Source organism: Cibotium barometz, chromosome 64, assembly GCF_041138505.1.
Source record: "Cibotium barometz isolate CiBa-2024 chromosome 64, ASM4113850v1, whole genome shotgun sequence".
NCBI classification, from domain to species: Eukaryota; Viridiplantae; Streptophyta; class Polypodiopsida; order Cyatheales; family Cibotiaceae; genus Cibotium; species Cibotium barometz.
Genome location: NC_141109.1, coordinates 2,114,143 through 2,186,231, shown reverse-complemented (window position 1 = coordinate 2,186,231; position 72,089 = coordinate 2,114,143). Strand labels below are relative to the sequence as shown.

General features: G+C 39.3%; 2 protein-coding genes across 6 annotated transcripts in view; both read left to right on the top strand.

Annotated features, from left to right (window-relative positions):
- The window catches only part of LOC147603201 (GRAS family protein RAM1-like), a 28,926-nt gene extending 27,135 nt beyond the window's left edge, over positions 1 to 1,791 (top strand). The window contains exon 2 of the mRNA XM_086796546.1: positions 1 to 1,791. This exon is cut by the window's left edge and continues 1,351 nt beyond it. Within this exon, the coding sequence (XP_086652672.1) occupies positions 1 to 1,222 (1,222 nt within the window). The 3' untranslated portion in view covers positions 1,223 to 1,791.
- Positions 1,792 to 51,042: 49,251 nt separating this feature from the next.
- Positions 51,043 to 57,059, top strand: LOC147603200 (uncharacterized). 5 transcript variants are annotated; one of them, XM_086796838.1, is made up of 13 exons: positions 51,043 to 51,146; positions 51,778 to 51,947; positions 52,046 to 52,106; positions 52,190 to 52,291; positions 52,408 to 52,524; positions 53,299 to 53,691; positions 54,014 to 54,079; positions 54,192 to 54,574; positions 54,667 to 54,766; positions 54,863 to 54,922; positions 55,016 to 55,102; positions 56,285 to 56,410; positions 56,489 to 57,059. In XM_086796838.1, exons 2-13 carry the CDS (start codon positions 51,799 to 51,801, stop codon positions 56,831 to 56,833), a joined length of 1,989 nt encoding a protein of 662 aa, XP_086652964.1. In that variant the 5' UTR covers positions 51,043 to 51,146; positions 51,778 to 51,798; the 3' UTR covers positions 56,834 to 57,059. The 5 variants fall into 5 exon arrangements, with proteins under 5 accessions (XP_086652964.1, XP_086652963.1, XP_086652966.1 ...); XM_086796837.1 differs by having other exon boundaries at positions 52,187 to 52,291; XM_086796840.1 differs by having other exon boundaries at positions 51,048 to 51,146; positions 53,305 to 53,691.
- The last annotated feature ends 15,030 nt before the right edge of the window (positions 57,060 to 72,089 follow it).

The following is a 72,089-nucleotide window of genomic DNA, read 5'->3' as shown; positions in this document are numbered from 1 at the left end:
TTGTATGAGGGAGGAGGCCCGCAGAATTCCCATCCAGAAGGATTTTGGTAGGGGAGCAATGGAATTTGCAACAACTGTTGATTTGAAGAGTTTATTAGTGGGCTGTGCACAGGCTGTTGCGGCAGACAATATACGAAGAGCCCACGAGATTTTGCAAGAGATCAGGCAGTATTCGTCTCCTTATGGAGATGGTTTGCAACGGCTGGCTCATTATTTTGCTGAAGGCTTGGTTGCCCGCCTCTCTGGCACAGGTGGTCGTTTGTACACAGCCTTCACTAACAATGGGCCTTCAGCAGCCAAAATGCTCAAAGCCCATCATCTTTACATGGAGGTTTGCCCCTTTTTCAAGGTTTCTTACTACTTTGGCAACAGAGCCATTCTTGCAGCAGCCAAGGGTGCTTCTAGGCTGCACATTGTAGATTACGGCATTTTATATGGGCTACAATGGCCATATCTGATCAGTGCCCTTGCTGAGCGCAAAGGCGGACCTCCCCTTCTTCGCATCACGGGGATTGATTTTCCTCAGCCAGCAATCAAGTCTGCAGAAAGAGTAGAGTTGACAGGTCGGCGATTAGCAGAATATGCAAAAACATATGGAGTGCCATTTGAGTATCATGCAGTCGCAAGCAAGTGGGAGAATGTCCAGCCATCCTCTTTACATCTGAGGCAGGATGAGGTTCTTGTGGTGAACAGCATGTACAGGCTACACCATCTGCTTGATGAGACAGTACTGGCTTCAAATCCTCGGAAGACCGTGCTCAGTAAGATCCGCAGCATGAACCCAAAGATTTTTGTTCAAGGAATCAAGAATGGAAGCTACAATGTCCCCTTTTTTATGTCCAGATTCAAGGAAGCCCTTGCTGTCTATTCCAGTAAATTTGACATGATAGACGCCACAACCAGAAGAGACAACCAAGAAAGGATGATGATTGAAAGGGAAGTGTTGGGTAGGAACATTCTTAACATTGTTGCAATTGAAGGGCCAGAGAGGGTAGAGAGACCTGAGAAGTACAGTCAATGGCAAAATCGAACATACAGGGCTGGATTTGAGCCGATGCCTTTGCATCAAAATATGGTGAGGGAGGCTCAGGCTATTGTTAAACACAGTTATGACAATAATTTTTGTGTGGATGAAGATGGATGCTGGATGCTGCTAGGTTGGAAAGGCAGAGTTCTAGATGGCCTGTCATTATGGAAGCCCATGCTGTCAAATGGCCACTGAGTGCAACCTATGCCTGCCAAAGTTCTTCATGGCCTGTCATTATGAAAGCCTATGCTGCCAAATGGCCACGGAGTGCAACCTAGTGGAATCACAATTTGTATTTGTGATTCAAAACCTCTTATTGTTTGGTTGTGCCACCTTTGCAACGCCAACTGCCACCTTTGCTCCGCCTTCTATGCGCCAGCTGTTGTGCCACTTCTGCCTACTGCACCTCCAGCAGTACCAACAGCGCCTGCTCCGCCACCAGCCACCTACATATGTGCTGTGCGCCGCCCTGAGCAGAGCCAAGCAGCAGCCAACAAAAGCCAGCACCGCCACTGCTCTGGCCGCCGCCAAGACTCCTGTCTGACTGAGCCGCCTCCACCCTCTGGCTGCACCGCCTTTGTGCCACCTGTAGACGATTCTGCCATTTTCTTGCTTGTCATTACGGATCATGAATGTAGGTGATCTCCATGTTTGAAAAAGATGGGGGACGGGATTTGAGAATGTAGACAATGGCCTACATCTAGCTGCTGTCACTTGTAAATCTTGCCATTTATAATCGTGAGTTTTATGCTTGTTGACAAAAATGGGTTTCGCTTTAGATAAGTAGATTGGTAGATTGGATTAGTGTCTTCCTTAAGGACTTACTGATAAGTAGATTGCTAGATTGGATTAATGTCTTCCCTCGGGACTTCTTGATGGGATTGGTCTCTTACATTTCTGTTATGACTCAGGCTTATTGTGGCTATTGCCTCTTTTGACAGCAAATGTGCAAATGGTCTGCCTCTACTTTCCCTATCCACAAATAAGAGTTGTGTCCCTTCAAGGGAATCTTGCTTCCCTTGACAGTGCACTGTATGTGATTGGTAGCAGAGGGTGGAATGGGTAGGCCCAGTGGACCATCAATTGGGCATCTGCCAAGAAGGATTTAGCCCGAGTGAGACAACAACATACCTGTTCTTGAGCAGTAACTTTCAACAGTTCTCATTTTGACAGTAACTTACCCAGCAGTTTGTTCAAGCTCACACCATCTCTCTTCATAAGCCATATAGAATTGCACATTGCTATCTTCTACAAGCTTGATCCTTACCTAGCAAGAATCAAGTCTACCAAAAGATATGGAAAGATGTAGGTGCAACAAAAGCTGATTTTTGGCTTATGTTTTAGTAGAAATCTTAGCAGTTTGGCATGCGAAAAACATGATTCTCATGTAACTAAGAAGCATAGTGAAGTTACATGCCCTTTTCATTATATGGGACTATTTCTCCATTAGTACTTATCATTATCATTGATGGGGTTTGGCCTTCTACACTTCATTGTAGTTGGGTAGCTTTGCTTCATTTTTCAATACATAAGTCTTTGTTTTCGTACTCCTTGTTCACTCTATGATCTTTGGAAGTGATATTTGAGCTTGTAACTCCAAATTTGTGGTACAAGACCACCCTTCCTCTTTGATCCAAGCTAGTATTTGGAGCAAGTTTGCTTAGACAAGCTTAATGAGCAGTCTTTGTTCATCATATCTATTGCTTTCTATTTAGAAAAAGGGCAAAGAGAGATGGCATCCTTAGAAACATGACTTTTGAAACTATATTCAAGCTTTATGAAAGAAATTTGGGAATAGTTGGAACATGGTGCAAGCTATAGAAAAAAGACTTGCAGCAAAAGGTGAAATAAGATAAAAAAGATAATGCTTAGTGTTCATTGCTAAGGCAAAATATGAAGTATGAGTTGTTTAGATAGCTCATAGGCATTTGAAATTCCAAAGAAGTCGTTTGAGGCAATGCTATCTTAGAGAGACGTACAATTAGAAATCAAATCATTGGGAATCTAGAAAAAAATAGATGTTGGTACCTCCTATGTCACAAAGATCATACAACTTCATGACAATTTGGTGGGTGCTGGAAACATTATGACCTGAAATGAGATGATCACGAGAAGCCTAGTTCAAGCGCTAATTGTATGAGATAAGGTGGAGCTTCACATGATGAAGGCTTCTTCACAAACCTAAAAAGAAGTGGGTCTAATAGAGTGACCGAAAAAGATCATGAGACAACTTCAAGAACTTAATTTCACATTATGGTTTTGGGATTACAAAGATTCAAAACTGTCAATTCCCTGAAGAAAAATAAAATTATTATCTTAAAGGTGGCTTCAATAGAGATTTGTCTTCGCGATGGTTCTTTCTCACAGAAGGCAAGGATTCGTCTTTGCTATGGTTTTGCCTCACAAAAGGTAGGGGAAGAAGAAGAAGCTAATGCAAGAGGGAGACCTACAAACAAACTACAACAAGCAAGATTCAATAGCATACATGCAAGCAAGAATCAAGAAGAGGAGCTCACAAGTACTCTATTGCAAGGGATTGATTGTGTATTGCTTAGTGTCAAAAATGACTTATAAACAAGTAATTAGTTATCACACTAGGCTGGCCGAACTTAAAAATGGTCTTGCCTCTATTACTAGTCTTAAGCAAGTATATACACGAAATCCCTAGACTTTCATTAAGCTCAAGGTGAGGCTGCTTCGTATGCTCCTGCACCGTCTTACAAAAGATGAAATACACAGGTGACGTGCATGGGCAATGGGTAGGGTGTGCCCCTATGTGTGTATTCCTCCAACTCAATTGCTTTCTTCAACTCTCGTTGTTAGTTGCTACTTTATTTGACATTTACTCGATATCCCTTTTCTCAGGGAGCCAAGATCATTGGATTGTTGATGCAGGGCAACTAGCTTTTCCCATGAGAGCTGGATGGCCTCTATGGCTTAAGGGATTTGGCATGTGTGAGAGGCAAGGTGGTGTGGTTGAAGACGAGGCTATGAAAGGTTCGTGTTGATTTGAGGAAGATTGAGGTGATAGCCCCCCATCCAAAAATTTACTTGGATGCTGGTGGTCTATGATGAGGCTTAATGTAAGTAATTGAAAGAGTGGTTTCCTATGTGTTTAATAAATGTAGAGCCCGTGGGACAAGCTTATGCCTGTCATGCTCCTCCCATCCAAAAATTTACTTGGATGGTGGTGGTCTATGATGAGGCTTAATGTACGTACTTGAAAGAGTGGTTTCCTATGTGTTTCTTAAATGTAGAGCCCTTGTGTATATTGCAGGTGTCGTGTATGGGCATGGGTCTAAATATGTGCCCGTGTAGAAGCTCCTTCCCCATGTCGAACTTCAACCCACTACTTTCTTCTACTCTTTTTTTGATGCGGCTTGTGGGTGGCACCCATAGACAAGGCTTTTGTACTGACATAAAGAATTTGGAAAGTAGTAGATAGGGCTTGGCATGGGGTGAGACTTACCAATCCACATTGGTTCCAAAGGTACCACTAGTCTCATAGGAGGATGTGATTAAGGACTTGCAAGAAAGCTAATGAGTAGATCGGCACATGATATCAAAGGGTTCCCATAATCTAGTATCTGGCAAGTCTTTGAAAGTGACTAGTCTATGGTGGTTGTGGAAGTATTTGACAACGTTGTAAAGATCTAATTGTTGGCGAAATTTGGGACCTTCATTGAGGTTGAAGACCAACTGCTCTTCTCTGCTTGTCCATTGGCCCTTGGGCACCTCCTTAGTGATGGGATGATGAGCTGGAAGAACCAGCATGTGGCTACTATAATGGAGTCAAGTACCTTGGTGTAGAAGAGGCCATTAAGGCTCCTCAATTGGAGCTGCATTTTTGTGGTGATGAGTAGTGTGGAGGCCATCAATGTATGGGAAGTTGTAGACGGGCCCTTTGCCTTCCATGTGTAAGAACTTGCACATGGACTAATCCCAAGACTACCTTCTTTTGGTTGGCATGTACTTGGGGTCAATGTGGACTTCTCTAGGTACAACCATGTATTCTCACCACATTTGGTGATCACTAAGGAGATAGTGTGTGTCCCACTGGGGTTGGAATCCTAGGTGACCTATGGCTAGGTAGTCCCTGGGATTAACAAAATGCTGCCCTCCATTGGTGTGGTGCTGCAAGGATGGTCAAAAGCTTCCACTAGGCAAATAGGTGATCTATGTGTTGATTCACCAGGCAGATTTCATTCATGTTGAAGGGTGTATCAAGGATGGTCACTAGGCAAATAGGTGATCTATGTGATGATTCACCAGGCGGATTTCATTCATGTTGAAGGTGGTTATGTAAAGTTTTGGATGTGAGATCCCAAACATTGGACATACATGCATTGTTGAAATATACAAGTGAATAGGGTGTGTGTGGGAACAAGCCCTTAGTTTAGAGGCTGTAAAAGAGAATGTGTAAATGTGAGAGAACCTATGAAAAGGTGAGAAGAATCTACTGGGAGAGAATAAAGGGTAGCCTGAGAAGATTTAGGAAGTGTGGAGATATTCTGGGAGATATTCTGGAAGATTTAGGAAGTGTGGAGATATTCTGGGAAAAGTGAAGAGGTGGAGAGAATCAAGGAGAAATCAGTGGGATTAGATGCTTGGATGTAAACACTATAAATTGAGGCATTGGCCTAATGAGAATTTGCTGGTTTTTGATTATCCATGCCTACATTAAGCTATTTGTTAATTACTCACTAATCACGTTAAGCTATTTGTTAATTACTCACTAATCACGTTAAGCTATTTGTTAATTACTCACTAATTACATCTTAATTACTCACTAATCACATTAAGCTATTTGTTAATTACTCACTAATCACGTTAAGCTATTTGTTAATTACTCACTAATTACATCTTAATTACTCACTAATTATATCTTAATTACTCACTAATAATATCTTAATTACTCACTAATCACATCTTAATTATTTGCTCACTTTGTTAATGATGTTGATTCTAGTATTTGATCCACCATAGCTCATCACATTGCTGTAATTTTAACATGGTATCAGAGCCATGCCTAGAATCCATCAATTTGTGAGCTCATTATCTTGCTAATCATTTTGCTAATTAGGATTAGTAAAAAATTATAATTTTTCCTCTTTTTTCAACTAGTCTCTGCACCCCCAACCAATGGAGGAGCTCCCTTTCCTTGCACACTTAAAATTAGCCCAAACCCTTCTAGTCGCACAGGAGCCTCGCCATACACTTGTCTGTCGGAGGAGATTATGCATTATTCTACACTAGGGGAAGGGATGGCCTTGAAAGCATTTGAACTCATTTGAAGTCTAAGGCATCAGATCTGGACTCCCCGCATACTCTGTTTTTTGCACACAAAATAGTGGATTAATTTGCTAATCATTGATTAATCAGTACTAATCACTATATTTTGGTCAATTGAGGGTTCAAATTAACCATTAGGTATCTGGTACAGATCCCTATAACTTTAGATCGCAATTCGGAGTTGGTTTGATACTCCAACCATTCTGTACAAATTGGTTACCCTTGATTTAATGTAATTTTTGGTAAAATTATGCTGATAAAATTGTGGTTATCATCATTTTGCATTTAACCCTTGGTTAATGCCTGTAAATCACACTCAAATTCAAGATTATTCATAGCCAGAGTTGCATTTGGGAATGTGCATAAGAATGAATGCTATATGCATTATGTATTGGGCACATTACATCAGTGTAAAAATGGGTTCATATACTGCCCTTGTCTAGAATAAGGCAAGAGGTAAGACCTCCCACATAGATTTGGGTTTGCATTGCATAATGACACAAGATAAACATTAAAAGCCCAAAAGAACTGTCAACAAAACATTTAAATATATTGCTCACATGGAGCAAGAAGAGTTGACGGACAAGCTCATGGCCCCAGCCATGAGAGAAGAAGAACATCTCTTTCCAAGAAAAGGATCCACACCGAGAAGAAGATCTAGAGGAAGCATTGAAGGAAGACATGGCGCGTGAAGAGAAGCTGCCATGACAAGAAGACTGAAGACAAGAGAAGATGTGAGGCTCCAAAGAGTGAGGAGCCATGTGAAAATCTCAGAGAGAGAGAGAGAGAGAGAGAGAGAGACCCCACACAATGTAACTTGCCCCAACAAAGTAAAACCACCTTTGAGCCACCGATGATGTAGGCCACGTGGTAGATAGATGTATGTGTGAGCACTTTAGTCAAGGTCGCGGGCACTTGTAGTAGCCTTGGACACATGGAGAGAGAGAGTGTCAAGGACTATGAGTTTAGGGACTTGAGGCACTGGTCACGGGCTATCAAGTAAGAGAGAAACTTGGTATAGGGTCCAGGTGTGTGTGCTACACACTGGTCACGGACTATCAAGTAAGAGGGAAACTTGGTATAGGGTCCAGGTGTGCTAGGAGTATTCACGTGAGGGGAGGTGTTGAAATATACAAGTGAATAGGTGTGTGCGGGAACAAGCCCTTGGTTAGAGGCTGTAAAAGAGAATGTGTAAATGTGAGAGAACCTGTGAAAAGGTGAGAAGAATCTACTGGGAGAGAATAAAGGGTAGCATGAGAAGATTTAGGAAGTGTGGAGATATTCTGGGAAAAGTGAAGAGGTGGAGAGAATAAAGGGTAGCATGAGAAGATTTAGGAAGTGTGGAGATATTCTGGGAAAAGTGAAGAGGTGGAGAGAATCAAGGAGAAATCAGTGGGATTAGATGCTTGGATGTAAACACTATAAATTGAGGCATTGGCCTAATGAGAATTTGCTGGTTTTGATTATCCATGCCTACATTAAGCTATTTGTTAATTACTCACTAATCACTAATCACTAATCATTAATCACATCTTAATTACTCACTAATCACTAATCACGTCTTAATTATTTACTAATCACTTTGTTAATCATGTTGATTCTAGTATTTGATCCACCATAGCTCATCACATTGCTGTAATTTTAACATGCATGTGAGTTACTATTCATGGATAGGCACACACACACGCCCAGGTCCTTTCCCACCATCTTCATTGGCTTCTTTCTGAGTAGTTGGCGGTGGTGCTAGAAGCTTAGAAATAACAAGTGACTACTAGAGGAGATTATGCCATCAAAATCTAAATGGCTCTAACAAGAGTATTATTGACTGGTCAAACAACATTGAAGAGTACACCAAAAAACTTGCTTGTAGCTAGAATGTGTGAAAGGGAAGCTCCTAGTAACCATCTCCTCAATTGTTTCTAGTTTTAGTAGAGACAACTTTTCTAGATCTTGTACATAAAGTTACACATTTTTAAATTGTGAACTGTTTGCTTTAATCTTCTCGTAAAATATTTTAGCATGGCTATGAATGTCATTGAGAACATCTAGGTCTTCCTTGAGCATTTAGAGAGCCTCTTTTTTTAAAACTATTATGAATGTTAATTTCCATTAGATCTCAAATATCCAATAAAAGCCAAGAAAAGGTTTTTCACATTGGTACTACACTTGGATAATTGACTTTGAGTTAGTTATAATTAGCTTTAATCCATTGAGCAACTTGAACAAGATCATAGGTTTGTGGACCTTGTCCCATTGCCCTTCTACATATATCATGCTACATCCCAATGATATAAAAAGAATAATTTCACCTCCTCGAGCATAGAAGAATAATGCCTTAATAAGAATTCGGTCAATTTGATAGAAAATTGACCTAATTTCATGTCCTCAGACACCCTTAATAAGTATCGAGTCCATTTGATAGTAAATTGAGTAATTGGTTACATCCTTCACTTTGTATAAGAAGTTAGGTCAACTTGATAGTAAATTAAACAATTGGTTACATCCTTCACTTTGTATAAGAAGTTAGGTCAACTTGATAGTAAATTAAGCAATTGATCTTATGAAATAGCAACAAACAAAATAACCAAGAGCCAAACACAACCCCCCACCACCATGAGTGATTCATGTTGAGATATCAAGCTCAACTAGTGTGGATATGGAGGACACACTAGGATGGTAGCTCCACACTTTTGCAACTCACATGGTTGATGAGATTATGGGAGATATGCTGCCAATGGTTTACAGGATATGAGACAACCACTTTTGTTCACTAGGGTTACGACATATAGTTGTAGCGCCAGATCATGTACAGTCGAGTTTACAATGTGGACCAACCTTGTACATTTTACCCTTATATTATATACTCTTATCTTTATGTTATGGTTATAGAGAAAAGAAGAGAATAGAAGAAACTTTAGCCATTTATATCTCTTATGATCTTGTCTACTCTTGTGTGTGTGTGTGTGTGTGTGTGTGTGTGTGTGTGTGTGTGTGTGTGTGTGCAAGGAGCTCAAGCTCACCCTCTCCCCCGCATTCTTCTCATGGTATCAAAGAACCCATTTGCAACAAAGAGAGATCAAGAGGCAAGTTACATGAAAGAAAAATAAGCGATACACAGGTAATGGTAACTAAAGAGGCTCAAGAAACAAGAAAATAAGCGATACACAGGTAATGGTAACTAAAGAGGCTCAAGAAACAAGAAAAGGAAGCGATACATAGGTAATGGTAACTCAAGAGGCTCAAGAGACGAGAAAAGGAAGCGATACATAGGTAATGATAACTCCATCTCTTTCCCTCTAATTTGGAAGCAAATCTCTATAACTACCTACATATCTCTATAACTACTTACAAATCTCTACAACTACCTACTATTCATCTTTGTAGGTAGTTGCTAGTAAACAAGAAGGCACATCAATAAAGTGCACTGTCAATGCCCTTCACAGTAAAGCAAAAAAGGGGAATTATATTGTGTGAGATAGGTCTGTACAACCTCAATGTTCTCAGATTTTGAATTCGAGGCCATTTTGGGCCTCATTTTTTGGCCCCACAAGGAAGTTTCAATTTTGGCTATTTTATGTGTGCCTAATGTTTTGTTTGTGCTAATAGGCAATTCATGGCATGACACTTAAACAAAATTTTGCTAGAAAAAAAATCAAATGGAAAACAATGTATCTTTGGAGTAGAAAGGTTTAGATGCTATAACCCCACTGTGTGTGAGAGATACAAGTACGGATGTTGTGTTTGATGAGATGAGTAGCCGGTGTACACCAGTGAAAGATCCCATCGAGGCTGATGTAAATAATAAATGTGGCTACAACAAATGAAGTGCAGCAACAATCACATGTAGTTCTTGGACCAGAAGATTCCTCTAGCAATGGAACTATTATTGTTAGACCCTGTTCGTGAAGGTTGAGATAGAATGCCACGAATTTTGACACATCATTTGGTAGTACTACTACAAGTGCTAAAAATTTAGCAAATTCATATGTATCACATAAGGAAAAACAGAAGATGGATATGCCTTTCATGATGCATGATGTTTCAATAAGGGATAGTGGCTCAGAACAAAGCCTTGATAAGGAGGTTGGGATCCCGCCTATTGTTGTTACACCTAGTGTACAAAGAGCCAAAGCTATGTTAAGAACACGTGGCAGTGATCTAGGTCTACAAGGGTCAAAGTGGACAGGATGAGATATTATGGGTGTACCAACCTATCATTATGCATATATGGTCAAAGAAATACAAGAGATAGAATCCACATGTTTTGAGGAGGCACTTGGACATAAGCATTGGTGGGAAGATGACATGGAATGAAGAGATGGCTGCATTAGTAGATGCAAATGAGACATCTCTTGTGTGCTTCTCTACTCTTGTGTGCTTATCTACTCTTATGTGTGTGTTTTTTCTTGCAAAGAGCTCAAGCTCACCCTTTCCCCATATTCTTCTCAATTTTGATACCACCCCACCACCACTCTAATCGGCCTAACTCTACACTCCACCTATAACTCCCCCAACTCAACCACCTTATCAATTGTATCCACGAGCCCCTAGTCCTTTAATCACTCCCTATGAGACCTTATTAGTATGCTCTTAAGAGCAATGCATCCTTTCTTGCTAGTATGCTCTCTATTTGAATACAACTTTCATGTAAACTGTTGGAATTAGGGTTGCAGGAAAGTACACAAAGCTTGGAGAAGAAGAAGCAAGAATGCACACAACACAAAGTGTATTAGATTGTGTCAATGTACAAAGATAAGTTAGCCCTAGAAGGATGGGCGTATATACAAGCCGGGGGAAAAAACCTCCTAAAGAGGGAAAAAGTGCCCCTGCGGTCCTAAGTGTGTTCACACACATCACTGCCTATATATATATGGCAACATAAACTTATGATATCCAAGAGTATAAAATAAATAATAAAAAGAAATATCTCATCCATGATATCTAGGACTCTTCAGTGGTCTGCAATGTATCCATTCTTCTTAGTAGTTCTCTTCAAGAAAAGACATGTATCCATTCTTATTAGTACCCTCTTAAGAGCAATGCATCCTTTCTTGCTAGTATGGTCTCTATTTGAATACAACTTTCATGTAAACTCAAGATATCCAAGAGTATAAAATAAACTAATAAAAAGAAATATCTCATCCATGGCTATATAACTCTTGATCTTAGTGATCAAAATAATTTATTAAAATTATTATTACATAGATTCATTAAGGAGAGAGATAATGCTCATGACAAAGTAAGTATAAAAAATGTACTTTTGCCAATCCCTATTTAGTTCTATTAACAAGAAGTGCATATGGCGAGGGAACATCTTGTCCAACAACTTTTCCCGAATAGAAAAAGTTGTGAATACATTTAAGAAGGCGAGCCTTTGGATGATGAGATTTGATCACATTAACCAATGTATATTCATTGTTGATAGGTTATGCATTCCACATTGTCATCCATGATTAGTACTAGTTGGAAGGCCCTTGCGACATGGAAAAGACATAGGAAACAACCACTTGTCTCGTGGGGCTTTGCCCAACCACACTCGGGAGCATAAAATAGCTTAACCAAGAAGCCAATGTTCCATGACCTAGGTCACAAATGTAGGGTCAAGGTGTGTCACTCACCTTGTGAATAATTATGCTTGGGATCCTTGTAGGTTGTGCTATGCAGGAGCACCTGAGAGGTCCACTCCGCTGCCACCTCCGCACTCCAAACGCAGCATAACATTCCTCACACTCAATCTCACACTCACTCTCTCTCACACACACATGCAATGAGCACACAAGAGCTCAAATCAAAATAGGCAAGCAAGACACAAGAGAGTAAGAGAGTAGAGAAGAAGAGCACTCTATTGATTATGCATAAGAGAATGAATGGTGATAATACAAATTGACCCTTATCTTGGCCCCAAGCATTTACACCTTGGCCGACCATACTTAAAGCATACGTCCATGGCTATCCAAGGCTTCCTTGGCTTGTGCAAACATTTAATTTAACCATGCAATCTCAATAATTAATCCTCTGGTGCACCTTTCATAGACAAGCGAGACGGTCGCACACATAAAATATACAATATTAGCATTTCTAATGCCATAGCCCAATGAGGTGATGGTTGCCAATGGATGGCGTCGACACTAGAGAGGTGTCCAATGAGGGTTAACATGCCTTCTTTCCTGATGCAGATTCCATTCTCAAAATATGTTGATGAAGATGTGTTGAGGCCGTATGCTAGATGCATGGTGGCATTGGAAATGTTGAAGGACCTCTTGTATGGTCCTACAAGGCAACATGGTACCATTAAGGTGTTCTTGTGAAAATAATTAAAATCGAAGCCCAATGCAAGCACCTAATCAAGCAGTGAGGAAATATTGTTGTGCTGGTCAAATTTTTCTAGTTAAGACAAGGGTATTATCAAGGTTGGTCTAAATTCTATCTATACTAAGATGAAGCAAAGAGCATGCCTTGGGTTATAACCCTAGTCTCTACACATGATCACTTTGGGGAAACCATCTCTAACTATTATCTTGCCTCATAAATGAAATTGCTAAGTGATTATTACATGCTTTCACCATTTTTTAAAATTTAATAAGATGATAAAAATGTAAAATTAGGACACCACTCTGCAGAGCCCCAAGCAATGGCCCAGAGACCTCATAACAAGAGTATCTAAGAACTACTAAGTACCTCTATAGCGATGGTTTTTTTAAAAAACTCTTTATTGGTAGATTGTTAGCCACAAGGTCCCATTGCATGGAGACCAAGGCTACAGTCCCAAGGCTCCATCACTAAGAGCCAAAAGTCCTACCTAGATCGCACATGGTAATGATTATCTTCTTGGTTTTTTTTCCTTTTTTGATTTTTTTTTTGTTTAAACTAGTTTCACTTTCACAATTCCCTAGAAGGCTATATTCTAACTAAAGAGGGCACATTGAGGAAGGTGGAGTACTTGGAATACTCCTTTGGTATACTTTAAAATTGATCTCAGAAAGGGTTGAACTAGGACCAAATCTTGAATGGTTATCCAAGTAATAACTAGAAAAGTGATAGACCAATCATAGAACAATGCAACCAAGCACTCGAACAAACATTAAATTGAGAATTATAAAAAGATTAAAATTCAAAACAATAGCATTAGTTAAGAATGGGTTTAGAATACACCTAGTTTGTTATATGGTTGGGAACTCAGTCTTGCAAATTGTACTTGTAATGTTGAGAACTTCCCTTGTGCTTCCTGTGAACCTTAAAAAATCATCAAAAATTAGTGTAACAAATCATCATTAGATAGTCATAACTTATACCCTAGGTTAGACTCAGTGTCAATACTAAGCTCATTATCCTCACGGTTTACTTCTAATATATATGTCTCCTCTAGTGTATGAGGTAACAATCTGAGTGCATCCTCACTATGATATGGCATAAGTACTATAGGTAAGTAAGCTAAGTAGCTACATTATTTCATAGAATGACGGTGTAAGTGCATAAGCTCTTGCCCTCCTCCCCTAATCTTCAAGCTCTTCTTGTGCATTTCTTAATTGATAGGGTTCTCCCACTACGTAAAGTACACTCACGTCATCATGATGTGGTGTCTCTCCTACCACGGACTGCAAGAGTCCTATCCTCCTATAGCACCTAAATTAAGTTCTACATAGTGCCAGAATAAGTATGACATTACGTACAACATGTGACCCTCATAGCTAAAACATGGTGCAAGGGGATGAAACTGTAGGTAGAGTAGGTCTACAAAGGGGGCTCCACAACATTGCTCCCCTAGTGGTGCATAAAAATAGCGTGAGTGGGTTTGGAAAGGAGGAATACTTAGGTGCCCTTGATAGCACCAATCTAGGTAATCTGGGTTTAGGATAGGGTCACTTGTATCAATCTAAGAAAAATGCATGGTCATGGCCCTTGATAGTACCAATCTAGGTAATCTGGGTTTAGGATAGGGTCACTTGTATCAATCTAAGAAAAATGCATGGTCATGGCCTGTTAGTAAAAACAGAGCCATACTTCATTCTCTTATTTTGACATATGCTCTTTCTCATCATCTTTTTCTTTTTGGGTTAATTTTTATGGTTAGGTAGATTTTTAGTATGTGTATGTATAGGTGCTATATTGTTGTACATGTTGTTGCAATCTATATTGTCATGGGTTAGGTTTTTCCAACAGGCTCCCTCTTGATATGGACATGAAATTTGTCTCAGGGAGCGAAACTAGGGGGTAAAGTTTTAGGCTTTATGGAAATTCCCCCCTTACTATTTTTGTAGGTCATCCCTAGACTTCACAAAGGCTTATGTAAGCTTTCTATAGCCACCCTCTCTAGCTTTTATCCACTTGGTACTCTTGCTTTGGGGCGCACCTGGTTGTTGATGTTGTGAGTAATTGAGGATTAAATATGGTAATATGATTTCATAAGCACAGATAGAACTTGCAGGTTCTTGGAGAGGTGTTGACATTGATGAAAGAACTTGTTGGGTGGCTAGTCTTTCCCCAAGTACTGGGATCTCCTGAAGTACTTTTGAAAATGGAGGCTGAGTAGGCATTGAATAACTTGTAGAGGCCTCATGAGAACTGAAGGCTTTGTTAGAGTCTTCTTTTCTTAAGGGGAACACCATCTTTTTAACATATTTTGAAATCTAAATCTTGTGGGATATTGTTGCTTGTCCAATGCATTTGATGTGGAGGCAATGTTCATGTTGATGTTGAGGCTTTGTTATTGTTGTGGCATTCAAACGCTTGTTGCCGGTCCAACACATTTGATATGGGGACAATGTTCGTGGAGTGTAAAAATGTAGGGTTAGAATTATTTTCCATTGAGACACTCCTTGTTGCCCAGCCGATTACACATTGAGTCGCTATCATCCAGGTCCATCCAAGAATGACATGTTCTTTTAAAGTTCCTATGGGCATGACCAAAAAGCTATCAACCAAGTGCCTGTTATCACCGTAGATGATAGTTCTAAGAAAACCAAGTACCTTGGTATTTTTGGCACTTACATCCTCTATTCTCATGTTTAACTTTTCAAGTTGAGGTTTACCCAACTGATTCCATGTAGCAAAGGAGAGTAGATTGTGACTAGCACCTGTGTCAAGCATAGCATTATAAAACACTTTACCATAGGGGCTAGCCAACTTAATGGATTTTCTGAGAGCTGGGATGTGATCCTCCATATATTGTCGATTACCTCTCCAATACAAGCTTGTGCAGTAGGTCCAATGTTTGCTTCCAGACGTTATTGAAGTTTTTCTCATCTTTCCCTTGCCTCCTGTTGGGCTTAGATCTTCTTTTGAGAAGCCCTTTCCATGGTGGCTTTCTTGTCATGAGAAGCACGTAAGGATTCTTTGGGGTAAGGGGTCCATGGTGGATTTCTTGTCATGAGAAGCACGTAAGGATTCTTTGGGGTAAGGGGAATATTGGACAATGGGCGAAAGTGGGCGAAAGCCCGATCTCCAACTTACTACCATTAAGGAAGCCGACAGTTTCAACTCCACCAAGAGTCTCACCACGTATAGTATGTTGTGGAGTAACGTCACAAACCCTAAATGATCCCTTTGCAATATATTTGAGATTTTTCTTTCATTACGAACACCATACATAAGTACAATATCTCCTACCTCGATCTTCTTGTGCTTGAGATTTTAGTCAAACCACTTCTTTCTTTGGTCCTTTTTTGTCAGCATGTTTTGCACTGTACTTTGCCTTTCCTATGTAAGTTGTTCTAAAACAAACAACCGATCATCCATTTCATTACCATTGAGATTTTCACTTACACATACCCTAAGCTAGGGATCATGAGTCCCTAAGGCATTACTACCTCAACTCCATACACCATCTTAAATGGCGTGCAACCAATTACTAAAACAAACAACTGATCATCCATTTCATTACCATTAAGATTTTCACTTCCAGCTACCCTTAAGCTAGGGATCATGAAATCCCAAGGCATTATTGCCTCAAGTCCATTTACCGTCTTAAATGGCATGCGATAGGTCCATAAAGCTACTGTGAGATTAGACTCTCAGTTAGTGCGTCGAGCCTCAACAGTCTTTGTTAATATCATAATAAATCTTCTCAAGGAGTTGTGGAGCTTGGAGACTTCAAGGGTTACGAGCTTGGCCATTAGAAAGATCCCCAGGACAGTTGCGGTTCACCTAGTAATCTCTTTTTGGATGTGTTTCAAGGAGGGTTAGGGTGATCCATAACATTTACATAGTTACTTATATTATTATTTGCACTTAAATATATACTTAAAGTTATATTTATTTTTGTACTTACATATACTTATATCTATAGACTTAAAAATTAGCGGCCCACTATTATGGTGCTTCCCTTTTTAGGTGTGAAGTTGAACCATGCTATGGTTGTAGTTCTTAGGAGATTTTCAGTCATGTCTTGAGTAGTTGCTCTGTAGTGAATTTGTACTTAGGAGTTTGTGCCGATTTTGGAGCAATGTTGCAACTCACTTTATCTCTGTTTATTCTCGACAATGTGTTGACTTGAAATGATGTGTCTCTGTTTTAAGAAACATGTTGTGTGCCACAGAGAGAGAGAGAGAGAGAGAGAGAGAGAGAGAGAGAGAGAGAGAGTTAGCAGTGTGAGAGCAGAGTGTGAGTGTGAAGAGTTCCAAGGCTGAGTTGAGTTTTGAGTGTCCCCATGACCACTCTAGATTTGATGTTCAAATCCAAAAGCTCTGACGGGTGGCTACATGTCTCCCACGGCATTGCCTGACTGGTATGACACCCCAGACTGCCGTCTTGCCATTCCACTAAGAGGAAAATTAGCGAAGAAATGCCTGGCGACCCTGCTGGGGAAACACTACTGTACAACTCTGCTAGAAAAATCCCCACTGAAGGAAACCTCCACCACAACTAGCCCGGGAATCTTTCCTTTGGGAAAATCGCGCGGCGGCGAAATGGAAAGATACATCATTGAACACTCCTCATTTTTCGTTCCCCTTTTCTCCACGAATACTATGGGCCAATTGCATATCCTTTCCCATTATGGTGACCCGCTTTGCATGGATGGCACACAAGTTGGTATCCTCAAATAGATTAACAAGATATACTTCAGCGGCTTCTTGCAAGTCCTCAAGGGCAACCGACTGCATCCGATATTCCATCTTATATTCCCATAAAATTTCTTTGCACGTTCGTGAGAAAGGTGCCCTCTGGATGAGAAGCTCTACGGACTGCTGGTAGTGTCGTATCTCCTAGAAAGCCTTGTACCTTGAGCATCTCCTATGGGTGGGACCACAAGAAAGATGATCAGCACTTGATGATGTGGAAAGTGACAAGAGATCTCTGATTTGGTTGATTTGGTGGGGAAGTGGAGGCATTAAATGAAGGAGAAAAAGGTGGAGGCATTCAATGATGAGATAGAGTGGGTTTTAAGGTAAAATCAAGGTTAAAAATTGAATGTTTTACATATATATGAGTCTGGGGTTAGTTTCAAAGTATAAAACTTGCAAAATGGGAAAAACAAAATTCATTTTGCCAAGCCCCCTTAGTTATGAGTTTGGTAGAAAGAGAAGAGGACAGAGAATGACAACATTAGACCCTATTTTTATAGGGGAGTTATGGGCTAGAAAGCTCAAATTATAGGCTCCAAGTAGCCCTCTTGATTGACCTTGTCTCCTTAAGAAAGCACAAAATTAGCCTTAATCCCTAAAAATTAGGAATCCTTACAAGTCCCAAAAGATGTCCAAAAGTCTCCTAACGCACCTTATACACCCACTTATAGCCAATAGCTTTCTTGCCTTTAGGCAATGGCACCAAATCCCAAGTCTCATTTCCATACAATGCATCCATCTCCTCATCCATAGCTTTCTCCCAACACACACTTCCAATAGCGTCATCAAAACATGTGGTCTCTACAACCTGCACAACTTTTGCCATATAAGTATAATGATGTGCCACATAACTATCATAAGTCAACCTCTATACAGGGCTTTTGACTCTTCCAGACCTTCGTAACTTTTCATTCATGGCTTCCATAGCCTTCTTCACACCAGGTGTCTCATTGCTGGAATCCCAAGCTCCTCATCAAGGCTCATCTTCAAGCCACTAGACTCTCCATCAACAAGAGAATGCCTTGCATAAATATCAGGCATACCAAGGGGCTCAACCACTTTCTCTTTGCCTTTATGTGATGTACTAACAACATTTCTAGGACTGGTATTATGACGTAGCCTGCCACTCCATGGTCTATCAATTGGACTGCTAGATGAGGACTCTCCTGGTCCACTCAATGACTGTGATGATTGCTGACTTGCAGTCTATGCAACCACATTTCCACTTACATAATCCCCAAAACAACATCCATTTCAGCACCATACTAGCTACTTATCTCATCAAATATAACATCCCTACTTACCCTCAATTTGCGTGTAGTCGGATTATAGCATCTATATCTCTTTTGCTCAAGGGAATACCCAATAAACACACTATTTTCTACCCTTGGATCTAGCTTGGTACGCAACTCATCTCGCACATGCACGTATGCAATACATCAAAAAACTTTCAAGTGAGACAAATCAGGTTTCCTGCCAGTAAACTTCTCCTCTGGCGTTTGGCATCATGTATGGTTGTAGTAGGAGTCGTGTTCATGATATAAATTGTTGTAGACACAACCTCATCCCAATAACTATGTGACATATTCTTCTCTGCCCCATCAATACCGGTGCTATCTCTATAATGTGCCTGTTTTTCTGCTCAGCAACCCCATTTTGCTGCAGAGTGTATCTGCATGTAAATTGCCTCTGAATGCTATTCTTTCGCAAGAATTCAGAGAACTCATTGGCTCCTTCATGAAATACACCCACACTTTCCTCGTGTGGTCATCAATGATGAATGTTATGTAGTACCTGCAACCACCCATAGACATAGTCTTCGTCATACATCTGAATGCATAACATCTAGTACATTCCTACTCACATTTCTGTCATGTGAAAATACATGCTTTCTTTTCTTTCCAAATTGACATGCTTCACATAATTTCTGTATACCTTCAACTTTAAACTTAGACATCCCTATCACAATTTCTTTAGTCTACATAGACTTCATTCTTTGCACATTTACATGCCCAATTCTATTATGCCAAATGTCTATATCTGGCAACAACTCCTGAACCATTTGTAAACATTACAGCACTCACTTCAGGCATATTTAAATTCAATGTAAACATTGTGCCCACTCTATTGCCTTTTGCAACCAACTTGCACTTATCTTTAAAGTCTTCTATAATAGCCATCTGGGTTAAACTAGACTTACAAATCGTGCTCAATCATCTGGCCAACAGAAGCCAAATTCTTTGTAATGTTTGAAACATGAAGTATATCTGCAAGGTACTTTACCTTACCATCCTGCATAAACAATGGCACATCTCAAACATGGGCAATCGATGAGCCGTGTCATCCCCTGTTTCAACAAAACCTGGTCTTTTAAGGCTTTCCATTTCCTTGAACCACTCACCATGACTTGTCATGTGGTTCGAAGCACCTGAATCAACATACCATACATCATCCTTACATGCTGCTACATCATTTCTAGACATAGCATTAACCACATGTTGCACAACAAACAGCCTCTCATTATCCTCATTATTTCTGCTAGAGGATGCTTAGTTTTTTTGCTGCATTTTTCCATTTCACATGTCACTCTACTTTTTATAGCAATCTGTCTACACATGTCTAGGCTTACCATAGTAAAAACAACCTCGTGTATCATTATGTTGCCTTTGCCAATTACCACAATCTCTTTGACTCCCCCTGCCTCTAAACTGGCCTCTTCTACCCATGTGTTGTTGGGAATCTTGGGACTGTTGTTTGTTGCTACTAACCATAATTTTGATTACCTGTTTGGCCACATCCACGACCTCTACCTCGTCCTCTACCTACACTTGTGTAGATGGCATGCTGCTCTGAGAACTGTTTTTGTTTTATGAAGACTGTTGATCTTCACCCAAATTCTTCTCTTCATTGACACCAAATCTGTGAAGTTGGGAATGTTCTCCCGAGTTTGAATAGACGTCTTGAATACCTTGTATTGTGGCCCATGACCACATAGACACACTTCCACCTTATCATCTCATCAACAGAAACACCAATTGATGCAAGGGATTCCACAATGCCTTTGATCATCAAGGCAAAATCATTCACAGATATATTTTTCTTCTCCACAATATGAAACTCATTCTTTAACTAAATCTTTCGTGCCTTGGTGTTAGTTTCATATAGCTTCACCAAAATATCCCATGTCTCCTTAGGTGACTTGGTATTCTATATATTCCAAATCATAGTGTCTTGTATGTTGATGATAGAAAGCCAATACATGACTTTCCTTGCTCCCTGATTCCAATCCTTGAATTCTTTTACATTTTGCATAGCAGTTGGATTAATCTCCGATATCTCCGGTGCCTCCTCATGTTCACCTTCAATGTAGTCCCAGCAGTAAACTTTTCCCATCAGGAAATTTGTCAATCTAAACCTCCAAGAATGGAAGTTATTCTTGTCAAGCTTCTCTGCAAAAATCTAGTTTATTCCATCATTTGACATCTAACACCATATTGGGGAATATGGGAATTTCCCACAAGTTTGGGACACGTGGTCAAAAGTTTGGATTAACCATAACTTGAACACCACTAGTCCAAAATGAGCGTTTTATAGCTCTTTAGATTCCATTTTTCAAGCGCTTTCCAACGATAGGTCATATGATAGGGTTTTAAGAAACTTACAAACATGTTATCCATGTCCCCTTTTTTAAGTATTCAAAAATGGAAATTGGAAAATTCCCAAATTCACTAATATGGTGTTATCTTGTCTGCAACACAAATTTTCCAAAAACAGCACTCTTGTTTGACCTACACAAACTGTTGTATTCTATGCCAACAGTACTATACTGCACCCAAACTGTCACAGCTAGTGACCTCAATTTGCATGTAAAAATTTAAAGGCATCATGCGAAGAGCTTCATGTCCACACTAAAGAAGTCGTCAAAATCCAGAGTCAAAGCAACAACAAGCAAAGGCCAAAGATCTGACAAGAAGAAGAGGGCATCATCAAAGAGAAGAAGGAAGAACATGCCATGCCTCGTCGATGCTTATGCACCTAATTTGTAATCACGCATTTTCTTGTATTAAAAATAAGTGTAATCTGCATGCATATTGCACGTCCTAGCGATACATATTTCATTTCCATGTTTTGCATTGGGATTAGACACTGGCCATACAAGCTAAGACCTTCCCATAAAAATATTGCATTTCTGTTTACATTTATTGGGTTTTAGACATTGCCATAGAGACTCAAAAAGCTCATGGGTAAGACCACCCACCAGTACATGACATAATGTCGCATTAGTGTGTAAGAAAAAGATCCAAAGAAACAATGAAGAGGGAAATGCCAAAATGAAAAAGAAGAAAAGAATTCAAGGAGAAAAAGCCAAAGAAAAAAAGAATTCAAGGAGAAAAAGCAAAAGAAGAAAAGAATTCAAGGAGAAAAATCGAAAGGGATACAAAAAAGCATGAAGTTAGAAGAGGAAAACTCTAGTGAGTCACTACCCAAGCCAACATTGTAAAGGCCACCAAATGAGTAGGCCAAAAATCATGTGAGATGTTGTAACACTCGACAACGAGAGAGTAGCCAGTTGAGCACCAAGGGGGGGTAATGATTGTTGTAACCCTACTCTTAGAAGACCTCATAGATAGGTCAAGTCTCTATCAAGGGGGGATCTCACTCTTAGAGATGACCTCTAGACCTCAAAGATAGGTCAAGTCACCACCAACAAGGGGGGTGAAAATATGTTGTAAACCTCACATCCAACCACCTTGAGTAGCCCAAAGATTTGGCACCAAGGGGGGGTGTTGAGAAATGTGGTGCCAAAGAGCACAAGGAAGAGGTAGGGAGTGTGAAAGAGTAGCCAAGAAAGTGCAAAGCTAGCATGCACCCACATGAGCAAAGGGATTTATCCCACATTGATGTACGAGCCCAGGTGCACCTCCTCATATAAAAGGGGGCCATTTCAAGCAATAAATCATATCACTTGCGCACAAATCTCAAGTCTCTCTATGAGTACAAGTTTCAATCTTCTAACCTAATTGTACTTGAGTTCACTACTCACTCATGATGAGTTCACCCACCTTAGATTAGTCATGTTAATTGTGTTATTATTAGAGTAGGATTAATATCTCATTTTCTAGTAGGAGAGCTTGATCCATGATTCTCAACATATTATTTATATAAATCAAAGGTAAAAAAGGTAGCACATGGGAAGTGCAAGGAGGCACATGTAGTGTGAGCATTTATGGGCACATGGTTGGCACAAGGGTGCACACATCCTGTGAGATGGGAGCTTCATGAGAACTATAAAAGGATATTTGGATAAACTCTAATGCAATGAAATTACGGTGGTGTATTTCTTGTTTGTCATCATTAGCTTGATATTAGCTTAATCATATTTTGTGTATTATCTTAATCAACATGATAAATCATGTTTCTCGTATGGTTTGATCTACCTTGAGCTTAATCATGTTTGATTTCTCAACATGGTATCAGAGCCATGCCTCTTCACTTATCCCATCTCAAGCTAGTAGCAAAAATAGGCTCCATGAATCTTGATTAAGCCACTAATCCCACACTACCCCTCTTTCTCCATTGTGCCAAAATTTGAAGCGGCTTGTTCCTCTAATTCTCTCCATCACTTGGGAAGATCTTCTAGCCACACCTTCCTCATCCTTGGGCAAATCTACGTTGTGGAGGAATTGAGGAATTTCATCACCGACGTTGCCCACATTTCGCGTTGGAATGTTGACTGGTCTTTTGTGTTGTTCTCTGTGTCTGCGCCAAATTGGGCCAAGTCCTACCTATACCCTAAGGAGTTTACATATCAATTCTTGTCAAATATCATCAAGGGTACGTGACACAACGAAGCAAAAATCTAGTCAGCGATTTATAGTCTCTTAATGCCATTTTTTGAAAAAATTAAGGTATAATCTCTTAGTGGTCTACTCATCTCATCCAGTTCTTCATTGTATGCAACTCAAGCTACATCAAGTGAGGAGAAAGCACTCTTCTCAAGAGGACCAAGACCAAGGACCAGAGAAGAACCAAGGACAAAGATAACCTATCATTATGGTGAAATTGGTCACATAGCAAAGGATTGCTAGCATAAAAAGAGAGTGGAAGAAGCCAATGTAATGTCAAAGAAGGAAGATAGTGATGAGGCCTCCCAGGATCGAGGCAACACTGATCACCTCTTCTAGATGATATGAGGAGCATTGCTCCTAAGCCCTGGTTGTAACCCCACTCTCCCGATGTGTAAAGTGTCAAGACAAAGCCAAAATTGTAGCTCATAGGGCAACCTAGACAGACCGCTCCAACCATATGAGTATGGAGTGTAGGTTAGGTCAATGCATGTTAGGTGTTAGACCCTTATCACATTGAGAGGAGGGATTGAGAAAATCAATGTGTGAGTGTGCAACATGAGTAGATCAAGAGGAGCATCATGCACATTAGAAAAGGATGGACTAAGGGTACATTAGAAAAGATTAATTTGTATGGTCATTTGTAAAAGGTTAAATCAAAGGTCAAAAAGGTAGCACACGGAAAGTGCAAGGAGGCACATGTAGTGTGAGAATTTATGGACACATGGTTGGCACAAGGGTGCACACATCTTGTGAGATGGGAGCTCCATGAGAGCTAAAAAAGGATGTACTTGGACCAACTCTAATGCAATGAAATTATGGTGGTGTATTTCTTAATTGTCATCATTAGCTTGATATTAAGTTAATCATATTTTATGTATCATCTTAATCAACATGATAAATCATGTTTCTCATATGATTTGATCCACCTTGATCTTAATCCTATTTTATTTCTCAACAAATCATGATTTGAGAAGTAGGATTGATTTAAATATGTAAGATTGGTGGAGTTTGATCAGGATGGTAGATATGTAAGATTGGTGGAGTTTGATCAGGATGGTAGAACTAATAATCAAAGAAGTTGAATCATCTGGAAAGTGGGATTATCCAAGGATTAGATCACCACGATCCAACATTTGACAAAAGATGTGAGATCGGTGTGAGGTTGGATTACAATCTTGGAAGTGAGATCAATGATTAAAGAGTTTGGATTGCAAGATTAGGTTTCTTGGGTTTTAATTTATGATAATGTGGTGTGTGGATTAGTTGTGTCGTTTGCCTACATACCCTAGCCTCACGCCTCATGCTTGGATAGAGAGAACCCACGCCTCATGCTTGGATAGAGAGAACCCACACCTCATGCATAGAGAGAGAGAGAGAGAGAGAGAGAGAGAGAGAGAGAGAGAGAGAGAGAGAGAGAGAGAGAAATGAAATGGAATGATATATGAACGTCTCTAAGAGGCCATAATGGCCTATGAGACCAAAATTGAGAGTACATCTGAAGTTGGTGTCTCATCAAAGAGAACAACTAAATGAAACTGAAAAGTACAATAAACTGATTGTCTTACAGTTATAAGAACTATAAGTAAGACTCCTAGATGATAATGAGTAGAAAATACTGGAAAATGTATGTCAAGTAAATCCATGTATGCTGATCAGTTGAAGTGATTCCCTCTCCTCAAGTCAAATATCTCCACCATGGGGCTGTCTAGAATGGAGAGGCTGTAGACGCGAGGTAGGCGCCTCTGATGCCAAGCAATAATGGCTCTCATATGGTGATGGTGAGGATGTTGTGGTAGTCGAGATCCTAGTGGGCGTGGTCGATGAGCGCACGACGACTACTCTATCAGTGGTGACTCCTTGTTGGTAGCGTGGCCGGTGCCCTGATGGCTCGATGGAGGAGGTATCAGGAGGTGTGTGGGCTGGGTTGCTGGTGCTGGTCTGGTGCAAAGAAATCTATCAGGATCCTCTGTCTAGGTACATCATGGCTTGGTCTCCTATCTGCCAAGAGGGTCTCTCTATGTCTCCTGAGCTCAAGTAGGAACAATCCCAGGCATCTCTGATCCTCAAACTCCATGACCCTGTGTAACGTCCCAAAACCCTCTCGGAAGAGGCAGTGATATCTCCCTCAGATCTCATAATAGACTGTACATCAGTAGCATGGTTCTCTTTGGGGTTCGACACCATGAGCAGCTCTTCATTGATGGAATCAAGGACGGGTAGGGCCACTACACATGGGTAAGGTGTTGCCTCTTGTTGCACGGGGTCCATAGGCTCTTCTGGCTTTTTTGAAGGTGTTATCGGCATATGAGTCAAAGTAGAAGCCACAACTCTTCTCCATTTCTACTCAAGCTATAGAGTTGGTGTGGTAGAGGATGGCTAGAGGATTTTTAAGTCTCCATACCCACTTGGATTTGATGTTTGAGGGTGCATTTGGGACATGGGTTTCTTTAATCTTGGCTCCTAGATGTGGGGGTTTGTAAAATCCTTGTGCTTCTAGTAGTTTAGTCACGATCCAATGAGATCGATTTTTGGGGTGGTATTGGGTACTGAGGGGGTGCATATTTTTTGTGAGATTTTTTGCTATTTTGGTGAGCTTATTTGTCATCCCAAACCACAATTATAATATTTTCTATTATTGTGAGCTTTTGATTAATTATAGTGAGTTTTTTTGCCATATATTTGTATCTATACATATCTTAGATTATCAATTATTTAACAATAGTATTAATATAGCTATAAATATCCATATATAAAATAGTACTGATAATTGTGATTGGAGCAATCATATTTCAATTCACTTCATCGCCACACCACACCATAGGCATGATAAATTGCTCGTCTCACAACAAAGCCACATCATAGAGCCTAGGCATGCACTCTATGACAAATTTGCCACCATCAATGATAGGCAAGGATAGAAAATGTTGTTTTACAACATCTTATCACATATATTATCATAAAGTATCAATAAAATGACATCATCAACCTTAAACATGTCAGCAAATATGTCGATAATGGATTCCCGTTCCATGGTGAAGGTGAAAACCAACCATCTACAAAAGAAACTCAATTCATTCTAGAAAAAAAGACTAACACATATAGCATTATAATTTTACCAACCTGCAAAACACCAAACATCACTAAACACAGCAAAGTCTCTTAAATAGCCACATTACATCACTGGTGTCAAAGTATCATATCCAAACCACACCATAACCACAAATTCTATGATAAATTTATCATCACAACATAGCCACATCGTAGCCAAGCATAGCAAATATTATTGAACAAAATCATGTCACATACACTATCATAAAATCTTAGTAGAGTGACATTATCAATCTAAAACATGTCTATGAGAACATGAGACTAAAAAGTCTACGAGATCAATGTAGCCAAGCATAGAAAATACTACTAGATAAAATCCTATCACATATCTCGACAAAACGACATCATAAAATCCTATCACAAGTACTATCATGAATCTCGACAAAATGATGTCATCAACCCAAAACATATCTATCAGATCATGGGGACAAAAAATCTATGAGATCATGGGTCATAAAAGCTACCGCTATCCTCAATCCCCTCATCTTGCCCAGGCAACATGCACTCTATACTGAACTCTCTGAGATGGGCATCAGAAACTGTAATGTCATAATCGATCCACAAACAATGTCGTCCCATCTCTCTGTTGTTGCGAACAATGCCAAGTCATCCGCATTCTACAAATATATCAATAATAGATTTCCCTTTCACATTGAAGGTGGAAATCAACCATCTACAAAGGGAGATCAAATATGATATTGGTATGCATACTATTAAAAAAAAAGACTAGTACACATATAGCATTATAATCTTTCGCCAACTTGTAAAACTCCAAAGCATGCTCTTCAAGACAACAAAGTCCGCCTTGACCATGATATAGAGGCTCCATGATTACTCCACTGTTGGCCTCGAATGCCTTTTGGTCAATACCCTCTCCACAAATTCTATCATAGAAGGGTTTATTGCCCTTCCTATAGAACATCCCAATCACAAGTGCCTCCACCTATGGAGGATATAAAGTAATAAATGCATATATGACATAGTAATACTTTACCACATGGTAAAAATTTAATTTAATCATCATGTGATGTAGTAGCTCACCCTCTCCTTAGTGGACCTCCGAGCATAATGTGTGGCTAGTATATAATGGATACTCTGCTTCATCTTGAATCCTTGCTTTGTGGCATGGTGTTGGACCACTCCAAAGTGGTCCAATGAGCATGACACTATGTACCAACCCGAATCGGCCACATAAGTGTCTGCCAAGAGGGAAACCTTAGATGACAAAGCAATGGAGAATGTATTCCAATATGGCACCTTCAACAATACAATGACAAAAAACAATAAATCTTTGTCTACATTAGTGAGAGGCTCAAGTCAAAGTGATTGTGAAATTTAATACAAACCCTCTTCTCATCAATACGCTCTATCAAGAAATTTGTTGGAAAATCTACAAAGAATACGTGTAAAGCTTTAACTGTTTCTTCTCAATAATGAAGCATCCCACCGGCTTTCACTTTTTGTAGAAACATTACAATTCTATAAAAAGAGCAACATAAAACAAAAATCTCAATTCATAAAATTCAAGCGAGAAACATGTGAGTAAATGGAAAGGTAAGTACAAACCCAGTCTCCTTGTGAAGTTGTCAAGTTCACAATGTCTGCTAAGAGAGACATTACATGGTTTTTATTTGTGACATAGGCATCACCTTGAAAAACACACACCGAAAGACAATTTCCCTTTGGGAAGAATGAACCACAACACATGAACTTGGAAAAGATCATGAAAATCAAGTACCTGAAGTCATAAATGATGCTTTCGTAGACTTCCTCTTTGTCGAGGATGAGGCTTAATTATTTGAGGATAAGGCTTTTAAGCTCAAATAATCACGCGAGCGTCTCTTAGATGCCGACCCCACCTCACCAACATTCTCCAATTAATTTATGTGACAATGCTCTTAAAATGATAAGAACATTGGAGAGCACCTCAAGAGATGGAATGATACTGAAGACACTCTAAAAAACATAACATGTTAAAAAAGTGATTAGTAACACATTTATGAGAAAAAAATGTTTAGTTTAATCTATGCATAGAGCTTAATGCATGCATAGAACTCTATACATTAAGCTTAATCTATGCATAGAGCTTAATACATGCATTAAGCTTAATCCATGCATGCATAGAGCTTAATCTATGCATAGATTAATCTCTATGCATTAAGCTTAATGCATTGATTAAGCTCTATGCATTAAGCTTAAAGCATGCATTAAGCTTAATCCATGTATTAAGATCTATGCATTAATCTTAATGCATTGATTAAGCTCTATGTATAGATCTATGCATTAATCTTAATGCATTGATTAATCTCTATGCATAGAGCTTAATCTATACATAGATTAATCTATATGCATTAAGCTTAATGCATAGATTAAGCTCTATGCATAGAGCTTAATCTATGCATATAGCTAAATGCATAGATTAAGAGCTATATGCATAGATTAAGCTCTATGCATAGAGCTTAATCTATGCACAAAGATCTATGCATAGATTAAGCTCTATATATAGAGCTTAATCCATGCATTAAGCTTAAGCTAGATGCATACATGCTTAAGCTAGATGCATACATGCTTAAGCCTAAGTTAATCTTAAAGCCTGGCACCCAAGGGTACAATAATAGAAAGACAAAAAGCATAAATGAAGAGAGCTTACCTCTTTTTGGTGAAGTTAAAGAAGAGGATTAGAGGACCTACAAAATAACAGATTAAACAAAGTAATTAGTAATACAAAACCCTAAAAACTTAATGCATAGATACAAAACCCTAAATAATATAAGCAAAAGAGAGATTACCTCCATATTGTCTAGCTAAAAGAGATGATTAGTGCAAGACCTACACAATACAAAAAGGTAAAAGAGTGACTAGCAAAACATTTAATGAACTCTACCTTCCAAACACAAGAAATATATAAAAGACCAATACACATTCAGCATAGACACAAAAAGAAGAAGGAGAAGAACCAAAAGGAAAAGGTTAGTGCTCTATGCATTAATCATAATCTCATTATGTTTCTTATTAATCATTAGGTTAAGCATAATAGAAGCAAATCCTAATCATTAGGTCACACCATCACTTATAGAGTGATGGATAGGAAAACAAAGAGGAATAGCAAGGGGAAGGGGAAGAAGAACCCTAAACAAATACATTAGAATAAAACATAAGAGAAAAATACCTTCAAGATTTTATAGCATAGCCATATAGTGATGAAGAGAAAGAGTCTCATGAAGGGGAAGGGGAAGGGGAAGGGGAAAATAAAGAGTACAAATGCATGTGAGGGGAGCTATAGTGATGGAAGGGAGGAGTCGGTGCAAGAACTCAAGGAAAGGAGTGAAGGTAATTTTTTGGGGGAGAGAAAGAAAGGCATTGGTAGCATTATAGGTTCAAAAAATTAATTTAAATCTCAGCATTGCTAGCGGTGCTTTAACGGTGCTTATAGTGACATTTATAACAATACTGGGTGAATTCTAGAGAGAACCTATCATATACCATTGATAGTGCTAGATTCAGTGCATGTATTCATATTCAATTTTTTAATTGTATACTTTTTGTGCGCGGTATAGATGTCTTCTACTAGTTTGGATAGTGATGGGTCACCATTCATTGGAGGTCTAGAGTGGTTGCAAAAAAGAAGAATCCCTTGTTCATGTGCAAGATGCAAGAGTGTTTGTGTAAGTGAACGTCAAGTGACATTGGAGCATATTAGAAAATGGGGATCATTTGAGCCAATGCCAGTCAACTTGATGATGCAAGCCAATTACTCGGCTAGTATATAAACTTATGAGAGATGAAATGTAAACTCATGGTTTGTCATATGTAATGTTGAGTGTCATTTTTAAATATGGTTCATTTGGATGAGGAGGGCATGGACATTCGTGCACAAGTACTACACAATATTTCTCATTATTTTGTCATTGGGGGAAACTTGAGGAAGTGGAAAGTGGAGCATGTTCAGTACACTTGGAAGTGGAAAGTGGAGCATGTTCAGTACACTTGGAAGACCCAAGATTTCCTCCACATGAGATAGAGGAAGAGGATGTCATGGAGGAGATGATCACTAATGTTTTTTAAAGTGAGGGTGAGGAAGAGACACCTAACTTTGAAACACATGAAAGAGAGGATGTGTTACACAAGGACACTAACACACCATTGTATGAGGGTGCAAAGTACTCAATTTTATGCGCATGCTTGAAAATCCTCAACTTGCAAACAACATATGGATGGAGCAATAATAGTGTGAATAGCCTACTCCAGTTATTAAAGAAGATGCTCCCAACAAAAAATTTGATGCCCGCAAGAAGAAGTGATGCTCGAAAAATACTTTCCAAGCTTGGTATGGATTACACTCAAATTCATGAATGTTATAATGATTGTGTACTATTTAGGGGTGGCTTTGCCAATGTCATGCAATGTCCAATTTGTGGAGAGGATCGTTACAGGAAGGATTTAGGGTGCAAAAATTTCACAAAAGGTATTGAGGCACTTTCCTATTATACCTCACATTCAACATATGTTCTCATGTCAATTCATTGTAGGAGTTAATGACATGGCATGTGAACCATCGTTCAACTAATGGCATGATGAGGATTCCCACCGATTGCTCACATTGAGGATGGATGGCCAAAGTTCAAAGATGAGTCCCATAATTTATGGCATGGATTGGGTATGGATGGGGTGAACCATTTGGATTAAGGTCTACATCATGGTCCACATGGCCCATTGTTGTTGTGAATTACAATATTCCTCCATGGATGTCCATAAAGAAGGGTCATGTGATGCTTGTGCTTCTTGTTCATGGGAAGCACAAAAGGTAAAGAATATGGATGTATACATTGATCCCTTGATTGATGAGCTCGAGAAATTATGGAGAGGCATAAGGGTGCATGATGTTTCTCATCCAATTTCATGCCGCAATGCAATGGTCAAGGGTATCTGAATGTGGACTATGTATGATTTTTTGAGTTATACGGAGTGCTCAGGTACGTCATACTCATAAATTTATTATTATCTAAACATGCACAAATGATTCATTTATAACTCTAATATATTGTAATGTCTATTAACTTTCAATTATTACATGCTAATTTTGTAGGTCTCACAACTGCAGGATATAATGCATGTCCAAGTTGTGGTCCATCACTTGTATCCAAACAAGCACATGCACTAAAGAAAGTGGTGTGTGATGAACATCTTCGATTTCTTTCTCCAAACCACCCTAATTATGCTCCATCAGAGGTTTCTCCAATTGTGATGAGAGGTGTAGAGTGGGAAGCCATGTGGCATTCGCCTCCTACAATGCCATTGGAAGGAAGGTGGAGAGATGGAGAGTGGGACGAGAGATGGAGAGTGGGACAAGAGATGGAGGGTGACTCCCATCACAACACCTTACGAGCATGAAAAGGTACTCAATCTTCTATCGTCTACCATATTGGGATAGAGTTAAGAATAAATCATCTTTTGAATCTAATGCACATTTTTAAGAATGTGGCATCAATGATTTGGAACCATCTAATTGGTAAAAAAGACACCCATGCAATAAGGGATTACCTAAAGGATATCGGACGCATGGAAAATACATGGCCAAGGGTAGTCAATGAGACAAGGTAGTTTTACCAAAGGTGCCATGGAGGTTGACAAGGCAAGAGGAAAAGAATGTCAAGAATCAAATTTCATCTTTTCGTACACCAACTGGTGTAATGCACTCATTAAAAGGTACATTTACAATAACAAAAAAGAAGGGTGAGCATCAATTGTATGGTCTCAAATCACATGATTGGCACAAGATGATGCAACTACATACATAACTAGATCTATTTTTGGGCACTCCTTGGTTTTTGTTGTGTGGACTCTATATTGATTTCACTATATCTATTTTTTGGGCACTTCTCGGTTTATGTTGTGTGGACTCTATATTGATCTTTTATTTTTTTTCAAAAATTAATTTCTTTAGTTCATACTTCCAATATCAATGGTGGGTGCGGAGAAGAGAAAGCTCAGAATGCCATCTTTAAATTAGGTGGAATCACAAGGTGAGTTCCAATCAAAACTATAGATTTGTGTGTTTGGTATAACATATAACTTTGAAATTATCTATTCTTCTTTAATTTATCATTTCTTCCTTTGTTGAATAGGTGGATATTGTCAAAGGAGATTCATCCAGATTCCACTGAGAAGGCTTGAGTTGACTCAATTGAGGCGGTGTGTATGATTGAAGAAAGTTTTCCAAGAAGCATACTTACAACTCAATTGCACCTTCTAGTACATTTGGTGGATGAGGTGGCTATATGTGACATTGTTCATAGCCGGTGGATGTTCTTTCTTGAATACTTCATGAAAACCTTGAAGGGATTTGTGAGGCAAAGGGCAAGGCCAGAAGGAATCATGGCAGAGGGATGGTTGGTGCCAGAATCCCTTGTATACATCTCTCAATATTTGAAAGAAATTGATCCATCTATGCCTAGATTCATGCATAACGATGAGGATGAATGAATGGTGTCACATGTGCCACATGGAAAAGGACGCATTCGAAAGATGGATGAGTCCATGCACAAAAAGGTCATTACATTTTGTCTTCTTAACACTTCTGTGAGATGGATAAGTGGATTGAGAAATATGAAGATGCAAGAAAGATAAGGATAGAGGAGAGAAGGGCATTTAAGAGATCAACACAAAGGCACATGGCATACCCACCTAACCTAAAGGCTCTTCCAAAGGATTGCAATATTGAATGGCCTAGAGATTCCCTAGAGCAAGCCAAAAGGATGGGAGAGGAGATTACAAGAGAAGAATGGGAGTATGCAAGGGGATGTGACTACTATGTAAGTAAAGATGTTTTGCTAAGATTAGCACAAATAAACACCGCTAATGTACCTTCTCTTGTAGTGTGAGAGCATATGGCTATCTCACAGAGACAATATGCATTGCACATGTTCAAATATGGTATGGTTGGTTGTAAGACCATTTATGTACCATTGGATTAGGGCAAGATGAGTGCAAACACAGGTAAGATTTTGGAGAATTCCACTACGCACAGGAGAAAATTCAGAAAATCTATTGGATTGAAATATTCAGATACATGATTAACTTATTCCTCATCGGAATTCCTAATTAATTTAGAAATCAGTTAACATCCAAAGAACGAAATTCAGTGAATTAGTAACTAAATTATCAAACCTTTTTGAGAAAGATAGTTCAGGAAAAATCTTATCAGACTCAAACCCTGAATCAGACTATGACCAAGACCAAACTCTTTCGTCAGTTTCGAGGAAAGAAGATGTGACTAGTTTAGAGAGCCTTTGTGACTGGCATAGTAGAATAGCCGGAACCATTTCTTCTCAGCCTCCTCCATAAAAACACTGCCAATGGCCACATCAGAGACATCCACAAAGATGTGAAAAGGCAATTCCTAGTTTGGGGCTTGCACAATAGGTGCTTTGGATAGCATGAGCTTGAGACACTGGAATGCAATGTTGCATTCTTTGGTCCAGTGGAAATTTGATTGCCGCACAGTTGTTAGGTCAACGACGCTTTGATCTATGTCATCTGCTGGTTCAAGGGGACTGCTACATGAGCCAAATACTAGAGTATGCAGGTGTGCCATTTGACCTTCCCCAAAACCTTCTGAGTTCTTTCACATTTGTCAGAATTAGAGATTTTTGGATTACCTCTACCTTGGCTGGGTTGACTGCAATTCCTTCCTTGGAGACGATGTGTCCCAGGAGCATACCACCTTGGACAACAAAGGCACACTTAGCTAGATTTAAGCTTAATCTGGAAACTCGGCACTTGGCCCAATTGAGTTACAGAGTCCTTACGGCGGGAGGTGCTGTATAATACATTATTGGATACAGGAGCTCAACACAATTTCCTATCATATGGCATGTGGTGTCAACTTGGAAAACCACCTTTATCCAAGAGTGCTATCCAAGTTCAAGGAATCAACAAGAAGAAAACCCCTGTCTCAGGAATTCTGCACACTCCGGTTGCTTATGACAAGGGGACCGTAATCCAAAGCTTTTTGGTTATGCCTGCGGATACCATGGAAGGGACTGTAAACTTAGGGCGCAAATGGATGATGGCCACCAAGTGCAATATCGATAGGGCAACCAGAAGAGTCACAACGCAATTTATGCAGGTTCCTCAGAAGCCACATTTAGATAGTGTGACGCACAAATTACGCTACGTTAGGTCCATAGTGGATTATGGCCTCGTCTATTGGGCTGGTAGCATCTTGGACATGAGATCTACTAGTGGGTTTATATTTTTCTTTCGGAGTGGTGATGTTACATTGGACATGAGATCTACTAGTGCATTTATATTTTCCTTTGGGAGTGGTGATGTTACATTAAGTAGTAGCAAGAAGCAGCCTGGCAACTCTACCTTGTCAAGTACAGAGGTAGAGTATAGGGGTGCTGTGATGGCAACATCATGTGAGGTAGCTTAGTTACGTAAGCTACTCAGAGATTTGGGGCTACATATGGATAGACAGGTTGTCACCTATCCAGTGTTTCATGCGCAAACCAAACATTATCACTTCATCCGCCGAGGGAAGGCCTTGGCACGAGATGTTGATCTCGTGTATATCATATAGAGGAGCATGTAGCTGACATTTTCACCAAGGCCTTGGGAACAAAGAAGCTTCACATATTCCACACTATGCTTGGAGTCTTGGAGATGCAATTGAGCTTGAGGGGGAGTGTTGAGGGGGAGTCTTGGAGATGCAATTGAGCTTGAGGGGGAGTGTTGAGATGTCAAGATCAACACGAGCAGACACTCATGATGTGCCTGGGTGATCGTTCCACATCTACACCACTGGTGTGTTTGGTAGCTAACATGGCAGATGTTCACTAGTGATTCTATAGCTGGACTACACCTACCTAGTCCAACCTAGTTATGGCATACTTATCTTGTCAGCTTACCTATTTAGCATGTTCACATTATGGTCCTCTTGCACATGGTACTCTAGTACTTATGTTGGGTTTTCACTATCTTTTGTAGTCTTCTTTTGAGAGTAAGAAGAAGAAGAAGAAGATTTCAACCTTCAATCTTTGTCTGTGTCTTATCCATTGTTATGTGAGTGGGTGTGTGCTTGCAAGATCTCAAGCTCTCTCTCCTCCCCCAATCTTTTCATTAGCTCCGGTGTGGTAAACCAAGGCGGGCCATGCAACTATGTGGTATTTTTAGGGACACTCTATCTCAAGGCAAGCATGCTAGGGGAGCGAGTTCCACCTTTGGTTCTGTTTCAACTGTGTCTAGCACAAACAAGGATGTGATTTTGGCACCATCCAATCCCCATCCAGTCATGCAAACCTTGTTCCAAGTTTTTGTGGAAGACTGTGCATGGTCTGCCAAAAAGTGAATCCAATCCTTGGAGTCGGTAAGCTCTAGGGGCTCATATTCTTGGTTCTCATCTTCTCCATCCAACATCTTATTTACAAGCTCTACATATATGAATTTATGTGGTCGTGTCAGACTCATTGGTGAGAATTCCTTGACCGATGGGGTCGTGTCAGACTTATTCGTAAGAATGCCTTGACCCATGGCATGAGTCTTCCTTATTTTCATCACGTTTATTTTCAAGGATTGGTTATCTTTGTGTATGTAAATGTGATTGGTCTACCAATTGTGAACCAATCTTGTGTCTCTCATGTAAGGCCTTCCAAGGGTCATGGTGCGAACCTCATCTTTAAAAATTCATCACCACAAATGTGTGATGGAAGCTTAGCCCAAAGGTCTTAATCTTTGTACTATGAAGGACGCCCACCACAGGTTTAACTATGTTCTCGTCTCGGGGGGTGCACTATATGGAAGCCCCTCCTACGACGTGCGTTCAAGGGGTATTTAAAAAACCCCTTATCTGTGAATTTTGAGCTGATAAAACTACCCCTTTTTCTTTATAGACTTACGGGTTTTTTTCCAAAGTACAATTAAAATACCCCTCTTGTAATTGTATTTCTGTAAATTTACCCAATATTTTGGATTGAAAAAACCCCACCTAATGATCGCACGTGGTAGACTTACATTTTTTGAGGTGCACCCCCCGAGGTTCTCGTTGGCAAGCTTGACCATGAAGCTTGTGCCTATAAGTGGTGGACTTCCCCAAACCTCCCATTAATCCTTGGTTATTATGTCGACACCAACACCACCACCATCCAAGACTATCATTCCTTTATAAAATGACAAGTAATATGACATTCATTTCATCACTTTCAAAATAGTGTTCCTGCTTGTTCATGGACAGTTTTGGCTATCCTTTTGTCTTAGGTATAGAAGAAGATCTCTCAATTTGGCATGGCTTATTCTCATCGTCTTCAAGTTAAGGCATGTGGCCTCTTAAGTTCCTAGTCATTGAGTTGGATTTCAGTCGGATAATTATCTCCAAAGTTAAGAATTTCCTTATAAAAGAGAACGTATCTAGACTTGGACTTTTGAGTATAATAAGGATGTGAGGCCTCTTATGTCCCTCGTGCGATATCCACACTCATTTGGATCGTGCTCACTTGGGGATGGGCTTAGACCTACCAATGTGCACTGATCCTTCCCTAGACGATACCTCTAATGGGGTTGAAATGAAGTCGTCACCTTCACATTTGAGAAAATATTATGGTGACTATGATGACCCATGGAAGGTGAAATTTTAACCCTAGACGATACCTCTAATGGGGTTGAAATGAAGTCGTCACCTTCACATTTGAGAAAATATTATGGTGACTATGATGACCCATGGAAGGTGAAATTTTAACCCTAACTAATTCTAAGAGACGGTGCCTCTGATGGGGTCGAAATGAAGTCACATATCACATTAAAAAAATATTATGGTGACTATGATGATCCATTGGGAGGTGAACTTCTACCCCCCACTAATTCCTCCTTCACTACATCTAGCAATGCAGATAGATTGGTTTTAAAGGCAGAGACTGCAAAACTTTTACCCCCATTGATTCAGCCTTCACTACATCTAGCAATGTAGGTAGATTGGTTCTAAAGGTAGAGACTCTGGAACTGGCTCTTACTGAATCTTCTTCAGAATGGTCATGGATTTAGCTATATGGCCTCTGAGAGAGGTTCCCTTACCGGTTCTATGATTAACTCTGGAATAGGGTTTGGGATAGGCTTAGGCAAGGTCAATCGACCACTTGCTCAAGTGTTCTAGCTCTTTTCTTTCCCCCTTAAATTTTAACACGGTATCAAAGCATAGGAGACTTCTATTTTGGATCTTTCTAGAGTAGACTTCTATTTTGGATTTTTTAGCTTGGAATTTATCCTTTTGGAGTTTTGAAACTATTTTTCTCTTTGCATGACCTACATATTGAATTATGACCTGGTTAAGAAGTATCTTCAACGTATATAGCAGCAAAAGCTTCAAGAATCGGATGCCATTCTTTTTTGCTCAACAAGCAGCTAGGTGCACCCGTGGATTAAGTCTTGTATAGGCCTTCTAATAAGGATAATAAACCTTAGATTAAGGCCTATTTACAATCATAGGCGGCTGTTATCTACTACCATTTCTTCACATAGTCCTGCATACGGGAGCTAGCACTAAAGAGATTTGTGTCGTCCCTGACTACCGGCCAGCTTTGTGTCCAACAGTCTTACCTACCTTTGTGCCTCTCCTCGTACCATTGCCTACACACTTACTGTCAATCACACACATTGCTATACTAGTGATACGCATCCCTCTTCACCGGCATCGTTCAACTCTACTGTGTTAACCAGGCACCCCCGTTTGACATGTTCGTCTACACTCTCGTGTCCCCTGCAAAGCAACAGATAGCTCGACACACTAAGATAAGGTTTGACACACTGATATAAGGTTGTGAACCTCTATTTGCTTTGGTGTTAAAATATATATATTTATTTATTTAATAAGAGGAGTTCACATGGATACTAAACACACAAGAGGGTTTATAGACATTGCATTTGTATGAAGCCATATCTTGTAAAGGGTTTCTAGACACTTCCCTGAGTCTCTTATCTCAGTGGTAAGACCACCCCTAATCGCATCTACCCTAATCATGGCTACCAATGCAAAGCCCCCCGACAAATTCAATGGCCAAGGTTTTCACACTTGGCAGACCAAAGTCAAGGGGCATCTGAAGAAAAATCTTTGGACATTAGTTAAACCAATAGAAGTGGAAGACGGTGTGTCCACTAGAGTTGTCATAGCCACAAATCAAGCACGGGATGAACAAGCCCTAGGCATCATTATCACTGCACACTAGATGATAATTATATTCATTACATTGATGATTGTGACATTGCATCTAAAGCTTGGGACACTCTAGAGAAAACCTTTGGAGCACGGGCAAAAGCACTCTAAAATAAGTTTAAAAATGCAATTATATGGGCTTTCTAAAAAGCATAATGAATCTATTGCATCTTCTATTAACAAGTTAAAAAGCATTATCACCCAACTTGTGTATGTAAAAGCCCATGTTCCTGATGAGGATGCTATAGCCATCTTGCTTAAAGCAATGCCTATTGAATACAACAACATTGTCATTGTGCTCAAAGAGAAGGAACCAATTCCTTCCTTGGAGAGTGCAATCAATTCACTGCAGGAGGAGGAGAAGAAGCCGAACTTCAACAACAATCTCACTTCGTAAGGAGCATATGCTGTCACCAACAACAACAAGAAGCATGCTACTTGTGGAAGAACCAACCATCTCACAAAGGATTGCTTTATTAATAACCCTTATGTGAATTGTGGTAAAACCAACCATCCACTACACAAATGTTATTTTAAAGAAAAAAACAAGAAGAGTAAAGAAAAATCCAATCTTGCCACTGCTGAACAAAGTAATTTTGTTGGTCTTGATTCTGATGTGAATCCTATGCTTTCTAGAGCTATTGGAATATATTTTAAGCTCTCTTAAAAATATTATTCTACCCTCTTAGATAATTCGGGTACGCTTGGATTATCTTTGCGTCATGCCAAATTATGTTAATATCATGGGTGATACCATTATAAATATTAATACGTTTGGTGGATATTGATGTATGCTTGGGGTCTCCCAATGTTTGTTTCAGGTGGTTCATATGTAGGGGTAATTATCGGGTTACTTACGTCTGGCAAACATGTGTGTGATGATGGTTTGTATGCTTATGGAATATTTATTTCACTAATTTATTGTTGGTTTATAGGTGAAGAGGATTCCTAGGATTGAGAAGAAGTTGCACCAATTTATTACTTGGCACACCATTTTTGTAAACAAGCTTTGTAAAATACATGTGCTAGCTTGTGCACATTTTGATTTATTTTGTAAAAGCTATAGTCATAGACTTGATCTTTAATATTTGGCAAAAGAATAATATGCTTTAAACCCAAGCCTCTATTTATGAGCACTCTATTTTTGAAGATAAGAGAGTGTCGTGCAAGAAAAGCACCCCTTTTGTATTTTTGGAGACTATGGCCTAATTTGGAATAAAATATCTCGTAAATACTCATGTGTGGGGGAAAATAGGCCATACACACATGAGGGGGGATGATTGTACCCAATCTTGGACCGAATCTTTGTGAGCTACGTATATTCATTTGTTTTTTTTAAAATATTTTAATCATGGTCATGTGATGTTTGATGGTTAAGTTTAAATCAATTTATTTGATTTCTATCTTCCTAGAAATTTAGATCCCATGACAGTGGTATCAGAACTAGACACCTAGGGAGAAGGGGATAAAATTGAGTAGTAGAAAGCTAAGTTCAAAGGTTTTTGAAGGATTGCCTCTAACCAAAGGGTAATAACCAAAGGTTAAGAGAAGGGTGGTAAACCATTTTTCAGAAAACCATGAAACCACTCTAAAATTGAAAAGCATTTTTGCTAGATTCTTGACCTCTTTCTGATTATCCGTCTTTATGGATGAATTCTAAAATTGAGAGCAAATCCTCCTTAGCTTTTAGGTTGCTAAACCGCTAAGGGAGGAAGAAACCTATAATGGACGGTGTGTGAATCTCCAAGAGTCAATTTATGGAGTATATGCACTGTGGAAAAATTTCAAAAAAATAGATTTGATTTATTAGAAATTTTTTCCTTCTTCCTTCCCTTTCCAACTCATGCCATATTAGAAATTTTTTCCTTCTTCCTTCCCTTTCCACGATTGTCAAATTCAAGGAGAAGTTTTTTCTCTCTCATCTCCACGACTGTTCGGCGACGGCTAGTGCTGCAAATTCAGGGAGGGAACTACACGTTTGCGCCTACTGCTTCACCTAAGCTATGTTAAGCTTTTAATAAAAGCTGCACTAGATTATGCCCATAAAAGTCTTGTAAGCTTTTACTACTAAGCTTAATTAAAAGCTTTGTAAGCTTTTAAATAATAAATCTTACGTTGAAATAAGCAAGCTGCACTGGATTATTTGCAAAACAAAAAAAATCTATGTTAAGCTTAGTGTAATAAAGTTGCACTGATCATTTTAATTAAAAGCTTTGTTAAGCTTTAAGACTAACGCTTTGATAAGCTATATATATATATATATATATATATATATACACACACACACACACACACACACACACACACACACACCTTATCCCATTACCATCTACCTCTCTCTCTTTTTCGGTGCATTTTTGTGACCAAAAATTTAAAGAGAGAAAACTTAATAAGAAGAGAGAAAACCCACAAAACCCATAGCTCCTTTAAAGCGAGTTTTCTGCTAAATGGCCTTAAAATTTTTTATAAAAATTTCGAGAAAACTCATCACTCCCCACAATAGGCAACAATTCAGAAAGAAAGGTTGCAATGGCTGCTTTACCCATTCCGCCTACGGTTCAAGAACAAATCTCAGCGCTTCAAGAACAAATTGCTAATCAACGAGAACTCTGATGCAAATTAGAGCTTCAAGTCAAGCGTACTAAATGCAAATGCAATGCTTCTGATTCTTCCGACACTCAGATGATGAGGAAAGTGATCAAGTTAGACGCACTATTAAAGCTACATTGCATGCTCAAAATTCTAAAAAAGACTCACGAATCATTCGAAAGGCATTCACTTTCCAAAATTATGATGGCAAGAAGGATGCACGAGTTCTCATTGCTTGGATTAGCCAACTCGATGACTATTTCTCTGGCGATAAGTTCTCCAAAAAAGATAAAATTAAATGTGCTTGTAATAATTTAATTGAGAGTGTGACTTTATGGTGAAACATGATTAGTAAGGTAAACATTGACCTTCAACATGGAAAGAGTTTCTGAAACTCTTAAGAAACATTTTCTACCATCACAATACAAAGCTAAATCACGTCAACGATGCAACACTCTGCACCAGATTGATAAAGAGAATGTCCAAGCTTATATCGATAAGTTTTGGGATATTCTTTTACAGGTTCAAGTCATTGAAAAAGTCAAGGAAAGGAGCAACGTAGAAAATTCATTGTAGGACTTAAGTCTACCATTAGGGCTAACGTTAACATGTTTCATCCACATGACCTTAGCACTGCTATGGACCTTGCCCTAAATTCAGAACGTAAAATAACTATATCTAGAGTTTTCAAGATTCAGGATAAATCTTTTACAAAATCTACAAAATCTTCTTTCCCTGCTAGTGCTTTTAATAAATCCAGGATGCAAAAGGGTAAAGATGTAGCTAAAGGAGGTATTCGGAAGGACAACAACAACAAACCTTCAAATGGACAAGCAAAGAATTGAATCTTCAGATGTTACAATTGTCATAAGAAAGGACACCTCAGCCAAGATTGCCCTGACAAAAAGAAAAATTCCACATCGATGGCTCGACTCAATGTTATTAAAGAAGATGACGAAGATTCTTTCAAGCAAGAGGGTAGCTCTGATCCTGACTATTCAGGTAAGCTTTCAATTCATGCTTTATTGAAAATTCAAGGGAAAATAAAAGGAAAATCAATTTCTATATTGCATGATGATGGTAGTTCGCATGATTTCATTTCTGAGAAAGCATTGAAAAGCACTTAACTTAGATGCATCACACTCTAAAGTAAAGGTTGCATTTCAAAGTACTAAGTACAACTGCACCAGGGAGGTTAGAGATTTAGAATTACAAATGTGGCACCTTTACAAAGTGTGGATGTCATCTTAGGTATGCCATGGAGACATGAGCATAACCCCCATATTGACTATGACACCCATACCATGTGGTTAATAAAACATGACCAAGAAATTTGTCTTCAATGCCAAAACAAAGGTGAGTTAGGCCCATTTTTGACTCATACTCAAGCAAAAAGAGCTGTATGGAAAAAGGAGAAGACATTTTTTATTTGTGTCAACCAGCTTACTGCCGAGGATGACTCCAAGTCAAATATGCCTCATAACCCTTTTATCTCTAAATTCTCTAATTGCTTCATAGACGAGCTTACCTAGACCTCGTCCAAAAGACCATAAAAGTGACATAATTCCTGGTAGCTCACTGCCATGTAAAGCTCCTTACAGAATTAACATGCTAGAACAAAAGAAAATTCAAAGACAAGTCAAAGAACTATTAGAAAAGGAATTGATTCGAACCAGTAGTTCTCCATTTGGTGCTCCATTTCTTCTCGTTAAAAAGAAGAATGGTACATATCGATTGTGCATCGATTATCATGCACTAAACAAAATTTTTGTTAAGAATTGATATCCAATACCTCAAGTAAATGACTTGCTAGACAAACTTAAAGGAGCCCGAGTCTTTAGCAAGATCAACCTAAAGTCTGGTTACCATCAGATTCGAATGGACGAAGGAGATATCTACAAAACTGTCTTCAAGACCCAAACTGGCCATTGTGAGTTTTTAGTTATGCCATTCGGTTTGACTAATGCTCCAACTACTTTTAACAGAATGACGAATAGGATATTCTTGAAATATCAAAACTTTGTTGTAGTGTTTTTCGATGATATCTTACTTTTTAGTAAGAATCGTCAGGAACATGAACAACATCCAGAAAAAGTATTCTCAAAAGAATCAACTCTATGTCAATCCTGAAAAGAGAAAATTCTTCCAAGAAGAAATTGAATATCTAGAACACATTGTCTCTGCTGATGGTATTCAAGTAGATTCCAAAAAGATCAAAAGCATTACTAATTGGCCTAGACTATGTGATATTCACGAACTCTAGTCTTTTCTTGGATTATGTAGCTACTACAGGAAGTTCGTTAGAAATTTTGCATATATTGCACATCCTTTGACTGAACTTCTTAAGAAAGCTAGACTTTTTTATTGGACTAGTCGACAAGATCATTCTTTCACTGAACTTAAGAAAGCATTGACCCATGCACCAGTTCTTACATTACCAGATTTTCAACGACCATTCTTTGTTGTAGTTACTGATGCTAGTGGACAAGGCTTTGGTGCTGTTCTTATCCAACCAATTGCTTATAAAAGTCGTAAGCTTAAACCAGCAGAAAGAAATTACAGTACATATGAAAAAGAATTAGCTATAGTTGTCCATGCTTTAAGACTTTGGAAACATTATTTAATGGGATCTGAATTCTTAATTAAGACATGCTAACAAAGCATTCATCATTTGTTGACTCAACCATTGATTTCTGATCGATGGGCTTCATTTATACAAAGTTTCCAACCCATGATTCAATATCAACCAAGCAAAGAAAATGTTGTGGCCGATGCTTTAAGTAGACGTCCCAATATTCACAACATTTCTGTTATTCAAAGTCAACCATTTAGTCCTATGATAGAATCCTATGATACAGACCCAATTTTTTTTAAAATTTGGACTAAGCTTAGAAACAATAATGGTGATTACTCATGCCATGATGGTTATCTTTTCTTCCAAAAATTATTGTTTATTACACAACCTTTCAGACAATTCATATTGGAGGAAATGCATCAAACCAACCACCATACATGGGTCATCGAGGTGTTTCAGCTACCTTACAACTAGTATCTAGGGAATTCTTTTGGCCTCATCTCAAACAAGATATAGCAAAATTTGTGGCTAAATATTCTGTTTGTTAGAAGATTAAAAGCTACAAAGGCCAACTCCTTACTCCTCTACCAAGTCCTAATGATTCCCGGTAACCACTTACGCCTGGCAAACATGTGTGTGATGATGGTTTGTATGCTTATGGAATATTTATTTCACCAATTTATTGTTGGTTATTTTATAGGTGAAGAGGATTCCAAGGATTGAGGAGAAGTCGCACCAATTTATTACTTTGGCACACCATTTTTGTAAACAAGCTTTGTAAAATACATGTGCTAGCTTGTGCACATTTTGATTTATTTTGTAAAAGCTATAGTTTAGTAAGCATAGACTTGATCTTTAATATTTGGTAAAGCGTGATATGCTTTACGCCCAAGCCTCAATTTATGGGCACTCTATTTTTGAAGATAAGAGAGTGTCGTGCAAGAAAAGTACCCTTTTTTGTATTTTTGGAGGCTATGGCCTAATTTGGAATAAAATATATGGTAAATCCTCATATGTGGGGGAAAATAGGCCATACACACATAAGGAGAGATGATTGTACCCAATCTTGGAGCTGAATCTTTGTGAGCTAAATATTTTTATTTATTTTTTTAAAATATTTTAATCATGGTCATGTGATGTTTGATTAATTTTTATATTTAAATGAATTTCTTTCAATTTATTTGATTTCTATCTCCCTAGAAATTTAGATCCCGTGACATCTAGTTCGCTCTTTCTTTTTGGGTTCTAAAACCTTGTCTTTTATCTTACATGACCTTGATTGTATTATGGAGAAGAGTACAGACACCCAATGTCATTAAGGGGGGACTCTATCTCATTCTTGTATCAAGGGGGATTATTGGGTATAAGCCCATGTATTGAGTGTCTTTCACAAGTTTGGCTTAAGGGAGTGTTTGTTGGCAATAAGTCCAACTTGTAGTCCCTAGCCTTTTCAATTATTTTGCATGCATAGGATATCTTTTAGTCTAAGATCAAAGATGAAATCCACCACCAAATGCCATAAGCAATGATGTCATCCCAAAAATGCAATCAAGTCTTTTTTTTGGGGATTAAAAACAGCCATACATCACCCCCAAGAACCCGACCATCAAACTCAATCAAGTCTATTTTCATTATGAATGGCTCACTTTTCTTCCCCCCTTAAATTTTAACATTAGACACTACATGTTCTCGATGAGTGTTACTATGAGACGTAATAGACCTACAAGATAAGGATGTAGAGGTCGTCCACCCGAACCAAGAGATAGGAGACACAGAAGTCATCCAAAGCCTCAGTAGTAGAAGCTAAGGATTCCCCACCCCAGTACCCAGCTAGACTTCTAGTCAAGGACATGAGCATGGACAAATTGGTAGAGAATTTGCTTAACCATTTAGGCTAGTAGTGGGAAGGCCAGCCCCAACCAATAGTTCTTTAAGGTAAGACACCCACATTTATTTCCACAAAGAAATATGGTGTGTGCAAATCGCCTTTGAAACCATACAAGCATGGAGTGTCCACTCCTAAGGCCTAGACAACAATAGTATTATACTCATTTTGCCAACATCTTGGGAACCACAATATAACCCATTATTGGTACAAGGGAAAGCCACTTACAAAATGAAATATTTACACATCCTAAACCACATCCATTTGTTGATAGAGTGATTGTGATAAAACAACTTTGACTGGCCAAAGATCACTTCCTCTAAGTCATGCGGATGGCAAAACCAAAAAAGAAAAATTATGGTGGAAGATAGACATAATAAGAATTATTGTTTAGATGGGCTTGGCTAATTTTGCTAATTTGTGAAGAATGCTGAGTGTTCATGTTTGTTGTTTGAGAGAGCTTTTAGTTGCTAGAAGGAGTTAGTTGGCCAGGACAACTCATTGATGGAGTTGTTGCGTAGGCTTCATGTTGTTTGAGAGAGCTTTTAGTTGCTAGAAGGAGTTAGTTGGCCAGGACAACTCATTGATGGAGTTGTTGCGTAGGCTTCATGTTGCTCCTACGGAGGTGGTCTTGTGAAGTCATCCACCCGAACCAAGAGATAGGAGACACAAAAGTCATCCAAAGCCTCAGTAGTAGTAGCTAAGGATTCCCCACCCCAGACCCCAACTCATTGGCTAGAGGAGTCTGTTCCAACTAAAGCAATAGTAGATTCTAGCAAGGCTGTAACTTTTTGATTGGAGGACAAGCACTATGACTAAAGCTACTTCTAGGAGATTCCTATGGCCCAAAGCCCAAAAATTAAATGTTGAAAATTGTGGTGTTAGACATTATGTCCTTAAGAAGAAGTATATAAGCCTAGTATGTATGTGCAAATGTGTAAAGGCCTTAAAGAGCCTTGTACAAAGATGTACAAAGATTATATTGTTTGGTGTGTTGAGTAAAGGTTATGTTTAAAGGTTGATATGGTTGGTGAGATTCTAAAGTTAGAAAAGATTCTAAAGAAGGTGAAGTGTAGAGAAAATCTGGGTGGTTAAGATTCCAATGAGAGAATCATGGAGTAAAGTGTGGATCTAGATGCTCTTCCAAGAGCCTCAAGTTACATGGAGAGAGAGAGAGAGAGAGAGAGAGAGAGAGAGAGAGAGAGAGTATGTGCCTATGCAAGAGAGGGGGATAAGGTTTGTGGTGTGTGTGTGCAAAGCACGAGTTAGATTTATATATTTATAAATTACGATGTGATGTATAGAAATTTTGTTTGGGAAACAAATTTAAGGCCTTTCTGACCGATGGCAAACCAATCTACCTTGAAAATGCGAACAACATTTGTGCCAAAAGGACTTTACCCAAACGGTGAAAAACCTTCTTTTCAAAAGATCAAGAGTTATTTCTTATTGATGTTAAATAATTTAAGAGTACTAAAAGTAAAAACCTCCTAAATTCTAGGAATTGCAAAGTTCAAGTGTAGAATGAATTTGCAAGTATAGATACCTTTCAAGTTTGAGGGCCAATACACACTTGGGCATATGAAAAAGTGTGTTGGCCACCCCTTTACATAGAGAGGTGCCTCACTCGAGGGCCAATAGACACTAGGCACCCTGGGCATACGAAAAATTGTGTTGGGCGCTCCAAACTTGGGCATCCCTTTACAGAGAGAGCTGCCTCACTCCTCCCCAACAAAAAAAGGTGCTATGCTAACCCGCTGGCTAGAAGCTGCCCATCCTAGTCTAGCATAAATTGGCTACCCATGAAACTCAAATCTTGGGCAGCATGAAGTGGCAGATGACTCATCAGTTGGACGCATTTCTAAGATGTTCATTGGGCCCATTGCACTGGATGACACCACATCAACCGCCGTGAGTTTACTCTTTTTAGCCTTACAAGTTACAACTGTAAAAAAGTGGCTCTTGTTTCTAGATACGTGCAAAGTACGACCCAGTCCAAATAGTTCCACAAAACTCCAAAGTCTAAGGCAACGGTTAAATACATAAATTACAGCGGCCTAGTACAGGCAACGGGCTCGCAGCTGGAGCTGGCTTGTCGTGTTTCTGGTACGAGTCGAAGACTCGTGAGAATGAGAATATATACATATTTGCGCGACGATGTATGCATAAAGGCCGGCCGCGCCGGCATACTCTGTAGGTAGAGACTCGTTGTCAACAGGTCCAGCTCAGCATTGACCCATAGACATAGTGGGAGCTTGGCACAGCCTTCTGGAAAGCGCGTGAACAGGTACCATCCCTCGTGGTCGTTGGTTGCACCGTTTGGTTGGCTAATTAAATCGATTTATCTATCACAAGATAAAGCCCTTCACTTGGAGAAAGCACCAGGAGAATTTTTGAAAGAGAGAAAGGAGAAGAGAAGACTAGTGTTTAGGGTTCCTTCCCACACGCTTAGATGCCACGATGTTCTTTACAACCAAATATCCTACAAAAGCTGTATGATACTAGGAAAAGAATCTTTCAACTATTGGTGTATTCGTTACAAAGAATTGCATAATCTGCCAAGCAGTCACCATCAAACCATTTACTCATTGAATGAGTTTCTTTTATATATATATATACATACATAATACATTAGAAAACAAATTGCCCACCCTCCTCCTCTCTCTCACACACACACACACATCTTTTAATATTATATTACGTGAATGTGTAAGAGAGAGAATATACATACACACATATATATATTATGTGCATGTGTAAGAGAGAGAATATACATACACACACGTATATATATTACGTATGCATGTGTATCTATAGATATGTAACAAATTGCCCACCCTCCTCCTCTCACACACACACACACACACATCTTTTAATATTATATTAAGTGAATGTGTAAGAGAGAGAATATACATACACATATATATATATTATGTGCATGTGTAAGAGAGAGAATATATATACACACACGTATATATATTACGTATGCATGTGTATCTATAGGTATGTAAGCATGTATATATAAATAGATTTATATGTATATCGACGTACACACACACACACACACGCACAACACGTAGACACAAGCACATGATACGTGCACACACGCATACAAACACATATACACACACTCGTACGCATGGACACACGTGCAACACATAGAGATATGCACACTTGCACACATACTCAAGCTTGCACATACACACAAGCACATAAATACACTCACATACACAAGTACATGTGCACACACATGGACGTGCACACACTCACAAACACATATGCACCTGCACATATGCAGCTGCACGTGCACACACATAGATATACACACGAGTATATTCACATGCTCACACACACGTACATGTAGACACTCGCTATGGATACACATAAATAAAAACATACACACCATGTACACACACACAAACACATATACACAATCAAGACACTTGTACGACACATGTACGCGTGAAGATATTACACAATCACATAAGTGTGTATGTGCACACACAATCACACACATATGTATGTAAAAAAGAAGACAAAAGACATTGTATATAAGATACACTTATTTAAGAGTGAACACATTCTCATCATGCATCGCCAAGTATGAAAATTTAATATTAATTAAAAATATATAATTATATATGTTTATTTATTTTATAAATGCACATGAATATATAGGTATCGTCTCTAAATATAATAAAACATAATATTATAGATAATATATATTTACATGTGGGTTGTAAGATGCATTTATTTGAGAGTGAGCACACCTCACCACTCATCCCTACCATTAAAATTTAATCAAAAATTTAATTAATTAAAATTATATATATATGTGTAAATCTATTTAAGCGTGTGTGTGTGTGTGAGAGAGAGAGAGAGAGAGAGAGAGAGAGAGAGAGAGAGAGTTTCTATGTGAGAGAGAGTGTGCGTGAAGAGAGAGAGTGTGTGTGTGCATGAGAGAGAGAGAGAGAGAATTTCTATGTAGGAGATAGTTTGTGTGGGAGGAGAGTGTGTGCGTTTGCATTAGTGTATATGCGATGTGTATTCTATGTAGGAGATAGTTTGTGTGGGAGGAGAGTGTGTGCGTTTGCATTAGTGTATATGCGATGTGTACATGTGTGTGTGTGTGTGTGTGTGTGTGTGTGTGTGTGTGTGTGAGAGAGAGAGAGAGAGAGAGAGAGAGAGGGGCAAAGAATTTCTACGTAGGAGATAGTTTGTGTGGGAGGAGAGAGTGTACGTTTACATTAGTGTATATCCGGTGTGTACATGTGTGTGTGAGAGAGAGTATATGCATGCATGTGCATATATTTGCATCTATGTGTAGAATGTGCTTGAGAGAGAGAGAGAGATGGGGCAGACCTGGAGAGAGAGAGAGAGAGATGTAACGAGGTGAAAAGAGAGAGAAAGAGAGTGAGCGATAGAGAATAAAAAGTAGCTTTTAATAAAATATAAACAAAAATATAAATTAAATAGAAAACATATATTTATATGTGTGTATACATGTATGTGTGTTTTTATTTACATTTATACATACATACATATGTATGTATGTATATGTATATACACATATATGTATGTGTGTGTGTGTGTGTGTATGATATATCTATCTATATATTTAAAAGTGACCACAGCTTATCACCCATCTCCGCACGTTAAAATTTAATCAACATTAATTAAATTATGTCGATGTTTGTATTTATATTTTTAAATACATGTATATATGTATAAGTATATGTGTCTATATATAGGTATATGTATCTAAAACATAATATTGTATATACTATATATTTACATATGTGTACGTGTGCGTGTGAGAGAGAGAGAGAGAGAGAGAGAGAGAGTGTGTGTGTGTGTGAGAGAGAGAGAGAGAGAGAGTGGGTGTGTATGTGTGTGCATGTAAGAGAGAGAGAGAGAGTTTCAACATTTGAGTGTGTACATGAGAGAGAGAGAGGGAGAAGGTCATGTGCATTGTGCATGTGTGTGTGTGAAAGAGAGAGAGAGATGGTTGTAGAGAGGGAATAGTTCTTTTCTGGAACCTTGGGCGGGTGCAATACTAGTTATTTTCATTTGATGTTTCGAACTTAGACGTGGAAATGGGCGGGCGAGCAGTAGTAAGCCTTCACATGATAGGACGAATGATTGGGGTCGTGCGATGGGGCGTGGAAGCCTGGAAGGCACGCATAATCAGGTCGCCCATATTTGAACGTTGAAGAGCCGGCAAGCCGGTGGAGGCGGCGCTGACATCGGGGAGGATGGAGCGCACTCATGCACCGGCACGTGCCGCTCGAGCTCTATATGTATAGTCAATGCACGTAGGGGTGCTTGTGGGGCAATGTGGGCCTTCCTCGCATGACGTGGCCTCCCGTGAATGGCTCCACGCCGTCCTACGTGTCTATTCAGCTAGCTGGCGTGTTCTTTCTCCTCTGCAACCAAACCGCAACAACAAAGTTGCAAACTGCGCAGGGGAAGCGGGCGTTTCTGTCGTTGGAAGAAGCACCCATTTGTTGCCGCAATTTTCTTCGTTGCTCCAGTCGTGGCTCATGGTGATCGTCTCAAGTAAGTTTTACCTCATCCTCCTCTTTTCTGCGTGCTTCCTGTGAAGCTAATGGCAATCGATGACAGCCTATCAAACCAGAAAGTAGTGCAAAAATTTGTGTTGTGGGGAGCACGGTTCCTCACATTGCTCTCTCTCTCTCTCTCTCTCTCTCTCTCTCTCTCACACACACACACACACACACACAAAATGGAACAAACAGGGTTACGCGCCGGCAATGCCCCACATACCGGAAAAGAGTGTAAAACATTTGTTGTTGTGGGGAGCACATCTCCTCTCTCTCTCTCTCTCTCTCTCTCTCTCTCACACACACACACACACACACACACACACACGGTCAAACTGTGTTACATGCCTGGCAATTGTTTGTGTTACTGAGCTTTCGCCCTCACAAACAACACCCAACACAGGCCTAACTACGGTTCCTGAGAGGTGCGGCTTGGGGGAAAATCAGAGAAACTAATGGAGGGACATAAGCCTATGTTTTCTTTACAAGTAATCCACAAACATTTTTCCATGGAACTCATTTCCCTCACCCAGTTCTAAGGATCCTTACAATGCACCCATTTTTTAGTACCCTGAACCAATGGCCTTTAACTTACCTTTGCTTACCCTTCAACAAATTGGAGACAGGCATCACCTGCTTAGCGTTCAATGAAGGAAACGCGTGCACATGCTACCTTGGATGAAACTTTTCAAGACAGATGTGACCCAAGAGGTCTTTGTGTTAATAAGATCGTCGAGAGAAAAGACATCGATTTCCACAGCATGTCTGTGACAGTCAGGCATTGGCGATCAAAGAGGTCCACATCCTCCCTCTCCTGTTTTTATGTTGAGGATGTGTTTTCATGTGAAGCATGGTGCCAACAGTAGGTTTACTGAAACCGTTGTGTTTGGTCAGTGCTCCTGATGAGAAAGCTGCTTTTGCAAATTGGGATGCCCCTCTGAAAGCCCTCAAGGAGGTACCTGCAGTCACTTGTTCTTATGGAAAGTAGTCCGAAATTTTCCTCGCAAGCCTTGTTTAATTATCATGCCTCTGCAGCAGGACCTGAGAAGCTTGGGAAATCAAAAAGATGCGGGGAAGGTATCAAAACGTAAGAAGCATGACACCAAGAAGAAGGATCGGCTTGTTTCCTTGGAGCAGGATGTGAGTTTGTACTAAATACCTTAGATATTTATTACCTCCTAGTATGACCTCTTGACAGCCATGCTTTTGCAGTAGGTGTTCTTGTTGGTTTAAATCAAGAAGGTTTTAATTGACAGGTTGAGCATCTACAAACAAAGTTGAAAGGCCAGAAAGCCACTAAAGGGATTTTGGAGCAAGCATTGGCACGTGCTTCATCTGTGCTGATACCTGTGGATGGCAACTATATATCTCAGGTTTTAGATCTCCCTCCTCTTATAAACACCCATAGTGTATGGTACCCACACCCACGTATTGAGTGCTGGGTCTAGTGCAATTCTGTCTGAATCTCCGATTGGACCTCTTAAGATTTAGGTCGATCAACTCCATTATCATGTATGTGGGTTCTGTGATGCGTAATGACAACACAACTTTTGTGTGTGTGTGTGTGTGTGAGAGAGAGAGAGAGAGAGAGAGAGAGAGATGATGATGATGATGATGATGGCAACGAGTCTTTCAATGTCATAATAAAGCCAGTGGATGTTATAAGAACCATATGATTGCACCGATTGTTCTGCAGGCCCAGGGTGGTGATACTCATAAGAATATCGTTTAGAGGATTAATGAAAAGCATGCTAAAACAAGTGCAAACAAAATTTCATGTGCATGTGTTAGTGCAAGCATGTGTACACTCACCTGCACACATGCATGATAAATTCAGGAAACATAAAGATGGGTGCCCAATGTGTCCTGAGTGTACACTCACCTGCACACATGCATGAAAGATTCAGGAGATAAAAGATGTGCCCAATGTGTCCTGAGTGTATCAATTGGCTAGGATTTGCTTTAGTCTGTATGATTAGAGCTATAGCCCTAGTTCTCCGCATTGCTTCTGGTGGGTATTTAATCTTCACTTGATTATTTTCAGTAGCCCCATTAATTTGTTTTTGTCTAATAAACCTTAGGATTAACAAGGAGCATAAGTGGGCAGACGTACAGCATGTTATCATTAACTTTACTTTTGAATCAAGTTTCAGCATACACACAGCTTGATCAAAGATATTGCTTTGCTGGAGTTGGAAGTGGTGCAACTGGAGCAACACTTGCTGTCCTTGTATCGCAAAGCCTTTGAGGTGAAGGTCAAGGATCAAAGCTGTGTGTCGAAAATTCTCAATAAGGAGGAGGTCTCACCTTTTCAAAATGGTCAATCACATCAACTAGAAACACCTAAAGCAGCAAAGAAGTACCTGTCTGCCAACTTTCATGCCAAAAATGGCTCCCTAGTTTCCAAGAACTTGAACATGTTCATAGGTAACCGTTCTTTCAATGAGTCAAAGATGGAGGGAATTGAAAGTGGATGCAATGTACCAGGCAAAGGAAAGCCGAGCTCTTCATATTCTCAACCGATCCCATTTTCTAGGAAGGTAAACATTGCCTACCCGATTAGGAACATGAACTCTCTCCCTCTCTCTCTCCCTTGGCTGCCCCTGTATGGCTTCGACATAAGAGGTTTTACAAAAACATTCTCAAAGATAATCTACTTAAAATATATATACATAAGGGGTTTTTTAAATTTTTATGTGAGTCCCCCATGGAAGTTTTACTTCCCACACGTTGACTGCAGTCTAACTACCTATAACTGCACTATACACCCTAGCAAACTTTGGCAGATGATTCCCATTCAGATTTCATCATCATGTGAACAAAGATAAGAATGTGGCCCCAAATAAGTGTTGTCTTTGACAGGAAGCAAAAGGATCTCCTTCTCCTGTGACTTGTGAGTTGTGGCGTGAGGTCATCTCTGCAGAAGCTGTAAGTATGCATCCTCTATATTTCTTCTTAGAAAGTAGAAAATAGTTTCTTCCCCTTGGTATGCTATTCAAATTCTGTTAGGACCTTATGTGTACTCTTGCTTCAAATGCAGAATGCATCCTCTAACCTGAGTGAGGCTTCTCCTGGAGGACAAGTTAGTGAGACCCCGAATAAGCTGTCAGAGGAACTGATAAGGTGCATGGCAGCAATATATTGCAAGCTTTCCGACCCACCAATTCCTTACCTTGGTGGTACTATCTCCCCATCTTCTTCCTCCTCTTCTGCCAGTACCCTTTCATCTAAAGAGCTCTCAAGCGATGGATGGAGTCCACATTGGAGAACAGATGCTTCTTACATCATATCACCCACAAATACATGTCGAAGGAAAAATGTAGCAGAAAATACAAATCCCTATACCTCAATGGTAGCTGTACACTGGATTTGTGTAGATAATGATCGGCTACATTATGCAGAAAAAATGCTCCAAAATTTCAGGTGGGCCTTTCTTTTGGAAGTTTTCATTTCTGCTATATCACCTATCTAATCCAAATAATCTCAATATCATTCAAGCAAAACTTCATGTCCAGATACCTCGTCCAAGAGCTAGAGGGGTTAAATCCTGGAAAATTGAAACATGAAGAGAAGCTGGCTTTCTGGCTTAATATTTACAATGCTCTAATGATGCATGTAAGTTACTTCTTAGGAGAAAAATTTCCTCCAATCACACTCCTTAGTGCATATTGCTTATCCTCCACCACTAAAGGAGCAAAATATTGTGAGCAGGCATATCTAGCATATGGAATTCCTCAGAATCATATCAAGCGTGTATCTTTACTACAGAAGGTACATTTAGGCAGTATAAAGCTTGATTGAAGACTTGTCATGGTTTTTGTTGGAGGATCTAGGCATAACATGTTGAAACTATGGGTGCTGCAGGCTTCTTACAAAATTGGAGTGCACTCGATCAATGCTCATACAATTGAGCATAGCCTGTTGGGTTGCAGGTCTCATCGTCCAGCACAAGTGAGTTTTTCCATACCCAAAACTACTTTTATTAGGACATTTGTAGTATGTACTAGAAAAACCTTCCAGTCATGCAGTCTCATATGGATCAAGAGTTTCATAGATCTGTGTAGTTACATTATTTTATGCATAGCATGCCAAGGCAGTTCAGGCTTGGCCTGCTGGCCACTTTCCGGCTTGCTCACCTTATATTCTAGATGGTAGCTAGCTAACCTCTAAACAAGTGGTTCTGCCACAAATGGAGCAAAATGCCAGGGCTTTAACTTAGAACAGAAAAGTCAGAAGAGGAACCCATGACTTTAGGTCCCCAACATTGGGTACACTATTTGAAGGAGTTAGCTTGGTTGGCCAATGACAGAAGAGAAGGGCCTATTCCCAGCACTAGAGCTGCTTTTGAAGGGGATTTGCTGAAGTGGGGTAAAGGCTTAGGTTCCATGTTTTGGTACTGCCTTCTTTTAGAGCTCAGACAATGACTGTGCATATCATTTTTCCTGGCCATGCAACCAACTTTTTAATAGCCCAACCATTGTCATCAAACCTGCCATGAGCTCTGTTATCTGCTGTCTCTACATCTTTCTACTGCCAAACTTTTGTCTTACTGTGCTGCTCTAACTAGCATCTAGACGTAGTGAGTATGAGAACATAACAATCTCACATGTGTCAATACCGAGAAAACGTTTTGTGCGAGTTGGGATAGAGCACCACTACACGAGCCACACGCCCAGCTGGTCTCCCATGTCGCCGCAGCATCCAGAGATAGATAATCATCCAGTTCTGGTGCCTTGATTCAATGGGACCGTCCAAGAAGTCATCGAGAAAACTGCAGAGGGATGTTCAGGGTTGTGCAGGTCAGGGTTGCCACGGAAAGTGGGATGATAAGAAACCTTCTTCCATAGCAAAAAGTACCTCAAATTTGCAAACTCATTGCTCCTAGAGCCAAATGCTTTCATTGCTGCTGCGCATGACAATCTCTCTGCTGCTCCTGAGATGGGGAGAAGTGAGGGGGGAGAGGCCTTCTTTATAGGCAGGAAGAACCTTTATTTGACTAAGAACTGTGGGCCCCTCCACATGTATGGGCTGGGCTGGACCCTCAAATCCAATAGTGAATCATTGAATCAACTGCTGAGTCATGATGACTCATGAAATCAAAGCAATGCTTTTCTTATCCTTCTTTTTCAACAGTGGATTCAAGCGCTTCTTTCACCTGTTTCAAAGCTAAGGGGAGCGCATCGGCAAGCCTATGCACTCGACAAACCAGAGCCACTCGTATGCTTCGCTATTTGCTGTGGAGGACAATCGGATCCAGCGGTAAAGCTTGAAGGTTCCCCGTGTTGTCTCTACACAACATAATGCCAATGCATGTATCTCACAAATTCCTCTGGACAGGTTCGAGTTTATACAGCAAAGAACGTGTATCATGAGCTTGATGCTGCAAAGAGAGACTTTTTGCAGGCAAATGTAACCATCCGGAAAGACAACAAAGTTCTTGTGCCAAGGGTACTGGAGTCGTTTGCTAAAGAATCCTCGATGGGCTCGTTGGGTCTGCTAGAGTGGATATGTCAGAATGTAACTGAAAATCAAAGGAGGGACTTGAGAGCATGCATAAGCATGAAGCCCTCCAGGTGCATAGAGTGGACACCTTACAACTTCAGTTTCAGATATCTCTTTGTGCGTGACCTTGTTAGATGGTTTCCTCCTAATTCTTCATCGGGACGAGCAATACATGTTTGAAGCAAGAGCTTTTGTACAAGTAGTTGCATTCTTTGTGACTGTATACACACCATTCAGGTGAAGAGATCTGATTGTTATATAGTGTTGTACATAAACATCAACATTGCTCTATTAAGAGCACCTGATGATGAGCTCATCTAGGTGGCATTCAAGAGACACTGTGTCCACTAAAATATTAGCCTTCTCTGAAGGTACATTTTACATACAAAGTAAGGTTTTCATGTTCCTTTTTTCTTCTGCATTGTTACCCTCCAAAGGAATCATAGCTGCATTTGTGCAAGGTAAGACTAGATTGTTGCCAACCAAAGTGAATGATAGCTGCATCTGTGAAAGGTAACTTGACATGTCATGTGTAGGTCCCACTGCACCAGGGGGCATAGCATACTCCATGTAAAATCAGTATCAAAACCTTGGCTATGATATAAGGATGTGCAGGATAGGTTCAAGCAAAATTGATGAAGCTGATGAAGAGCACCATAGAGTACAGGCTCCGTTTGTAGGAAGAATCAGCAGTAAGGAGGGAGACTGCATCAAGGTGCCTGAATCTGAGGAGGGAAGGAATTTGAACATAAACAAGGTGGGAGTGCCACACAGGAAGAAGAGTCACCAGAACAACTCAAGTGCTGTCACATATTGCCATGGCAAGGTTGATATGGTGATGGTGTTCTCGTTGGTGCACTTTTCAATTTTGACCCATCATTTTTAGTTGAGTTGATGATATCTCCATATGCATTTCGAGGACAAATCTTTTAAGAGGGGATGGATGGATGCCGTTTATGAGAGTCACAATCACACTCTGTTAGGTGTGAACATGCTCTAAGAGTGTGCCTTGCATATATGTACAACCTCTACTAAGTTTGCAAATTGTAATACCCTTGGTTATAAGGTGCTTTAGGAAATGTTTTGGGATATTTAAGAAAATGGTAAGATTGTAGGTAGTGTTGAGAGTGTACTAAGAGAGGAGGATACACCTGACACATGCAAATTTCACCATTTCTTATCAATCAATCTTTGTCACCTTGTATCTATTCCCATGCTCGCTTCATGGGACTGTATAGCTAGTGAGAGTCGTGCTCCTACTAATGTGTTATATGTGGCTCTTTGTTTACTTTCAAAGTTGCATGGAAGGTATTTGTTAGGATTTCTTACTCGTTAAGTTTTCAAAAATGGGGTCTACTATGACATTCCAAAAGTCTAGGAGAAGCCAAATGAAAGTCAAGATTGGTGGAGACTTTTTCAACTCATCAATTGTGAAAGTAGTTGTACTTATCATTCTCCAAATTTTGGGGAATGGGATAATACTTGTAGAAAAAAACAAGAAGCAAAGGATAGAGGTATTTTTTGCGCGCACAACTCAACAGGCTTGTGTTAAACACACACTGTTGAGATATCGAGCTCAACTAGTGTTGTCGACATTGATGATCCGCTTGGGTGATAGCTTTCACACTTATGCCATTGGCATGGTTGGTGAGATTATGATTAATATGCTGTGACTAGGATGGCAGGTTGTGTGACAACCACTTTGGAGTACTAGAGTTATGACATAGTTATAGCGCTAGCTCATATAGTCAAGTTCACACTATGGACCGACCATTGTATGTTATTGTAGGAAAGTATTTTTCCTTATAGTATGTATTCTTATCTTTTTAGTTATATGGTTATAGAGAAGAGAAGAAGATAGAAGAAAATTCAGTCATCCATCTCTCTCTCTCTTGTGTGTGTGTGTGTGTGTTAAAGCTTCGGTTCATGTGAGAGCTAAGGAGATAAGGGCAAGAATAAAGCAATCAAGGAAGTAAGAGTATCATCATCTCTTTCCCTTCTTGTATAGGTACAACACTCCCAAGTAGCTTCGGTAGCTACACATCTTCGATTAAGGAGTTGTCTTCGTAGGCTTAGAGATGCCTGTGAGGTGCGCAATACTTTGTACCAAGTTTTTACGGTTAGAATCACGTTTCGAATGCGTTTTGGTCTCCGTTCGATCACTCCAAGGTGTTTTTGTTGACAGTTTCGGGAAGTTTTGGTTGAGAACTGTCGCTAGGTGAAATCTAGTTATTCCAGTGTAGAAGTTAATTTCAGGAATGCATAGCGTTTGCACATTTATTGATGACCTTGTATGTATGTACATGTACTCTGGTGACATACCGGTTGTACTAAAGTACTGCTACAATAGTCATAGAAGATATTGATGTGTCAAAGATTGCATACAGAAATTATCGGTTTGTGGGTTTTTTGTTGTACATGTCTCATGGACTCAATCAAATTGTCAGTGAGAAGCTAGATAAGAACAACTTCCATGCTTGGAAGTTTAGAATGGCCAATTTCCTGATGGGTAAAGAATTTTGGGACTATGTCGAAGGAGACAATGAGGAGCCTTCAAAGGTATCTGCTGAAAGAGAATGCTACTCCAGCATATGTAAAGGCATTCAAGGATTGGAACCAAGTGGCAAGGAAAGTCATGTATTGGCTTTCAATTAGTGTCACTGTCACAATAATGATTGGACATATACAGGATGCCAACACTCCAGCAGGGTGCATATAGCAGAAACCTGGTGCAGATGTTCCAGACCAACACAAAGGCAAGGAAATAAATTGTAGTTAAAACAAGAGCTACATACTGTGGAGAAGAAAAGCATGTCTATAGATGAGTATGCTTTAAAGAGCAAGAGCATGGTTGAATCCCTTGGGTCTATCTACATTGCAGTCAAGGAGAATGTTTCCAACTTTTGGGACTTAGTGTCCATGTTGATCATAGAAGAAAAGTCTCTTGGTGGTGAGGGCTCTTTTTCACAAAGTAAGAACACATCAAAACATGCCTTCTACTCCAATTCAAGTAGAGGTAGAGGTAGAGGTAGTGGTAGAGGCCGTGGTCGAGACCAAGGTGGTGGCCGACATGGAAACCATAATTATGGACAGCAAAAGTCCAATGATTCGCAACAACAGCAGCAATCATACACAAGTGAAAGAGACCAATCTAGAGGCAAGGGGAGCTAGAGGAGCTGAGGTGATTGGCAACGAAATCAGAGTGCAAATAGTATAGAGTGCTATTATTGTGGCAAACCAAGGTACATGGTAAAGGTCTGTTTTAAAAAGCAGAATGACATTAAAAGTGAAAAGTTGCATCTAGTAAATAGGGTGGTGATGACAAAAGTGAGCAGTTGTTTGTGATGTAGCACATGCTTAGTTCCACAACAAGAGATGTGTCATGATATAAAGATATATGGTATGTGGAGTTTGGCACCTCTAACCACATGACCAGTCATGGTGAATGGTTTAAAGACATGCAAAAAATGAAAAAATAAGATTATGTAGAAACAAGTGATGATTTTGTGTATCCCATTATGCATCTTCTTGTTGGTAAAGTGCCATTGTCTATGCAGCATGGAAAAATGAAGTACTTGGCAAATATTACAAAGAACTTGGTTTCTGTTGAATAAATAGTTGAGCAACGTCTGCAAGGGAGGTTTAATCATCAAGGATGTTTTGTGGAAGACTTCAAAAATTAGTGTCGCTTGGTTGCAAAGGGTAACAGAAATGGTAGGATGTTTACTTTGGATGTGAACATGCTTGAGATTAAGGCATCCATGTATGCGCATGGAACATGTGTCATTGTATGCGCATGGAACATGTGTCATTGTATATATTGACAAATAGCATAAGCGCATTGGTCATGTGAATATACAACAGTTGAAGTCTATACAGGCCTAAAATATTATTGCAGGTTTGTTAAAGTTTAAGGTTAATGGTATGTATAAAGTATGTGTGAAGCATGCCAGCTTGTTAAGCAAGCCAAACATGCTTTCCCGCATGAAAAGCATATCAGTACAAGGCCATTAGATGCTATACATTTAGATGTACATGGATCGACCAAGACTGCAATAATTATAGGTTGCAAGTATTACGTTACATTCATTGATGAATCACACTAAGAAAGTGTGGGTTTATTTCATGAAGGAGAAAAGTTAGGTGTTTTCTCACTTCCAGACATTTAAAGTCTTGGTTGAGAAGGAAAAAGGCATACAAATAAAATGCCTGAGATTAGATGGTGGGGAAGAGTATTTCTCCAATGAGTTCAGTGATTTCTTGAGAAAGCGGGGAATCAAGAGACAGTTTACATGTAGGTACACTCCGCAATAGAATAATGTTATAGAAAGAAAAAATAGGTACATTGTAGAAGTGGCATGTGCCTTGATGTCTAAAAAGAATATGCCACATTATTTTTGGGAAGAAGCAGTAGCAACTACTATGTACATTATAAAAAGGACCCCTATTGCAATTGTTCATTGTATAACGTTTGAACATAAGTTTACAGACATAAAACCGGATATGTCCTACTTGAAAGTGCTTGGGTGTATTGCACATTATTTTTGGGCAAAAGCAACAGCAACTACTGTGTACATTACGAACAGGACCCCCACTGTAGTTGTTCATGGTATAACGCCTGAACAAAAGTTTATAGACATAAGACCGGATGTGTCCCTCTTGAAAGTGTTTAGGTATATTGCATATGTGCATATTTTCGATGAAGTGAGAATAAAGTTGGATTTAAAGACAGAAATGCATCTTCATTGGTCATGCTTTGGAGTAGAAACGTTATAGATATTAAAACCCTACCACTCGCGAGATGTGAGTAAGCAGAGATGTTATCTTTGATGAGATGAGTAGCTGGCATCATGCACAACTAGTGAAGGCAACAGAAGATGCAGATGGAAGAATTATTGATACTGCACCACATGTAGAACGGCAATAACAGGTGATTAGTAGACCTAGAGAGTCCTCTCTAGCAGTGGATCTAGTGTTAGTCCAGTGGCTAGGATGGTTAAGGATAGATGTAGGTTCATGTATCGCGCAAAGAGAAGAAAACGGTAGATCAACCTTTATGTGTATAGCTCGCTGCACATCATCATTATTGATGTGCTTGACATTGTGAATCACCTTGAGAAGAAAACGCTAGATCAACCTTTATGTGTATAGCTCGCTGCACATCATCATTATTGATATGCTTGACATTGTGAATCACCTTGAGAAGAAAACGCTAGATCAACCTTTATGTGTATAGCTCGCTGCACATCATCATTATTGATATGCTTGACATTGTGAATCACCTTGAGTGTAGGAAATAAAGTGCCAGTGATTCCTTGTCTTAGAAATGCATCTTTTACAACCTGATGGATTGCTTGGTACCCTTTCATGCTGATTCCAGCCACATCACAAGCATGTTGAATTAATGAAGAATCGATGGAGGTGGTAATCTCGCTCACCACATTGCTGACAACAGCTTGGCATATTTTAGGACGATGAGGGTCAGTAATAATTGAGAGAATATCCTTGGTATTCAGAATGGCTTTGACCAAATCCTTCCATCCCTCTTCGTTAGAACCACACATCTCTTGTTGTAGAAACTTCCTGGCAGAATACAAATCATGACTATTTTGTTTAAATCACTGAGTACATAATGAAAGTTTATGTTACTTACTTTGTTGTACAAATCCTTTTCTTCCGTGCTCCACCTTTAAATGCAAGAGATTCTATACCAACCAACATCTTTTTGCGTTCTCACGTCGAGCACCATTTGGCGTTGCTTTGAGTCGTTTGATAAGTTCCTCTAGCCTTTGAATCTTTGCATCCTTCTCCACATTCTCTGCGAGGATCTCTTTCATTTTATCTGATGATGTTTTAAGTCCTTCTTAACATTGTAAAAGGCTGAATTGTGATGCTTGCAATCGAGATTGGAGAATATGGGTTTGCCAAGCTCCACTTGTAGTCAATCTTCTGCAGTATCCTAACAAGCCAAGCTCTCCTTCACCAACAAATTGCATAAAAGATGATAAATCGCGGAAAGGAGGGTTTGCTCTTAATGGAGGGTCAATTGGATAGAGATGCCCATCAACCCAAAGATCTACATTTTTCTCCTTAGCTATCCTACGAGCTTGGACAGATTGTGCATCAGTAGGATGGGTTTTTTTAGAGCTGCCATACTCTTCAGGAATACGAGTGTGTAAATCAACCTTCCGTTTTCTAGCTTCACAAGGGGCTACACACACAGTTTGCAAAGGCTCCATGTAGCTAAGCAGAGGAAGAAGCTAAAGCAAAGAGATCCTGAGAGAGAGAGAGAGAGAGAGAGAGAGAGAGAGAGAGAGAGAGAGAGAGAGAGAGAGTGAGTGAGAGAGACTGTTAAAACTTTACTGTTGGAGGTTTAACGCCAATCCGTTTTTCTAAGTAGAAAATGGTATTTTTAATATACAAATATACTAACATGGAGTTTTTCATCAATAAATTAAATCTATGAGAAAAGTTAAAAAATAATAATTTTTGGGGTCCCCACAATTTCGAGATCTCATGGATGTAGTGGCTCCTGACAGTTAGTTATGTTTATGAGGTTGTGGGGACCTGACAGTTAGTTATGGATGTACTGGCTCCTGACAAGCTTCTGACGTGACCCTTGAGTTACAAGCTTTTTGGAGGGAAAAAATATTTTCATCATACATAGTTGGGTGGTGTTTTTTTCACCTCAAAATGTAAAAAAATTAAAAATAAAAAAAATTTTACTTTTTGGGGTCCACCTAAATACGAGAGTGTTTTGCTGATGTGGAAGGGAGATATGGTGGGAGTTAATGAGAAAGGAGATTTCAAATTGACAAGAAAGATTCAATTTGTAGAGAGTGAAGATAAAAAATTCATACATATTGGTTAGGTGGTGTTTTTTCCACCTCAAAATGTAAAAAAATAATAAAATAATAAAAAATAAAAAATAAAAAAATTCACTTTTTGGGGCCCACCTAAATACGAGAATGTTTTGCTGATGTGAAAGGGAGATATGGTGGGAGTTAATGAGAAAGGATATTTCAAACTGAGACAAGAAAGATTCAATTTGTAGAGAGTGAAGATAAAAAATTCAAAAAGTAAGAAAGTATGAGAAAAGTCAAAAAGTAAGAGAGAGAGTATGAGAATATTCCCTTTAAAAAGTGAAACTAGGGGGGTATGGCTGATGTGGCAAGGCAAAAAATAGGGGTCATCATAGCCTTTGTCTCCCTTAAGCCCAGCTTTTTAATCTCTAATCCCTTAAAATTAGGAATCCTTAGGAGGCCCTTTTTGGGTCCAAAAAAATCCTAATGAAAGACAAAATATATGGCCTTCTTGGATGACCTTTTATCCTTGCTCCAACAACCCACCGGGATGGGGGTGCAGGGGGTGAATAGGGCGTGACGGTCCACAAAGAATACAAATTTGTTGGCCAATAGGTAATGTCAATATTTCTTGATAGCATAAACCATGGCTAACCCTTCTCGCTTCTTCATGGTGGTGTAATTTATCTCAGTATCATTCAACTAACGACGACTGGCAAAACAGATTGGATAATCCAATTTGAATTCACTAGGCTGTGCCAACACACATCCTATTGTGAAGTTCAATGCATCGATGTGCACATGGAATATAAGATCCCAGTTGTTGGGTGGTCTCAGAACTGGTACACTTGCTAGTGCTTGCTTCAATTTATCATATGCTTCTTGGCATTCTTTAGTTCATTCAAAGAAAATGAGTAGTCTATATAATGGTCTGGCAATTTCAGCATAGAATACTATGAAGCAACGATAATACCCAACATGGCCCATAAACCTCTATACACCTTTGTAATTGGTGGGTGGGGACGATTCCAAGATCAGTTTAACCTTACGTTTGTCCATGGAAATTTCGTTCTTAGAGATAATTTGTCCCAAGATCACACCATATATGACCCAAAATTGGTATTTCAAAGGGTTTAATCATATTCTATATAATTGACATCGCTCCCAAGATCACACCATATATGACCCAAAATTGGCATTTCAAAGGGTTTAAGCATATTCTATATAATTGACATCGCTCTCAAACAAGCGAGATGTTTCGACCATTGTGAGTGTGCACACAGATCATTAATGAATATCTCCAACCACTTTTGCAAGTAGTCTTTGAAGGCTGTGTGCACATCAACTATTGAAAAGTTGCAAGGGCATTAGTGAGGCCAAAAGGCATAACCTTGTAAGCATATGCTCCCCACATTTTATTGAAAGCCATTTTATGCTGGTCTTTGGGTACTATAGACACCTGATTGTAACCTAAAAATCTGTCTAAGAAGCTGTAAGCTTCTTCACCAGCTACCCGTTCCAATACGTGTTCAATATAAGGCAATCGGTAATGGTCCTTCCTCGCAGCTACGTTGACCTTTTTGAGATCGACACAGACCCTAAGTTTCCCATTCTTCTTTGGCACTATCACGATTGGTGATATCCAATCGATGTGCTCAATTTCATAGATGAAATCCGCAGTAATGAGCTTGTCAATTTCCTCCTTTACAATTGTTGCATATTTTGGATTCATCTAGTAAGGTTTCTGCCTAGGGGGGTCTTGATCCTTCCATGATTGGGATTGTGTTGTACCACTTCAAGTGGTACGCCCTTCATCTCTTTATAGTTCCAAGCAAAACAATCTTTAAAAGAGGAGAACAACAAGTTCCTTCTCCTCAGTTGGACCATCGTATGATGTGGACAAACCATCTTCCTTAACTCTTTTGGCTGTCAATTGGACCACTTTTCGTTTGTCAATCGTGTATGTCTTGAAATGTTCCGGTACTGAGAATGGGTCTAGTTTATCTTCATCCTCTCTTTTTGTTTGAGCATGAGCCATCACTTTCTTAGCCTTGCACTTGGCTTCCACCAGATCCGTGTTTCGTTTTCAGCGCCCCACCTTTGTAAGTTTAGGCGTTTCCAGGTCTTGAGGGATGACCTCCTCCTTATGTTTCCTTTCTAAGGCCTCACCCCAATTCTTCAAAAACTCGTCATGCACCTTAGTAGCTTCAAGATATTTCAGCCCACTGGGCATCCGTGGGCTTACTTCGTAGTAGGGAATTTCATCAAGCAATATACCTTTTCTGCTTTCACCATCTTCTAAGGCGTTGGGCACTAGTGTGCGGCCTTGTGATCTAGTCCCTTTTGTGCTTGAGGCTTCCTCCCCAACTCCCCTTCACTTGATTGTACATTGACCATACAGACAGAGGTGACATTCCCAGATTCAACGTATTGGATTCCTCGGGGCTGCATAACATCTATGGTGGTTAGCACATGAATCCAGATTTCACTGAAATCTGGACGGGGAAGTGATGCATACATTTCAGCTTCTTCTTCCTCCTTTGAAAATTCTACCGTTAGCTGGCATACTTGTATGGATGTGGTTCGCTCAGTGGTGACCGAGTCATTACCAAATAGTTGCCCTTCCATTGGGTGTGCTTTCCACATTCGCAAATCTATCTTTAAGATTTGTAAGTCCCTTCGAACATACACGTGGTCTAATGCCCAATCATGCATCAATTTGGATTCCCTCTGAAGAGTCTTCCCAAGATTATGTCGTATGAGTTCGGTTGGCATAGAAAGTCCATTACCACAAATGTATGATAGTAGCGGAATGTAAAGAGTTTAAGTCGTACATTCTTCAAAAGCCCTATGGGTCTTGAAGATGTTATGTCTGCCATTTTAATGATAAGATCCGCTCTTTCCAGATCTAGTTTTCTCCAATTCTCCCAACATCATTTTGTAATGATGCTAACGCCCGCTCCTCCATCCAGGATAGCCAGTGCTTGGTACCGTTTATGATGAATGGGGATTGTAGCATTAGTGTCATCACTTTCATAATACCGTCCCAATTGATTGACCGGTACCTTGATGAATCTAGGTGTTCTTTCCCCTGTGTGCTTTAAGTTTCTTTCTGCTAGAGGTGACTGGGTCTCTTATGTAGTGGTCGTTAGGTTTAATCCTCTCTCTACCCATTCTTTTATGCCTGCCCACAATGTTGGTGAACTACGTAGCAATTGTCCCAATGGCATTTGGACGGGAGTGGACAATACAGTTGTGAGACTGCCTATGTCTCTTGGCTCTCTGGCAAGTGAGGCCTCCTTCCACATGTGTGTCTCATATTCACTCCTAGGGAATGAATGAATGGACACATCTTGCTTAGCCTCCTCAAAAATTCTTGCCACCATAAGGTCTCCTTGAGATCCTCCTTCATACTCTTCTGGAATTGGAGTAGGCACATCCAATTCTCTTTCCCTTATCAGCTCGTTTCTTGGATACATTGTATCCCTAGCCTGGTTAGGCCTTAATTTGGCTTCATGAAGTCATTGGCACTCTTCCACTAGGGCCTTAGATTCTTGAAGATTTCTTACCTCCTCTTCAGCTAGTTGGGTATTCTCACCAATCCCCTTAGGGGTTGTTGGTTTCTCTCTTTGTGCCTCTTGGGCAAGCTCGTCTGATTTTGCTGCTTGATCGCTCTCTTCCTTTGATTGGGTGGATTCGGTGTCAATAGTATCCTCTTCAGATCCATCCTAGATTGTGACCCTAGTGTCATGTTCTCTAATAATAATAAAAGACATTGTATCAAGGACTTCTATGTGTAATAGATTTTAGTGTCCCATACCACCAGAAATTATCCCAAACAGATCTAGAGATAACTATACATCGAAACCCTTCACACAGGATTAATCTCGTGTCCCATACCACAAGACTAATACATAGTGAAAAATTCATAAAGTATAGTTCAAGATGGAAGGGCCAGTTCCGTCAAGAAGTTCTACTTTTGATGTATAAAAACTCTCCTTGAAATTTACCAAAATGTGTTAAATAATTAAATGAAATAATATATTACCTCAAGAGTCGGAGTAGTCGTCATGGTATTCTTCTTTTTCATCATGATTGATCATATTGAGTCCAAGTGAAATAAACTTTGACTTCTGCGGACAATTTAATGCAATATGTCCAATCTCGTTACCTGTAACACTTCTTTGAATCATGTTTATTAGCTTTTTGTGACTTATCTATCTTAGTGTCGATACATGTGTTCCGGTCATTAAGAGATGTATCAATTGATTTCGGAGGGGGTTTAGGCTTCAAAAATGTTGATGTCGAGGTTTGGTGTGCAATTGGTTTCTTAGGAAAACCATTTTTCTTTTCACAATTTAAGGCTAATGAAATAGCTAAGCTAAGAGAATGTGGTCGAAACATATTTACCTCTGATCGAATTGTAGGTTTCAAACCTGCTATGAACTTTCTTCTTTGATCCTTGGTGGTGCAAACCTTCTCGATTACCTGTATTGTAACAAGGTTTGCCAAAACCTATGCACATAAGCTGATATATTCTCTTTGTCAAGCTGTCTCAATATAGACCATCGTTGTCGAGCCTTAGCTTTATATTATGAAGATAGAAAATCTTTCTTGATGAGTTTCTGAAATCTCTTTCAAAATTTCAGTGTGCTCTTGTTGGTTCTGATGACATTCCATCATAATGTTGCATTGTCCACCGTGATTAGTAGCACATTTGATTTTGTCTTTCTTAGAGAATTTATCCTCTGAAAAATAATCATCTAGTTGACTGAGCCAAGTAAGTATGGTGCAAGTGTCCTTCTTGCCTTCAAAATTATGAAAAGTAAATCTTTGCAGGCTAATCTTCTTTTCTTTTGTAGACTCTTGAGCTCTGAGAGTAGCTTGTATGGTTCTCTGAATTTAATCACTTGGAATCTGAAGATGTAGCATTGATATGTCTATGCCTCTTTTTGCGGGATACCTATCTTCTAAATCCATCCTCAACTTCTTTTCAACAAGAATATGATTTTGAAGTGACTGAAGTTGTTCTTAAATGATTGGGGGTAGAGGACAGGTTGCCATTGTAGAAGAATGAAGCAAAATAATATGAAAGTGCAGAAAAAAATAACAAACTTATCTGAATCCCGTATATTCAAAAGAAGCCTTGTTGAAGGACTCGAAGTTGATGGCATCCAACGAAGAATAATAATCCAATAACGCCTTGATGTCAACAATAAATCCAAATAATAACTCGTTGAAGAAGTCGTAAAAAAAGTTAAAAAATTGTCGAAGAAGATAACCAAGATAATACTTTGTTGATGCCGAAATAAGGCCAACAATAACTCGTTTGGAAAATGGATGTAATATTTTGTAGAAAAACCTATGTCAAAGTTTTTATCCACTTATTGAGAAATAACGCTGAAAATATTTGTTGCAAGAGGCTTCCAAATAATATGAAGAAGTCCGTGTAATTTTCTACAATCCTGAAATTCTTGAATATCGCTTGAGTTGTGTCCCTTTTCTTCTTTGAAACCCTCGATTTGAGTTGGAGAGGATAAATCCAAAAGTGGTAAGTGACTGGATATTTGACCAATCTGTTGTAGAGGTTGCGAAAAAAATTTCAAAAAAATTTCGGGAAATAAAGCCCAAGTATTGGTCATTGTGCTGAAATCTTTGATGCCCACCAACTGAGATTTGAAATCCTCTTTGAAGATGTGAAGAAGCTTTATTTTAAAGCTTTTGTAAACTTTTTAAGATTGTTGTAAACCTTCTCCATGGTTGCCAAAAGCGCCCAGTGCACTTCAAAAAAAGAAGAATTCCAGGTTGAATTCACCGCCGTCATCGCCGCCGTCACCGGTCACCCAAGGGAAAAAGAGAAGCCCTCACGATTTGATGCTCATCGTCAAATTGTGGAGGGAGAGTGAAAATTTAATTGGATATATATATATATATATATATATATATATATATAATATAAGATTTTCTTTGCTCTTCAAAGGAGGAAACCACCAAGGTAGCATATATTGTTTGAGAAAGGGATAAGAAAACTTGAGAGCCCTCCATTATAGAATTTTGTTGTGTGCTCAGTGGTTTAGCAATCCAAAAGCTAAACCCAATTCTCCTTCAATTGCAGACTTCATCCATATACGAACGGATCAGGAAGAGGTTGAGAATCCATGAAAACCACTTTTGCTTGAAGAGGGTGGTTTCCTGTAAATCCTCTTGTGGTTTTCCACCTTCTTTCCTTGCCCTTGATCTTCAATCATATCCATGGGTGTACAAAATTCACATAACCATGTCTTCTTTTGCCCAAAGGTCTTTCACACTTTCTCTTTCTTTATCTCTTGGATTTTTGAATGAACTATGTCTTTGTCCAAAGTCTTTGTATCCTTGCTATAGGCTTTTTGTAGATTTCCTCTTCCCGTGCAAGTATTTTGAATTTGTTAAAAAGCCTTCAAAAAAATTTGCTCCAAGCCAATAACCTTTGGTAAAACTCAATTTCTTGAATTTTCTTCTTCAAGTCTTCATGACCCAAATTCAATACATGAATTTGCCCTGCACTAATACCACTATTACAGGACCAAGGTACATGGAAAATTGATAAATCTATAAATTAATAAATAACAAAAATAAACCATAGATACCATAACATAACTCAAGAGCATAAAATCAAAGAACACATGATTGGGTGCAATCTCCCCCCTTATGCGTGTAGCTCAACTTCCATGACATGAGTATTTTGAGAGCTTTATTCAATAAATAGCCCAAGGAGCTATTAATAGTTGTGCATACAAAAGTGGGCTTTGCTTTTTCACTTTTTACAAAAATAACTCAAGCATTAGAGCTTATTCACACACTAAGTGTAAATAATCAAAACTCTTCTAGTATATGTAATAGGAATATAGCAATGCGTACATAAATAATTTGTACAAACATTTGGTACGTGGCCAACAAAAATAACTCATAAAATAACCTTGTGCACATTCGCACATTCCATTAAGCCGATTTCTGTACACATTAAGTCAAGCATATTTTTCTACAATCATTAAACATAAAAATATATGATAAAATATATACATGTAACACAAGTGACTGCTGAGTGCAGCGGGTGTAGCATGAGCACGTAAGAGGAAAACGCCTCACGAGTCACGATTCACCACCAAAAAGAAAACAAAATAAAAGGACTCACCACTCACTCGTAAGCGTTACAACTTACATGTATCAATTTACAACTTACATGTATCAATTTACAACTTCCTATTTTCAAAGCTGCAAGAGGAATATAATATTATTGTATCCAAGGTGTATATTATTATATAGTGGTAATGTGCACTTAACTTTGCTTGAGTCCCCTGTGCAACTCTTAAAGAGATGGAGTTAACCTTAGAAAACCTTCTAGTGAATTATTTACACCATGTATAACCTTTATACCTAGATAACTTAACCTTTGAAAACTTCTTGTCAGATATTTGCACCATGTATAGCCTTTATATTTAGATAACTTACCTTTGAAAACCTTCTTGTAAATATTTACACCATGCAAAACCTTCATGCCTACATTTAGTAATGTCAAAAAACCTTGGCTTTCTTATGATGTAGGTAAATTAACTTTTTTTTCCAAATTATGTGATCTTTCAAAAATTATAAATTTATACTTTTGCAAGTGAGCTCCAAATATTTGAGAGCTTATTGTCAAGTGTTAGAAAAAAATCGAGGTCTAGTGTAGGTTTGCACTTGTATATTTTGGAAAATACCTTCAAATTTAAAACTTGAAGGTACAAATACTTCCAGATTGTGAGATCCTTGTCCCAACTGTGCAACGAATTCAGGGGTGCTAGCATAACCGGAAGCAGCACTTCTTGCGCGGACCAGGGTCCCACACTCGGGGCCTCACCCACCACCACGGATATCCGGACAAGAGACTAATCCATCGGTTCTTCCAAATCCGAACCATCTCAACACTTCTTTCCTCAATTAACCTCATCAGATCTCATCCACTCGCATTTACCCATGCATCTCATCACATCACATTCATTAACATCTATCCAGTTTACATCGCATCTTATTACATCCATTTCACATCACATCTCATTCATTCAAATCCCGATTCACATCACATCACATCCATTCACATCCCATACCATTCATTCTCATCCCGATTCACATGCCATCACATTCATTCACATCCCTTATCATTCATTCACATGCCATCACATTCATTCACATCCCTTATCATTCATTCACATCCCAATTCATAAGCTATCACATTCGTTCACATCCCTTATCATTCATTCACATCCTGATTCACATGCTATCATATTCATTCACATCCCTTATCATTCATTCACATCCTGATTCACATGCTATCACATTCATTCACATCCCTTATCATTCATTCACATCCTGATTCACATGCTATCACATTCATTCACATCCCATACCATACATTCTCATCCCGATTCACATACCGTCACATTCATTCACATCCCATACCATTCATTCTCATCTCGATTCACATGCCATCACATTCATTCACATCCCTTATCATTCGTTCACATCCCGATTCACAGGCTATCACATTCACATCCACATATATTCTTCCACACATACATCCACATCCATACTTATCACATGCACATCCACATCTATCC

Bases quoted from the DNA above. Each gene is read 5' to 3' on its own strand.
- LOC147603200 (XM_086796837.1), top strand. From the start codon at position 51,799: ATGAAGGAAACGCGTGCACATGCTACCTTGGATGAAACTTTTCAAGAC. The intron at 54,080-54,191 runs GTAAGTATGCAT...CTTCAAATGCAG, and splicing joins AGGTCATCTCTGCAGAAGCT to AATGCATCCTCTAACCTGAG. The intron at 54,767-54,862 runs GTAAGTTACTTC...TATTGTGAGCAG, and splicing joins ACAATGCTCTAATGATGCAT to GCATATCTAGCATATGGAAT.